Genomic DNA, 72,089 nt, shown 5'->3' on the forward strand with positions numbered 1-72,089 from the left:
CATTGAGTAAACGTGAACATGTGTCCGACAAAAGCGCGGACCCCACTGACAGCTATACTACTTTCTACTCGCTGCCAACGCTTTCACATGTTCCCAATTCCGGCATACCTAAACACCCCAAAGCGTTGCATTTGTGCCAACAATATACACAGTATTAGGAGAGAAGAGCCTCTTTATAAGAAAGGTTAGGACGAATTTCTTGGCGGGTGTTGATACGAGAACATATGCAAATTTATTGCTCCTAGCAGAGTCACCGCAATCGCTTTTCGGTGGTGTTGTCATGTATAGTACTTCGTTTGATGTATACTGTTCAGCATACAGGTGACTACGGACAAATTCAACAAGTATATCTTTGAAAATCAAAGCAAACGAGCCGCTTTATGGTCTGTTGGGCAGATTGCGGTGTCATTATCACAGAGTGGATCCAGCACAAAAACTCTTAAAGGAGCCATGAAGAGAAAACAAAAGTTTGTTTTATTCGAAAGATTAGGTGTTTCATAGTACCCCAAGAGCTTTCCCGGAAGGAAATGATGCTTTATTCACTGAGAAATAAGGCAATTTAAGCCAAATTTTTAAATCTCCCGCTAAAATTGCACATTTCTTCACGTGAAGAATGGCGTCATACGAGCCAGTCCATCAAAACCGATACTTAGTATGTCGACTCCATATAGAACCCACACGCGGGAGTCGACCTAGATGGCGACCATTTTAAAAATACTAGTGAAACCTAGTGCACCCGCAGCCCTAGTCATGGAATCGCCAGATCCGGAGAACAAAACTCTCGCCGAGGAGCTCGGGCTCGCATTTAACAACCTCACACCACTTGAACGCTCAATGCTTCGAAGTGCACGAGCGGCAAGAGTTGTGGGATACGCGGTGGACGGGAAAGCGACCATTCCGCGATAGCCACAACAGACGAACGCCCAGCCGTCGGCAGCGCTGCCTCGTCAGCCCCGTCGCGACAGACGAATACAGACTGGTACGTATGTGCCGTATTTTCAATTTCAGTAGCAGTATCGCTTATGCCAGTTGGCCGGTGTCGTGTATGGAAAGCCGTTCGCTCGAGCTCTCTGCTCCGACAAGAAAGATTCGAGCGTCAATGCGCGGTGTGTACGGCAATTTTTTTCCCCAAGGTCAGAGCGCTTCGCCGAGGTTCGTCGTTGGGCAGCACATGAAAGGAGATCTCACCGGCGGTGATGTCGCGCTCCCTCGACGATTTGCCCGTAATACATGGGCATTTCAAAACACACCAACGAAATTTCATTGTAAAGTACTCGACCAAACTGAAGTTTTCAGTGGTTGTAAACTGTAAACGAGCTCGTAACGACAGCAGCAAGCCACAAGACCTCCATACCGAAACTTTTGCGACCAGTGGCACTATCTCGTTGCTGCTCTGTGTTCCTTACTCCCCTTGTTTCTATTTTTACCTTTGCTGGTTGGCGATATGACTGCCAACCTCCTGTGAAGAGATTACGATACCAAGCAAGGTCGCGGCTGTGCGTGCTGGGACGGTTCGTAGGCCCCGAAGAGCCTTGTACCCGAAAATTCGTCCGCGCGGCGGTGGCGACGGAGAGATGTCGAGTTCGGTTAGCGGTAGTTTCGTACGTGTTGACATACACGCTTGCGTGTTCGTTCGGAACATCAACCGTTTACTCCACCGTTCTTTGTCATAAAAAGAATGTGCAGCATGTTTCACGGGCATTTAGCTCGCTATGCAAACTGTAAGCCCTGCCTAATATGCGTTTGCTTTTGCCGGCCTCCGCCAATCGCGGAGCATTCTCGAGTGACATCATAGGTTCTGTTGCAGAAAATGAGCTGGTGGGTCGCATGGTCATTTCCTTTTTTCCTAATTATGTAGCTTATTTGAGCGAAGTTTGCGTTATAAGTGGTGTCGTTATGGTTCTAACAAGGCAATCTTTCGAATGAACCAAACTTGTGTTTTCTCTTCATGGCTCCTTTAATCCAATTCTGTTTAGATCGTGAAACTTCCACTATGCAATTACCCATTACTAAGCCGGAGTATATAGTATCAACTAATTCCGAAACGAGGACACCTAAGCAGTTCTAAAAGCTGGGAAAGCGAACGTAATAATGACCGAATGTATGGCCTGGGGACCCTACTTTTACGCCTTCTTGCCTCGCGCGCCGATCTAGTGCCCTTTCAACAAGTTGCTTTGCGATCCTCTTTCAATTTCGGTTGCCATGGGTGGGTCGGTCTCCTGCCTGCTCGCTTTGTATCACTAGCGCCGGGTACACCACATCTCACTGAAAGCGTCGCGCTCAACAGAGACGTGGGTTCTTGATTCGTTTTATCTGAAGGCGGCAAAAAACCTAGCCTAATGTCATTTTCCTGTGAAAAATGTCAATTGTAAATGGCAGAAACCTCACATTCAGTTGGCCTCGCACACATCCAAATGAATCCCTTTAGGCGGTGAATGCAAGAGTTCTAAACTGCTGATATACAGGGCTGCCTTCAGGCAATGAGCCATATATGAATCATTGACACATATTTAGGCAATATGCTTACATGTGGGTACTCTTCATCCACGCTTTACGCTGGAACCAGGTGTCCATCGGAGTTTCGGAGAATATATCTTCCAGCCCGTCCAGGCGCAACAGTACAACGTTCGGCATCTCATTTAAGGCTTCATAACGGCAGCTATCGGTGACGTAGTTTAGCCCATGCACACAGGTAAGGTTATTTCAGACGACATCAAACAATCAGTGAATGACCGACATTCAATATTTGCCTAACTGCAGGAAGGGTTTAATTGCAGAAACAATTGCTTAATTGCAGGAAGCGTTTTGTTCCTTTTACAAGCAACCTTTTGTGGCCGGTATTTTGCTAGATGGTTAGGCAGAGATCAAAAGCACGAACTGATTATTTCACTGTAATGTAACTTTGAGGCGAGTTTAAATTCTAACTGTGGCAGTTATGAGTGCTCAATTTGAGAAAAACCTGTCAAATTCTAAAAAAGCTAAAAAATTAGTCTTTTCTATGAGCGCTATAACTATAGGTAGTAAAATATTTTTGACAGGCCAGCATTTTCCATATAATGTAGCAGAAACATTCAGTACAACTAATTAAAAGAAAATCACTTGTTCAGCACTCTAACACGATTGCAGGATTGCATGGAAATGGGTGGCCGATAGATGATTATCTTCCATTGTGAGGATAATCATCAACAGCCCACGTATTTCAATTGCAGGACTTAAGCACTCTTTGTGTGATTTTCTACAGCTCCAGTACTAGGCTGCTGCAGTGTATTCTTTGCACCTTATTTGCTTATTTCGTCACACCATGGCGTATTTGCCCATCCCCTCGTAGAACCGTCTCTCGCAACGCACTCTGTTACTCGGGTGTTCCATCGGTTGTCATCTCGGCTCACTACAAGGCTAGTCCAATTCCATTTGTGATTTCATTTCAACTAAAATATAATCTGCTATAGTTCGTTCTGTAGCCAGAAAGCTCGCTTCCTGACCCTGAGTGTCAGTGCCGGGTTTCTTCGTTTTCTGGCATGTTGAGCGCAGCTAAGTTTGTTCCAGTTAGTATGGAACCACTTTTTTGCTCCTTATGCTATGATTTGCTGAACACGTTGGTTGTATACACTTCTTTTGCGTGATAGATGTATGTAGCTTGCTGTTTAAGTGTTTTTAAGGCGTGCCCCAGCCCATTCATATTTTACGCAAGATTTCCCGCTGGTTATAGGGCTCAGCACTGACAGCCAGTACAGTTGTGAGAAATCAGTGCATTGAAGAGCAATCATTGGGAGTCACATAAAACTATGATAATTGCAGTTCTTCTGTTGTATGTGTAGTTGTGGGAAGCGTTCGGTCGTGAAGCGTCGTGTATTTTGCAATGAATTATAATATAAATCACGTTTAGGGTCTCCACGCGTGCTACGTAAAGTTTATGGTTTAAGTGTGTTATGTTTATGTGTGTTACATGAGGGTGGCGTATACGTAATATTGATGTGTGAACTTGCACGTGTCTGTTGTGCAAGTACGTTGTGTGTCGCTGCAGGTGAGGTTTCATTAAACCGAAATTGTCTGTGTGTTCCTGTTAGTCTTCGTACCATGTAATATGAAGGTGCTGCTAATTGAGTGGCTAGAGGTCAATAGGGTATTGTTATTATATCTACTGTGTTTCGGAGGGCAACAGTGGCTCATCTTTCGTCTGATACCTCATATCCACCACTCGTAGAGTGACCTGGCACCAAAGACACATTATATTCGAGATGATAAACGTATTAGATCATGGTCTTATGAACAAAGAAACGGTGTGATTTCTAGATGACGATGGTGATGAAAATGTACGCACCACACTCAGAGAATCAGTATAAACTGCAAACTTCTGGATATGCTCGATGCTGGAAACCTGCACTTGAGGTTCGTAAGAACACCCTTTTTTAAGGAATACGAATGAACGACGTGGACATCCCTAGTGCATACCACTGATTTACTAGAATTGAAGAAATATTTGCTTGGTACCAAATCGTTTAGACAAGGTTACAAAGTACAATTGGAGAAAAATTGAATGGGGAACAGAAACCACAAGTTTTAAAAATAGCAGGTGCTAAGCATAATATTGTGTTCAATGGTTCTTTATATTTGTTTATAGAACTGCGGTAGAGCGTAACCTGCGCTTGACGCTTTCGTTTACCCTGCGTTCTTGCTATGAACCGCTCTTCATAAATTTTATATCAGGCGGCACAAGCACGATAGAACATGAGCTCACGCATTCAATCTGCTGTTCTAATACGTGTACTTTTTCCGAGATATCGCGTGTGGTCTTGTTGTGTGACTTTGCCAGAAAAAAAGTTTCCTAAATCAGTGGGTTGTACTCACATTTTTTGCAGTGGGTCGTTTAATAGCATAAGGGGGGGGGCCGTTTGCTTACATGCATATTAAAATAATCGCTATTTAAATACTTGTATTTATTTTCATGATTACACTTGTAATAAATTGTCACCGTTATCAGAACAAGACGCGGTGGGTGGTGTTTTGGCCACATTACTTAAAAATTCTCCAGAGTGATATTTTTATCAAAAAATCCAAACATGCAACCGTGAAACAGACGAGCAATCAGAAAGATCCTGGATTTGGATGTATTACTAAAAACAGGTGTAAAAGTTTGTTATTCTTTCGTGGAAAGTATTAGGCGGTTTTACATTTAAACAAAGCGTCACTGGTACGCTATGAACTAGTAGAAGCGATTGATGTGCTATATTGGGACTGGGCTTGTATGGAAAGCACCCAAGTAAAAGCGAAGCCCAACAGCACCGCTGTGTGAAACTTTTTTACAGCTCCTTACGCGGCTGAAACAGGCACAACTTGCCAAACTTAAATTAACTAGAGGCTCTACTAAAGGGTTGTAACGACGCAGGGGAGTTGTTTGTCTGCACGGTATGATGCGTTTGAGAGGCCGTTGAGAATGTTTAGTGTAATTAGGCATTGACGTATGAGTTGTTTCGTGTGGAATAAACTTGTGTTTGTCGTGTAACGCTACACCAAAAATGTTGTGTTCCTCTGTGGCAATAATGGAGTCCGCCGTAATTTTAATATCAGGTAGGGCCGGATTCCCCCATTTCTGGAAATAAATCACAGGCTGTTTTTTCTGGAACAAGTGTAAAATTGTTTTATTTGGCCGATCCAGAATCCTTGCTCCAAGCAAGCCGTAATTGACGTTCATATATATACACATGATGCATGACTTGAAAGATTCAAGGTAATAGTAAACTAGCCGCGCACACTTAACAAGAGAAGAATAATAGTACCGAGGCATTCTGAAGAAAATGCGTAATAACATAAATGACGTGCAGGTTAGAGCACTGCCTTGAGGCACGCCATTTTCCGGCACGTGCACCGCCGAGTGTGCTGAACCAAACGGAATGCGCAATCCTCATTTAGAGAATTAAAAAGAGTGTTGAGCATGTCCCCTGCTACACCGACGTAATTTAAAACATCGTTGTCTGATGCCGTATTAAGGGCCTTTGTGATATAAAATCTAGGGATATGCATTATTGTTAAAAGATAAACATATTGTTACGTGGCGGCAGGACAATGATGAGGCGAACCATGGGCGACGATGAAGTGATGTATTTACAAGATGTTGCCGCAGAGCGATGCGATCTATTTACAAGCGGCCATGATCGCTCCGGCGAGCCGCATCCTCTTCGTCGTTTTCGGTGACGGGTTATGGCGCTATGGGGCATTGTCCACATAGGTGTTCCGTGACATCACCCCCCCCGGGGAAGGACGACCGTCCCGGTCGAGGCCAGGGCAAAGACAGGGTGGCGAAGCGGATGAGCAAAGCGATGAGAACATGTACAATGAAGTCCTTGGCGCCACTGCTAGTGATGGTCGCGATGAGCACCGGCCCCGGAACAGCTATGACCACCACCGACCCAACGAGGCAGCGCCTAAAGCTTTCGGAGAAGCGCCGGAGATCTGGGCGGGGGGACGTCGTCGGCTATACGTCTGGTCGTGGCTGATCAGTTTGTCTGGTCTCGGCGGGGTATGGGCAGAGGACACGGGGCTGGGGAATGTCGCGTCCGGGGCTCACCGGGGCTGGGGCGGGCCGACGCTTTCCAGGAGCCAGGATGAGACCGCTGCATGAGCCGAGACGGGGTGAAGCTCGGGGCCGGGATGGGACTGAAACCCGCACCCTCCACCAAAATGTTACGTGGCGGCAGGACAATGATGAGGCGAACCATGGGCGACGATGAAGTGATGTATTTACAAGATGTTGCCGCAGAGCGATGCAATCTATTTACAAGCGGCCATGATCGCTCGGGCGAGCCGCATCCTCTTCGTCGTTTTCGGTGACGGGTTATGGCGCTATGGGGTATTGTCCACATAGGTGTTCCGTGACAATATTTTGGTGTAATATATGAGGGTGCCAATTTCATCGTTCATGGATCGCCTCAATCTAAATCCTGCCTGGCAGCTCTCTTGAAAGTCATTGTACTCGAAAAATTAAAGACATCTCCTGGTAATAAGTTTCTCAAGAAGCTTGCCCACGCTATTTGCCGATAAATTGGTTGATAACTTTCTGAGAGGATGTGGCCTTCCCACCCTTCAGGAAAACGGTTACAATCGCCTCCCCCTAGAGGAAAGAAGGTGCCGCAATAGCAATATTTGGTCTATTCGTGGACAAGCGTGTATAGAGGCATGGGTTTTTTTTTCTTCCACTTGAAAGGAACTTACAGAAACTGTTACTGTCCGGGAGGTAAATCACTCTTTGCCAACAGCGCACGTCCACAGATGTGCCGACGCTGGTCTTTGGTTACCGGAGCCAGCGGGTACCGCGTTCTTTTCGACGTCAAAGGGTCTTTTTTAGAAACGCCTGCGCGGACACTACCCCCGCAATAAGGAGTGATCGGTACTGAAAACACTTCAGGAAGCGCACCAGGTGCCCAATTTGAGTGGTGTAAGGTGCCGCCCTATGCGTAAGAGGTGGTTGTGTTCCGATTGCCACAAGCACGAGAGGTCTGTTACCTCCTCCTAGACGATGTATCAGAGCTTCACTCAGTCAAAATACACTCTGACGTATTTTTCGTTGTTCCACTAGGGGAAGGCTTTGCCTTCACGATGACTGCCTAGAAACGGTGCAGAGTATGTTGATAAGAAAGACGCAGGTACAATGCCATCACGCACAACGGCATGTGTGCATGTTGGAAAGTCCATGAAATCAAACGAGTAGGCTTGGCATGATGTCTTGCTGATGTCTGCGCAGTGCACTCATAGTGCGTCGGCGCCAGGCAACCAGCTTGCCAGTTTCTGAGCTCGTGATACCGGAAACTGTGTTGGAGCTACATTTTCATTGTATACGATGCGCCTAACTGCAGATGAACTCTCCGAGCGTGACCTGAATAACCGGTTCGACACAGGGCCTTAGATCAAGAGCAACTTCCCGGAGAGCATCGAGTCAATTTAGGTTGAGTCATCATGACTGCTTTCATCTATCGGTGAAACTGCCAGACAATTACTTTGCCAAAAGGGTGGTAACGGGTGTTACGCAAACGTTTAAAGCCAGTGCAAAGCGCTACGAGCCAGAGGATTGATACCACAATCGTCGTCCTTGATTACTTATGTCGGAAGGAGTTGTCAGAAGCGGGATGGCCCGCCGGAGAAATCTCAGGTGACTTCATCTGCGGTAACCTTTTCGACCGACTATACCTCCGAACGTTGAGTGTAACAATCAATAAGGGTGAGCCAATGGCGCTTAGGCCCTCCTGGTTTAAGGGGGCAAATGATTTGAGGTGTTGGAACTGTTCCGACCGGACGAGAAATTTCCGGAGCGGCAAAGTGACGTGCCGGGTAATATTGGCGGCGGGTGATATTTGCGCGTTCGCATTGGGTGCAAGTTCGTGGCCAGGTAAGGGAAGCACATTGCATCACGGGCTAGACGTCGCGGTGCATCGCTTGCCGTGTACAAATCCGGATGCTGGGGCTGCTGAGATTGCACGACTCATTGTAAAGACTGCGTCGACGGAGGTTTGGCCAGTTATGTATTCTAGCGCTGTGAGTATGACTCCCTAGAGGAAGTTATGTCGACGCAGGGGCAGCAGTAGCTCTTCAACTTGTAATTGAAGAGCTACACCATTCTTGAGGAGCTGCTGCAGTTCGACGTCCGTTTTTTTCGGCGTTGGCGAGGTCAGAAAAATTAACGAGTACGAAAACGTCAACGGAGACCACTGAGAGCGCGTCGGGGACCAGATTATGCTTCGCGCTCATGTAAGGGATGTCTGTGGCAAAATGCAGGGTTCTGGAACAAAACAAAACACGGCCGAAAAAGAAAAATTACATTTTCTTCCATAACATGATGAAAGAACGTGATTGATTATTCTGATCACAAGTGAAACGAATGGAATTTGTTTGTGTTTCTGTTAGAATAAAAACTTAAATTCCGGATTCATTTCAATTCTTATGCAGTGAGGCGGGAAGTCGCCACGGCTTCGCTACATAAACTAGTTGTGTGCAGAATGTTTGTTGATGAGGAGGTTATGTTGAACTGCTTGAGAAGGACAAGCTCGGTTGCTGTAGTTCAAAGACGAGTTTTATTGGAGGCAAAATGTCTGATGGGGAAATACACAAATGACTATCAATCCCAATCTACTTGACATAGTCTTATAAGAAAACACTCCTACGCATAAAATAGTTCCGGCTCACATGCGAGGATGCGATGACATCGATGAGCTTGGCCACTGCGCTGGCCTGACGCCCTGGCCTTTGACGTTGTCGTGGCGCTGTTTCCCTGTGCTCACCGCTTGATGAAGACGTTTGCGTTGCGGACTCGGCAAGGCCTTGCAAGGATCGAAGGTGTGGAGCAAGATGCGATTTGCCGTTGAGTCTCCTGGGCGTTCACGTCCAGCAAAGAGCGTTGCGAACCGTCCACATCCTGCCTCCAACTTGCCACTTCTGTTTCGCCTCCTTCCTCTTGTTCCTTCTCTCGCCACGCGCTCTTCCCCAACATCCGCCCGAGCGCTCCTTCATTTTCTCTTCTTTGCACCGCGGAACGCGCTTCCTAAGACTCATCTTTTGTTTTCTCGAGGGCGCCCCTTCTCCTTAGAAAGGCTTGCTGCCTGCTTTCTACTGTATCAGCCTGTCCTAATGGCCTGTGCTGTGGTCCCAGCACTACCGCAACACAAATCCGACCCAGATGCAGGCGTCGTAGCCTTAGGTATTTATGGATTTACTAAGATTCCTACATGCAGTGTGGTCTGTGCAACGCACTGGCTACCGTCGAAAGTTAATCGACTCCTTCTTACGTGGCTTCAAGTGGTTGACCTGCATCTGCTACTTGGACGACGTCAGATAGCTTTTACCCCGACATTTGAAACTCATCTCCATCGTCTTGCAGACATCCTAGAGGTTTTCCGTCATGCCGGTCTCCGCTCAACTCCTCAAAATGCCGTTTCAGTGACTGGCAACTCAAGATCCTCGGCCACGTAGTCGAAGCTGGTGGTGTCCGACCTGATCCCGAAAAGTACGCGCCGTCCCAGAATTTCGAATCCCGCGTTCGGCAAAGGATGTTCGCAGCTTTCTGGGACTATGCTCGTACTTTCGCAGTTTAATCGAGAATTTTGCTAAGATCCCCCAGCCATTGACAAGTTCGCATGGACGCGAGTGGCCAGGGGAAAGGGGCAGCAATGGTTCAGAAACAGACTGGTCTCGTCAGGATGGTAGCCTGCGCAAGCCGACTTCTGTTCCCCGCTGAACGTAACTCTTCCATCACGGAACGTGAATGCCTCGCACTCGTCTGGGCAGTCAGCAAGTTCTGTCCATATTTGCACGGCAATTTCTTTGCGGTTATTACCGACCATCATTGCCTATGTTGGCTTTCTTGTTTAAAAGATCCGTCCGGACGACTCGGCCGCTGGACGTTAAGACTCAAGGAGTATGACTATTCCGCGGTGTACAGGTCAGGTCGAATGCATCGGGACACCGACGGCTTGTCTCATCATCCTGTTGATCCGCCTGATAAAACGTGGAATGATGATGACCTCTGCGTATTTGCCCTGTCCGACTTGCACGACATGTCCGCCCTTCAACGACTTGACCCATCACTTCGGCAGGTCATAGACCATCTTAGCTCAGAGCCGTGCGACCCATTTCTGCACGCCTTTACACTGCGTAATGGCGTCCTGTTACGCCGCAACTTCCGGGCGGATGGCCCTGACGCCCTTCTCGCCGTACCTCAGCATCTCCATCCCGACATACTCTACTACTTCATGACGTGCCGAATGCTGGCCATCTTGGCGTCACTCAGACCTACGACCGTGTGCGGCGTAGCTTTTACTTGCCCGGCCTTTACCCGTCTGTGCGAAGGTTCGTCACGGCTTGTGACCTTTGCCAATGCCTCAAGACGCCTCGGTCACTTTCAGGAGGCCGCAACTTCCAGACTAATTGATGTTCGTTCTTAACCCTTCTTCCAGATTGGATTGGACCTTCTCGGTCCTTTCCCCTTATCCCGCCTTGGTAACAGGTGGATCGCCCTTGCCACCGATTACACCATGCGTTACGCAATCACACGTGCCTGTTCTACCATCTGTGCCACGGACGTCGCCGTTTTTCTACTACACGCCGTCATTCTGCATCACGTCACTCCTCGTGAGCTGATCACGTACCGTGGTGGGTGCTTTTTATCTCAGGTCGTCGACGACCTTCTGCAGTACTTCCGCATTAAGCACAACCTCACCACGGCCTATCATCCGCAGACCAATGGTCTCGCTGAACGATTTAACAAGACGCTCAAAGATATGCTCGCTATGTACGTGTCCACCGACCACCGTGACTGGGACATTCCGCTCCCTTAAGTTACTCTCGCCTGAATTCGCCGCGCCTCGACACTGACGGCTTCTCTCCCTTCTTGCTCCTTTTCGGCCGTGACCCTGCCCTGCCATTGGACATCATGTTGCCTGACTCGACCACGCCACGAACTGCGTACGCACGTGATCTCATTGCCAAGCTGACGTGGCCGGCAGATCACCCGCGCAAAGATTATGGTTTCACAGGCAAGTCAGAAGCGCCGCAACGACGAGACCCACCGTGAGGTGTGCTTCCCACCTGGCTCCCTGGTCCTCCTTGGGACACCTTCACGCTATGTTGGGCTATCTGAAAAACTACTGTCCCACTTCACAGGCCCCTACACACAAAACACAAGTTAGCCTGAATGGGAGTTTTTTGGTTGGAATACGTCTTTTAAACTCCCCACGGCAGGACGCCTGCTCCCACGTGTGGTAGTATGATGGTGGAAAACTGCCATTTTACACCGGGGCCACAAGCCGTTGTGAATAGGCGTATTTACCACGATTTGACCTCTTCACAAAACGCTGTATCTAGCCCTGAATACTGCGTTTGTCATAATGGGAGTTTTAAAAAACTACCACGCCACCTCAATCTCCTTCTCCTCCTCCTTCACCCCTTCCTTCTCTACGCCTCCATAAAATGGCTGCCAGTTGGTGTCGTGTGCCGTGTGAGCTCCAGCGTCCCCGAAAATTTATTGTCGATGTGAACTTGCGACCGCACGAATGAATGTGATGTGCTACCCGGTAATGGAAGCGCGTTGCGAATATTGTGGAACCAGCCTGCACTGACGTGCGACACACTGCAACGTCGCCTCCGTGTCACCGACTTTCGAGCCTACGGAATAGGCCAGCGAGCCGACGCGAGGCCTAAATGCAGTGATCGCTGAGAGTGGCTCGTTAAAAAAAGACGCGGTTGTGTCTCTGCGAGGAGATTGAAGGTAAGATTTTCACGTTTTTTATTGTACCACACATTTTGTTTCGGACTCTTGTGCTCCTTCTTGTGTCAAATAAACTCAGCGTGTTTCCCGCGTCACTGCACGGGCGATTCTCCGCCACTGGAGGTGAGCGTTGTGCGTGAAAGACGCCGCCATGCCCGGAACGTCGTTGGGGAGGCCGAACGGTGTGAAAGCAATGCGCATTTGCGCGGGTCTCGAGCAGAACACTCACTCATTCACACTGGCGAGCAGAATGAAAACCGTCCGAACTCTGATTTTTGTTAGGCTGTGTCTGGCTTAGTGGCAGGCGTAGGTGAAGTTGGCCGGTCGAACGTCGCAGCGCGGCAAGCTTTTCTTGAGAAGTACGTGTGGTGCCAGCCGCGCCTGCTACGTGGAGGGTGACTGCCACGTGCCGCCGGCGAATAATTGCTTTCACTGGAAAGGGAGAAGGTTGGGGCCCCGTGGGAGCTCTCCGTACGCTAGGCGCGTGTAACTATAACTAGCAAACGCCATTCGATGGAGCATTCTGTAGAGCGGACGGACGACTGCTTTTTTTTATTTATTTTTTTGTGAAGGGGGGCAGGCGCAGCGGTCACACCGACCGAAATTTTAAATGCAGAGCATTTCAGTAACTCACGATGTCACCCGCGTTGTCCCGTCGTAGTCTGCACCGTCGTTGTCCGCACCCCTCCCCCTACACTATATAAAAGAAAATACTATCCGGGGCCAGGTTTCGATCCATCGACCCTGCGGGCGGAGCCCAATGTACATGGTCCTCTACCCACTGCGCCACAAAGCCGACACAGATTGGGACGCTACGAACGCGCCTTATATCGTAGACTCATTCAAATTACTGCTGACGAGTGCTCTCTCGTCAGCAGTTGCCACAAGTGCAACAACATTAACGTAACGCAAACTACTTAACGTCCTGCGCCCCCGGAAATGCTCTGCATTTCATCGTGCCCCTCGCGAGGGGGATGTTTATACAGAACTCCTACTTTTAGCGGACTCCTGGCGCCCTTTTTCTGCCATTGTAGAGACATTGAGGTGGTCTTCGAAGGGCGCCAAATTTGAATTCTACAAAATAGATTTTATCTTGCGGCGCGCGTGGTTCTCGAACCGTCGATTTGCATCGAGAACATTGTAGATCCAAGAAGATTTTTTTCTTAACATTGGGTGAGGGCAGAGAGGGGCGGTGCGGGGGGGTAAAACCTGAAGCTTGCTTCACGCAAGGAAAAGAGGGAAAGGAAGCATTTTGAGAAGTTGGTTGCCACAAGGGTCGCGCACCCTTTTGAACAGCAGAGCACTTCATTTTGACGAACTAGTGAGCGCAGGTGTCTCGGACGGAAGTGCAAATTTCCGTAGCTTTAAATAAACATTCAGACATTACGGAAGGTTAGGCACAAGAGTGACAAGTTCAGCGTCTTTACAGTGCCGTTTCTTTTTTTTCAGTTCAGATGCCCAATATGCTTCTGTAATTTTTGCCGCAGATTTAAAGAGTTTTGCTATCCCTCTAATGCATGTGCTGCTGTGGCTTCCTGGCGAACGTGCCAGGAGGTGCGGCAACGTCAGCGTTTGGGAGGCAGGTGCAAGAAAACAGCGCACCGACGACATGCTGACCTCATTGTTTGCAAATGGCTTAAATGTTTTTCGTTGAGGTGTGTTGTACTAGATAAAGTCTTACCAAGATACCTTGGGTTCTCGATGTAGGTGTTTTGTTTATTCAGTGTATTTATTGTCTTATTAACGTGTTCACACGTTTACCGTACTTATGTAATTTTTTGCAATAAATTGACTGTGCAGAAAACAAACTTTTGACGTTTCGCCATTCAACGTTTGAAGCGCAAAAAGACTACAAATTACGTAATCCTAAATTGCGGCCTGCGCGCTCATTAAGAACTCCCAAATACAGTAATAAATTCCTCTGCAGCGCTTATATCAGGGGCACAAAAACAAAAAAAAAGAAACCTCGAATGCAGGTCAACACTGCTCCCAACTCGCCCCCTGAAAACTACCAGTTGGAGGAAACAATCACTACCAATTGTATTCCTGGAAACTCCCATTGTAGTGGCAGTAAAATGAAACTCCCGTATGGTACTGAAAAAACTACGGAAATAATGGGAGTAAGGCGAAACTCCCATTGGAAGGAGTTTTGAAAACTCCGAATTGGTACTGAGTTATGCTACAAGCCATTTACTCCCATTCCGGCTTATTTGTGTTCTGTGTGTACCGCATCATTCGCTTGGTTACTCCTGTGACGTACGAAATTATTCCAGCCATGCCCCGCCGTCAACGGCGCAACCAGCGTCTCAAATTGTGCATGTGTCCCGCCTAAAGCCCTTTTTCGTCCGTGATTAAGTTGAGTCCTCAACGTCTACCGTCCTAAGCAGCGGGACGTTGCTTCGAGCACCGGGGATCATGTCACGGGCTCGGTTCCTTGGCTGCTTACTAAAAACGGAACATGTGTCCAACCCCCGCTCTGTGGGTATGCGCCACCTGGGATAAGTGAACCCAAAGACTAGAGAAGAAGACGGCGCTCGCTGATGTTGGTGTGCGGGCAGTAGCTGGGACATCGCGGCTGCCTTGTCTGGCTTTACTATCCCGTCTATTTTTGTAAATACAACCTCTAAATACATCCCCTTCGTTGCCACGTCACAATATTTTCGGCTGTAAAATACCTAAGATAAGCCTCCCAGGAGAAATTGGAATCGTAGCAATCACTAGCCGAGGCCGACGCAATGAATGAACGCCTTCCGCGACACCTGCGACGCTCAAATACAATGGGCTTTTCCCCTATATTTGGAGCTTGCTTCACTCATACATGCATCGTAAAAAGCGTGTTCACACTAGGCCAAGAGCCTGCTGATTGTGGCTTGTGCCCACTGACCGCAAGCAGTCGGTGCTTATGGCAACAGCACGCCAACGAGAACTCGCTCGCGCGTCAGTGTCAGCCTGCGCGTGTTCTGCGAATTCGTTCATGGAGCAGTAAACATTACCGCCCTAACCCGCCGCGGTGGCTCAGTGGCTAAGGCGATGCGCTGCTGAGCACGAGGTCGTGGGTTCGATTCCCCGCCGCGGCGGCCGCTTTTCTGATGGAGGCGTAAAGCAAAAACGCCCGTGTGTACGAGATTTCGGCGCACGATAAAGATCCCCAGGGGGTCAAAATTAATCCGGAGCCCTCCACTACGGCGCGCCTCATCGCCTGCGTTGCGTTGGCGCGTAAACCATACAATCAATCAATCAATTACCGCCCCAAAATGGCAAACTCAGTATAGAAAACATCGGCAGTAAACAAAAAAATCACCTTACATAAAATAGAATGCGCCCTTGGACATTCCAACTTCCGACATAAAAAACAAAATACCCAGCACTCCAGACCAGTACGCCACGGGCCAGCGATGACGGCATTGTAAAATACAAGGTATATAACGTGTACCAATTTACAATTTTGTTTAGTTTTAGCATTTCAAGCAGCTGACGCGACTTTTTGTTGTATAGCGCTGGTGCAGCAAGCGTCCCCCAAATGTCCACAACATCGCACATCTACCAATTCCATTTCTTAGACGGAAAAGCGTTCGCGAATGTGTGACCGTGCTGCTGACATGACCGCTGTGCTTGTTCACCCAGCGCAAAAAGTTTTCTTCTCGCTAGTTTTAGGCTAATGGTAAACGTTCCCGTTTATTTTATTTCTTAGTACCTATATTGGCTTTGGTGACCCGGCTTCATGCAGTCTTAGATTTTACTACTGTGTACCAGTCGGTGAAGCATCGCATCTGCGCTTTTGCAGCACTTATGTGGAGTGACCTGGACTTGGATGTTGATACAGTATACGAACTAATAAAGTGAAGAAAGGCACATTCATCAATTCACAAAAGTGTCATGGCTTCGTTCGAACTGAGCAAACGACTTGCGACGTCCACTTGGCGGCCGGCGGACTACACGCTGGGCCGACGTACTATGTCGGAAGGTCGGCGAGCCGTGTAGTAGCGCGGTCAATCCAAGTCATCTCCTGCTGACGTCACACAAAAACGCCACAGAAAATTTGGCGAGGATGCTCAAAGGAGGACAGTATTTGCGAATTGATTTTACTACTAAATAAATTTGCCTAAACGCACTCAGACTGGTCGAAACATGACCTGTGAACTCCGGACTACACTTTGCGCTAGTAATCCTGCAATGTTTAAGGTGCAAAAAGCTGAACTCTCGTTGGGCTTAAATCTCGTATAGTTAAAATTTTCTTTCTCTATCCGTCTGTGTTTTAGCTCTGGTGAACCAATGACCCAGCTGTTCGCCCTTTGGGTGCAATCTGCCGTGTTACCTCCGTTTTGCCAGAAGAATTCTAGGCATAGTAGAAGTTTGCGCGACACATTGTTGAATGCTCTGATATAAACATTCGAAAGCTACACAACGTTTTTAATCTCAATACTGTATACGTTATGACGCTGGTTTTCGAATTAGTAAATAAAGTCATTGCTTGAATTTGTAACTTTCTCTTTCCCGTACTCCGATTGCTCTCAAGTGATAGGTCCCACCATTCATACGAAACAAAATAGGTCTGAATCAAAGATAATTAAGTAAACAAACAGAGAAGTAAAGTTTTGTGGAGATATTCGAACCTAAGAGACGCAATCCGCCCAACAGGATTATTAGGGCGAAATTTGTTGGGTTTATAAAAGAGACTGATTTGAATAGATAACCATAAAATCACCATCGCAACTTAAAATAACCGAGATGGCAGAAAGTAATTTTGAAGCCATTGGGACACCACAGCAGCTCCTCGGTGATGTCTCAATGACGTCGCTGATTGCTGTTCGTGCGATTCGGGGACACTGACTATAACCACCGTGGGGAAGAATGACGGTGACTCTAGATGCCCCTGTATTTCGGACTAGTAGTATCATTTGAAGGGTAAGGTGCGTTTAAATTACGATATGTATTACTATTCCGCTTAAACTACGTGACGCCTGCTTATATCACGCTAGTTCAGGCAGAAAATTCCACATTACTGTAAAATGTCTTCGCTTTTTCGGTAGAAAGCGTCTTTTTATCTTGGAATAAAGCAGAGTGGGTTACCTAAATCAATTTCTTAATATTGACCAAGTGAGAGCCGATTGAAAGCAAGACCGGTTTATTCGGACGCTCTTGCGAAGGAACCCTCCAAGTGGCGATGATTACTATGTAAAGGTGATGATGATGCCTAGTCTATTGGAGCTGACACTGATGATAGTGTGGTTATTGTGAGAAAGAGTCCGTAACGTATAGAAGAGCATAGGTAGCGTAGTCAGGGCATTCCATACAATTACCGCTCTGCGGCAGGGAGCGGCCGCCTGGCCGCGAGTCATTGTGCGGGCCTGCGGTTGAACGGCTTTCGAAGACATACACGTACGGTTTCAGTCCCAGGGCGGCGCCGATCTGAAGACAGTTATACTGGCCTAAAACGGTAATTAACTGGTGAAGTTCGTCCTATAATTTTGTATAAACCACGACAACGGTGAATAAATGCCGCGCACAGACCGGGTACACGAACAGGGGTCGTAAACAATACTTCATCTTACCGGAAGTGAAGAGGGTAATGTGCCACGTCGTATTGAGGTTAGCGTTCTGGGTACTGATTTTCCGTTCGACGTCACGCGATTTGTCAACAGTGGCCAAGCCGTGAAACATACTGCTCCTGAGATGGCGCCTCAGAGGCGACAGGAGCATAGAAGAAAGTTGACTCAAGGATTATAGAGGGGGAGCGGCCAAAGACTAGGGAGAATGGTAAGTATCCACTCGTCTTTTGCGTTGCCCTATTATATGCGAAAGTCGCAAAGGGAAGGATGATATCTCAGTAGCGATGATAAGAACTGTTGTACAAGAAGACAGAGAGGGTTTCATGGAATCTCTAAGTTCAACCATTCGTCTGGAGATGGTAGCTGGAAGTTGCTTTGTGCGCCGTGTTGGAGGCATGCAGAATATCCTCGAGTACAGAGGGACGCAGTGGCGCAAAATATTGTTGTGCAGTATGAAGTCTGCGACTTCAGCAGCTGTTCCAGATTGAATGGGCGCTGTTTTCGGTGTATCGTGTCACATGGTCGACAGCCGTGACTATCCATCGGTATATAGATGGCGTTGGAGGTAGTGGTCCCAACAAGGAGATGCCTATGTTCCCGAAAGGCGCCGACGGAAAAGAGGTTGAAGTAATGCTGCGGGAGGCGCCGTTGAGGGCTGGAGGTGCTGCCAAGAGGCACAAGACCGTACGCATTTGGCAACAGACGTGGAGAGGCCGGGTCAAAAGTGGCGACTGCGTATTCGCACGCAAGATCATGAGCAGGTATTTTTTGTTATGGCCGTAGTCAGGCCTACACCAGGAATCAGGTCTTATCTAAGCAGCTCGTCCTACAACGTAGCTTTCCAAGAGGCTAAGCGATGCACATGCCAGGGCATATAAATCGACGGGATTTCTGAGCATAAACACAGGGCTCCATAAGAAGTTTAGATAAAACAAAACTTTTATGGGCCGCTCCAGCAAGAACCGTAATTGCACTCAGATGTAAAACACCGCTGAATTTGAGTGTAATTTGGTGACAGGGCCTTTCATTGTATCTAAAGGCCACCTATATATTGTTGCCGTAGTTAAAATATATACTAGTCTCCTTGAAGAAGGGCATTTAGAAGTAAATATTGAGAACATTTTTCTTTGTCTGAAAAGAGTGTTATCCTTCCTTGTTTATATAATTCATTTTTAGCTTACTTGGCATCATTCACCAAAACAATAAAATCGCTTTAAGTGTTCTTCCTTTCTTCACAGGAGGCTCATCATATGTCAAGTGTTTGTTTCCAGAAATATTACAACAAGGAATCTATAGATTGTTTCCTGTTAAAATATCCTCATGCGTACCTTTTGTTTGCTGCTAACTGGCATCCTATGTAGCAGCACAACCTTCCGGTCTGGGTGTTTATTAGCGGCGGACTCCACAGCGCAGGCCTGCATAAAGTTGAGGCACGGGGCACCGCAAATGTCCACAAAGAAAAAGCTGTTGTCGTAGTCGCCTGCATGTAGATGAGAGAAGTACAAAAAATTAGTAGCGTACAAAATACGTAGGCTCCGGCGCAAACACAGAAAAAGACACCCACCGCCACACATTTAAATATGCACGTACTACATATACCGAAACACCAAGGTGGTTTAGTGGCTAAAACCATGAGCTGTTTAAGCCCAAGGATGCCGGTTGGATTCCTGCCGCGGAGAAGGCTTTTTGATAAAGGTGTAAAAAGAAAGCGCGCGTTGTTAGAGGTTTAGGCATACGCTAAAGAAGCGACTTAGGGTTTCAAATTATTTCCGGATCACTCCGTGTTCAACTCCAAAATCATCCAACTCCTATATTAGAAATTTCTACCTTCACATAAACACGCGGAATGTGGAAGGGCCACGGCATCCCCGGTAGCCCAGTTGGTACAGCATACCAGCGGCATTCTAAATGCCGTGGGTTGAGGCCCCTCTAAGGCAGCATGTTTTTCATCAAGTTATTTCTATTTTTGAACATTTTAAAAGCAATACTACATAATTTCCAAAGAAGAAAGAAAAAACTACCTCTTTCCCTTTGTGTTTCTTCGCTTTGTTTACTAGTAGATTTCCTCTCTGTTTTAAAAATGATAGTCTTTCATGGGACACTTAAACGCAGAAATTTCGGGTTGTCTATCTGGCTTGTCTATATCTGTCTACTTGTCTTTCTCGATGTCTGTCTGTATGTGGCTATAATCAATAACCCGGGCAAAAGGAAACTCAAGTTACACAATATTCTTATAAACCAGCAGCCAAATCTAAACGTCTAGTTCCGGTGGAAATATTCATACTTGTCAACATTCGTGAACAAAAACACGACATTATGCAAATATTAGGCCGAAACTCCATACATATGTTATATTTGCAGCGTTTCTTTATTATAAAATTCATGAATGCTTGGTTTTGTGCGATAGCAAACCGAATACTATATCAACAGCAGGAAATCAACGCCCGCTGTCGCGCGGTCCAATGCAGCTCCTGGCAGCATTTTAAGACATCTGACGGCAACAGTAACGAAAGGATTGGCTAGATAGGTTCCACGTTTCACTTCGAACGCGCAGGAGTACGGCAATGGTTGATTGACTGATTGTAGGTTTTAACGCGACGACGCAACGCAGGCGATGAGGCGCGCCGTAGTGGAGGGCTCCGGATTTATTTTGACCACCTGGGGATCTTTAGCATGCGCCGAAATCTCGTACACATGCGTGTTCTTGCTTTTCGCCTGCATCAGAAAAGCGGCCGCCGCAGCCGGGAATCGAACCCGCGACCTCGTGCTCAAATGCGCAACACCTTAGCAGTACAGCAATGGGGTTCTATACATATTGTTGCAGTGTGCGCAGTTCAGGCGGGTGTCCGCCGTACGGCAGGGCTAGAATCGAGGCACCAGAATAGGAGCAGTGGATCGTGGTATAGTTAGAACGCGGTAGACACGTTAATTCGGTAGATTTAAATTGACTTGAGCAAACCTATTGCGTGCCATCTTGAGAGGAACAAGACAGTACAGGAACAGCTGGACAGGTGAGCGGGGAGCAGAAGGGAGGCATATATTTGGCAGGGTTGCCGGTCGACTAACGTCTTTCGTCGATATTAGACTGATTCACTGACCGATTCGTCAAGACCTAGTTAAACGTGCAAAACGTAGAGACCTACAATTTCGGAAGAACAATTGTTCCGTGGCATAGGGGCTCACTAAGGCGGTATATCAGAATATTTTTCGCCAAACCGAGAAAAAACGGGACTATACATTTTTTCAAAACCGTGATTACCTCCCTGACTGTTCCACGTATCAAAGTGACTTTTGCTGGTATTTGTTGCCCTTAAGAATATCTGAGACGTTTCTTGAAAGAAGTACTGACCTTAACTTTTGAACTAAACCGAGCTAAAGCGATCTAAAGCAAGATACCGACCTAAAGCAAATACCGCCTACAACACATTTCAAATCTGTTTTAAAGTGCACAAAACGATACCGAGCAGCCAGCGGAAGACCTCCGGCAATCGAAATTCCATGAATAATTTGTGAATCAACAACATTTAAATACGTCACGAGTTTTTGTTGGCCGCTTCTACCCTGCCGGCGTTTTCCGCCGGCTCGCCACTCCAATCGGAGGAAGGAGCTCCTGCTCTCCAGCAACGAACGACCACATCGTTGGCGGTGGCGGCGCCGTGATTTCATCGCCTCATTGGGCAGGTGTCCGCAATCTAGGTTGTACAGCGATTGCTTTTAAATGCAGAGCATTTCAGTAACTCACGATGTCACCCGCGTTGTCCCGTCGTAGTCCGCACCGTCGTTGTCCGCACCCCTCCCCCTACACTATATAAAAGAAAATGCTATCCGGCGCCAGGTTTCGATCCCTCGACCCTGCGGGCGGAACGCAATGTACATGGTGCTCTACCCACTGCGCCACAAAGCCGCAACAGAACGGGACGCTACGAACGCGCCTTATATCGTTGACTCATTCAAATTACTGCTGACGAGCGCTCTCTCGTCAGCAGTTGGCACAAGTGCAACAACATTAACGTAACGCAAACTACTTAACGTCGTCCGCCCCCGGAAATGCTCTGCATTTGATCGTGCCCCTCGCGAGGGGGATGTTTCACTCCGTCTTCCTACTGGCCAGTGCACTCGTCGCCATCTGTCGGTTGTTGTGCGAACCCTTTGCGGCAGATGGCGCGCGATTTGAAACGACATTTCGGGCTTCAGCGTTAACCCCGACGTACGAATGGCCTCGAGTACAGATTCCAACCTTGCAAGGTGTCCGTCGAAAGTCCGGACGAATACCACAACGTCGTCGAGGTATACGAGGCAGGTTTGCCACTTCAGGCCAGCTAGCAGAGTGTCCATGACTCTTTGAAACGTTGTTGGCGCCGTGCACAGCACAAACGGCATCACCTTGAACTCGTATAGGCCGTTCGGGGTTATAAATGCGGTCTTCTCTCGGTCTCTCTCGTCCACCTCAATTTGCCAGTAGCCGGTCTTCAGATCCATCGATGAGAGAGAGAGAGAGAGAGAGAAAATTTTATTTGCCCTTTTGGCTAAGGCCTCCTCATTCCAGGGGGCCACTGGAATTCCTCGTTAGTTGGTCTTCCAGGGGTCTAGCCGGGAAGGCGGGGTGCCTATGGTCTTTTGGACAAAGCTTGCCAACGATAGCTGCTGCTCTAGCGTGGCCGGTTGAGTCAGCCACTCCCTGCAGATACTGCTTCTATCTACCTTGGGGCATAGCCATAGCATGTGCTCTTGATTTATCGGTACGTGGCATTCATAACACTCTGGCGGGGAAGTGTTCATACAGCCTTTGTAGATGTAAACTTTGTCGGGTGTGAGTAGCGTTTGCGTTTGCGTCAGCCTTATAGTGGTTTGCTGTTGCCTGGACAATTTCTTGTGCGGAGGAGTGAATTTGCGTTTGCTGTCTGCGTATTCTTTTAGCTGCAGTTTTGTCGGTGTCACGGGCTTTTGGGTTTGACCACAGTTGGCAGGTGCCCGGAGAAGCGCTTCGCGGGCGAGCAGGTTTGCTCTTTCGTTTCCTGCCAAACCTGTGTGTCCCGGTACCCAGTGTACCCTTATCGTGCCTTTAAGGTGCTTAAGCTCTTCTAAAGCCGGTTTGGGAATGAAGCCTTGTGTTAAAAGGGTGCAGACTTTCTTGCAGTCAGTGTATATGTTGGTGAGAGTGTGCTGTGTCGCAGTGCAGGCGGCTGCCCAAGCTATTGCAGTGGCCTCGGCTTCTTCGACGGAATAGCCATTGCCTTGGTTTGTCCCTTCCTGGCCTGAACTGCTCGTGAATGCAATGCCATAGCTATATCCTTGCACTGCCGCGTCGGTGTAAACATGGATCTGATGGGCGTCTCTGGTGGCTTTCTTTGCGTAAAATTTGGCCCGGATGAGTCGTCTTGCTGGGTTGCGTTCCTTGTCCATATTTCTCGGGATGGGTGCTGTCTGAATGAGGTTCGAAAGTTCTGGTGGCAGTATAGCCAGTTCTCCGGTAGGGGTTCGCAAGGGGTTGTAGCCCGCAGCGCGGAGAATGTCCTGGCCTTGCGGGGATTTTCGCAGTCGATCCAGTTGGTTATGTCTGTGGACTGCCAATACTTATTGGAGTGTATTAATGGTACCTGTGTCGAGTAGCAGCTTGGTACTGGCGCACAAAGGTACGCCGAGGGCGATTTTTGTGGCCTTCCGCAAAAGCGTGTTAAGTTTGTTCTCTTGAGTCCTATTGAGATTGACGTACGGTATTTGATATCTGATTTTGGACGTGATGAGAGCATCTCTCAGACGAAGGAGGTCGTCTTCTAGGAGTCCTCTGTTTTTGTTAGAGATTCTCCGAAACATGTGCAGAATCTGTTCTCCCTGTCTGATAATGTTATTCACCGCCATGTCAAGACCTCTGTGCAGCAGGTGCGGAGAGGCCCTATCCGTGATCCACATCCTCATACAATGTAAGGCACTCGACATTACACGACGAAAACACTTCCCACAACTACACACACGACATATTCCACCACACCCGTCATACTTCTTAGGAGATGAAGCCATGTTCTCTGTTCAGCGAACCTTAAGGTTCCTATCTGAAGTTCATTTCTTAGAACTCATCTCTTATCACCCATAGTTTTACCCCTGGTCCTATACACCAGCCACCTTATTTAAATTTTAACCACTCTTGTTCTTCACCCTGGCCCTTTACACCAGCCGTGCTCATTGTTTTTAACTGATTTTATTTCGTGTTCTCTCCTATCAAATCACTTTGTGTTTGGCGCTCTTTGCCCATGTCGGCCTTGCGCCAATAAAATCAATCCATCATCATCATATTCACCGCCATGTGTCCTCCTCCGTCACTCTGTAGTGGCAGTCCTAGTACCTTGATGTGCTTTCCCGGGACGACGGTGTGCCCGTTCAATGACAAGCGAAGTTCTGGAGGTTTCCATCGATGACTATGGACTGCCAGAAGTTCTGTTTTTTCCACGGAGCAGTTTAGTCCTATCCTTACGGCGGCAGCTTCTGTAGCGTCGAGAGCTTGTTGTAGCAGGTCTTGTATGTGCCCAGGACTACCTGTGTTGACCCATACGGTAACGTCGTCCGCGTACAGGGTGTGACGGATGTCTGGTACCGATTCCAAGGCCCTGTGAACCTTCAGCATAGCCAGGTTAAATAAAGTCGGAGATAGTACAGAACCTTCTGGGATTCCTCGCTGCGGGTGTGGAAATTCTTCTGATGTGTGCTCGCCAATTCCAACCGTGAGTACCCTGTCTCGTAAAAAGTCTCTGACATAATTATAGAGACGTGCCCCACAGTCAGTCTTAGCGAGCTCCTCTAACATTGAATCATGATCCACATTGTCAAAAGCTTTCTTTAGATCTATTGCTTGTATTGCTTTGAGTTGCGAATTGCTGGGTTCCTTAGTGATATCTTCGTAGATCTGAAGTAGTGCATCATGTGTGGAAACGTTTGCTCGGTAGCCCACCATGTTGTATGGCAGAGCTCCTTTCTTTTCAAGGTGATCTTGAAGGCGGTATAAGGCCATACGTTCTATGATTTTGCCGGCGTTTGAGGTTAATGTAATCGGTCGTAGGTTTGCAAGTCGGATTGGCTTCCCTGGCTTGGGTATAAAAATCATGTTCCCAATCTTCCACTGCTTCGCAAGGGGTTTTTGCCCCAACCACATACTGTTAATTTCTCTCAGAAGTGCCGACAAGTCTTCTTCCGCTAGGTTCCTTAGATGCACCGAGGTTATGGCATTTGGACCCGGTGCCTTGTTTCCTTTGCAGTGGCTGAGAGCGCGTTTCAGTTCTGTCATGTCGAATTTTTCATCGATGTCTTTATTTGGGGCGCCCGAATACTCAGCGTATTGTGGTTGTCTAGGTGCTGGGATGTATGTGTCTTTGATGGATTTGATGAGCTTGTCCGGATCGTTTTCGTGTTCTTTCATGAGTGCCTGTAGCTTGTGCTGCGTCATGGTTTTCGTCGCGTCCGGGTTGATGAGCGCTCTGAGTATCCTCCACGTTTTCCCAGTGCTAAGCGTGCCTTGTAGCTGTTGACACGTTTCCATCCACTGCTCATGGCGTAGTTGCGCTGAATAGGTTTGTATGTGCTTGTTCAGCTGATTTATTCGCTTCCTAAGTTTACGGTTGGTCTTATTCTTTTTCCAGCGTTTGACCAGCGCCGTTCTTGCTTCCCAGCAATGCGAGATGTGTTTATCCGCTGCTGGTTGGTCCTCCGTTTGAGAGTATGCTTTAGTGTGCTTATTCTTTGCTTGCTTGATTTCTTCAGTCCAGGCGTCTATAGTAGGTGGGTCGCAGCCTTGTCTGTCTAGTCTGTATTTGTACCAATCTGTGATGTGCTGTTTCTTCCACTTTAGACGCTTTGCCGTAGCATGAATGATCACTTGTATGACAGCATGGTCGCTGCCAAAGTATTCTTGAGTGTGTGACCATTGGATGTTAAGCTGTCTTGTGGAGACAGTGAGGTCCGGGTTGGTGTCTCTCTCGACAGAATTTCCCAATCTCGTATATTCACTGAAGTCGTTATGTACCGTGTATTCGGCTTCGTGTAGTAGACGAAGTAATCTGCTGCCCTTGGTAGTGTTTCTGTGGTAGCCCCAAGCTGTATGCGGAGCGTTGAAGTCGCCTGCCAAGAGGTGTTCATATCCTGCACGTGAGTCGTTGGGTTTGAGGAGTTCTTTTATTTCCTGTAGCTTGTCTTTCGGCGGACTGTAAACATTGGTAACGTGAAGAGGGCCTTGCTGTGTAGACACAGATATTGTGAGGCTTGCATCCGTGTCATGTTCAATGTTGGCGGGTATACGTTTGCTGACCAGAGTGGCGATATTGTGGCGTCTTTGATACGTCATGTAGCCTGGAATTTTCGGGTTTTTGCCTGCTTCTTGTAAAAGGATGATGTCCGGGGAGTGGGATAAGGATGTGATCCAGTAGAAGAATGCTGCCTGTTTTCCTTTGAAACCACGGCAGTTCCACTTCCGCATGCCAGAGGTGGTCGAGGGCGTCGTCGATTCGTGGCAGTGGGTATACGTCCTTTTAAATGCAGAGCATTTCAGTAACTCACGATGTCACCCGCGTTGGCGTCCGTAGTCCGCACGCTCACTGCGCATGCGCGTCGAGTCGAGGCGATAGCGAACACTCTCTCGCGAGGGGCATTCGATTGGATTCGAACACTCTCTCGCGAGGGGCATTGGATTGGATTCGATTGAATTGGCTTGGATTGGCTTCGATTGGATTGGCTTGGCTTGGCTTGGGTTAGATTTGGATTGGATTGGACTAGATTAAAGTGGATTGTGTTGGATTGTGTTGCGTCATAGCCGCGGCACGTTGCGTCATAGCCGCGGCAGACACGCTGGGGCCGGCGCATGTGCAGTACTCTCTCTTCCGCGGTTTCCTCTCCTTCGGGCGCGCTGCGCATATAACCGGTGTGCCGTTCTCCGGCGAAGCAACATCTGCGCTTGGCTCAAACACCTAGAGTCCACGCCGCTTTACAAGTACGCCAACGTCGTCGACTGGGACCGGCTTACGCAGTCCCCTCAACGTATATAAGCGGCGGAGCGCGCGTTCGGAATTCAGTCAAGGGCGTCTTTGCTTGGCTTTCGCTTGACGTGACGCTTTGCTTGACTCGAGTAGATGCGACGCATTTTCTCGAGTTCCCCCCGTGGGAAGATGCGGGCGGCTTTTTTATTATACTGGGCGCAAAAACGCGTCCGGGACACGAAAAGCGCACTGAGCGCGCTGCACGGTCGTTGCCCACGCGGCGGCCACGGTGGCGAAGTGGGCCTGGCCGGCGCTGGTAGCTCGAGCTATAGCTTGTTACCGCTGCACGAAACGCGACCTAATTCCCAAACATGACAGCACATATCAGAAATGAGGTAGTGATGCGCCGGCGGGTTTTATTAGAAATCGTCATCTGCACCGCTTACGAGAGCATCAAGCGAGCTTCCACGCCAGAGCTAAGCCGAACACAACTGTAGGCATACCTGGAGGCAGACCGGCCGGCTGCTCCCAGCGCGCGTCTTCCCACCCACTGTCTCGAGCGTAGCGCGTCTTTGTCTAGCTGCGGCAGCAATTTGCACTCGCAGCGCCTGCGTCACGTCCACGGTCGCCTTTTAATTAAGCGCCTCACGAGATCAGTACATGCGGGCATTCGATTAAACTGCCGGCGACGCGGATTTGGCAGTGCTACTTCAGCTCTGCTCTTTTCACCCTAACCAACACTACAGGGGTAATAATGTTTTTGATAACAAAATTTCCGTCCTTAAAGTTTCTCCAATCAACGTTTCACTCATGACTTTATCAGATTCTTTCTTCAACGTAAATGTTAGTCATGCAAATTCTCAAAAACATTTTTAGGATTTTAACCTGCGACACCCCGAAAAGGGGAAAATATATTTTAAATGACCAGCCTGATCAGCCGAAAACGCCTGAATGGTGATGTCAACGCTAGCCAAACTGCTGGTTCAAATAGCTTAAAATTTTTGGAGCACATTAGGATTACTGTGTGGCAGCATGGTATGGCTGAAATATTTATGAAAACCACCCGGTATAGACAAAAAAACAGCGCTGAAATTATCTCTCTGATGTTTCATGTTATATCACGGGTCATTTCCCATGTTGAACTTGCTTTTTTTCATGTAGGTATCTTTACAGTTACATAACATTGTTTCATAAAATTCTTCCATAGCACCCATATAACCCGGACTATATGAGTTACGAGAAAATTGCAGCAGTTTACAGTATTCCTCAACAACTACCAACACAATGATATATTCAATTCGTTATGTCTTGCAAATGCTACCCTTGCAGTTCCCCCAAACGAAATCCCAGAATTTTGTCCCAATAGCCGTAGAAAAGGCCGGGCGGGAATTTTTAACTGGCAATCCTCTAGACATAGAATTCAGTTAGATTTTCTCGCGCTCACGATTAGCTGAGACATTTTGCAACCATAAAAGGCCTCCTGTAAGAGGCCATGTTATTTATCATAAAACGGTGATCGATGAGTATACTCCATACCAACCCGGATGACACTTCCCGTGAGTAAGCATTCGCATAAGTACACCATCTTGCTACAAGTTCTTTCTGGTAAGTGGTAATAAAACACGAGTTGCAGTCGTTTCCCTTTACCCTACGCCTCCGTGGGAAAGCCCCAACGTGGGAAAGGTGGCGCTGCTGGTGCCACCCGGGAAAGAAAATGGCAAAAATAATCGTGATGTGCCCGAGCGTGTCCCAGTGGAAGCACGGGTGTTTCCGTGTTGTTTGAAAGTGCAAGCGCTCGTTTCCCTGATAATGTTAGTCATCTGACGCGCACATTTTTTTTGTCAGAAATTAGTTGTGGGCGAAGCTCGTTCAATTGAATAATTCCCAATATAAGGTTCATTAAAAATTATTCATTAGACATTGATTGGGTTAAAAGTCAACTTGATGTCACTAGGCCTTGTGAGGTATCAAAATAGAGGTTTCGATGAGGCGAATCACGTGGGACAAATTAAAAATTGCTTCCTGTTTATAGTAATGAGATAGTCACGTGAGTCATAGATTTGATTAAAAGTCAAAGTGATGCCACTAGGGCTTGTGAGGTATCAACTTAAAGGCCTCGCTGAGGAGAATCACGCGGGAAAAATTAAAAATTGTTTCCTTGGTATATTCCGTAAGATAGTCACGTGAGTCATTGATTCAGTTAAAGTCAAATTGGTGCAACTAGGGCTTGTGAGGTATCAAATTAAACGTCTCCATAAGGGGAATCACGCGGGTGAAATTAAAAATTGCATGCTTGTTATATTCATGAGATAGTATAGTGAGTCATAAATTGTATTAAATGTCAAAGTGATGCCATCAGGCCTTATGGGGTTTCCAATTCAAGGTCTCGATGAGAGGAACCCTGTGGGACGACTTAAAAATCGCTTCATAGCTATAGTCATGAGATAGTCAGGGTGAGTCACAAAATGGGTTAGGCATCAAATTGATGCCACTAGGGCTTGTGAGGTATCAACTCAAACGTCTCGATAAGGGGCATCACGAGAAACAAATTAAAAATTGCTTCTGGCTATAGTCATGAGATATTCAAGTGCGTCACAAATTGGAATAAATGTCCAAATGATGCAACTAGGGCTTGTGAGGTATAAAATAAAGTTCTGGATGAGGGAATCACATGGGATAAATTACGACTGCATTCTTGTTATAGTGATGAGATAGTCATTTGAGTAACAAATTGCATTAAATGTCAAACTGATGTCACTAAGGCTTGTGAGGTATCAAATTCAATTTCTCGACAAGGTGAATCTCGTGGAAGAATTTAAAAGTTTCTTCCTGGGTATAGTCATAAGACAGTATCTTGAATCGTAGATTGGGTTAAATCTCAGTGTGATGCCACTAGGGAAGTCGTGGGCATGTTACCGAAAAAAAGTAACAGTGTTAGAGTTACAGTTACCCAACCCAAAAAAGTAACTCTGTCACAGTTATAGTTATGAAGTTTCCAATTGTAACTAGTTACAGGTAGAGTTACTGTAAAAAAGTAACGTCGTTATCTTTTCGTTACTGTATGAAACGAATTATTGCATAACAAGATTTAGCTTATTAAATTGAAACATACGAAGTTATGAGGGCCCAGGCCGCGGATGCACTTGCTCACTGTCGACAGAATTGGCTACCAAACGTTTAGAAAATGTACGAACGCAGAGGCCGAACGAAGCTCGCCCAAGTTTTCTTTGCGCCCAACATTCAGAAACAGATGTAGCTACAGTATTCATTACTGCCCCAGCTGCGGAAACGAAGTCGCGAGGCCTTCCAAGAATATTTTCTCGTGCAGCGGCAGTTTGGTCAGGCGTCTGTCGGCCAAGATGCTGGGTGGGGTGTTGGGGTCGTCGTATGTGTGAAGGGACGTGGAATTCATTACTTCCGCGACCTCGTAAGTGCGCTGTTGAGACCTGAAGCCTCTAGACCAAGGATTCCAAACACGCGTTCCCAAACACGGCCAAGGGTCTCAAAAGCGCACAGTGGTCGCAAAAAAATTGGGCCCATCTCCCCGCGAGGGGGACTCGAGTAAATGCGTCGCATGGGGCGTGGGTGTATTGCGTTAACGTTTAGTGTTTGGGGAGTTGGTGGTAGTGAATGCGTTATATTAGCAGCTTCTTGACGTAGTTTGAATGAGTCAAGGATATAAGGCGCGTTTGTAGCGTCCCATTCTGTGTCGGCTTTGTGGCGCAGTGGGTAGAGCACCATGTACATTGCGTTCCGCCCGAAGGGTCGAGGGATCGAAACCAGGCGCCGGATAGTATTTTTTTTTTCTACAGTGTAGGGGGAGGGGTGCGGACTACGACTACGTACGTCAACGCGGGTGACATTGTAAGTTACTGAAATGCTCTGCATTTAAAACTGCGAGCTGTGAATCGAACACTCCACAGTGCACACAGGGCTGGACGAGCCAGGGGACGCCGAAAGACTCCCCACGGTATTTTATGACCCCAGAAACAGGGCTGCACTTCGCTAATGAGAAAGCGACGCACTGACCGGATTTTCCACGCTTCCTCGAAAGTGCAAAGGATTCAGTAAGTTGTGGGGTATTTGTGGATATTTTTTTCCTGTTCGTCTTTGTGTCAAACACTTTTACGGCGCTTCAGATGTGCAGACAATGGTGCACCATCGTGCTCTGAGTTCTGTGTCCACATGCGTCCACGTTCGCTTAGGCGCATATCACAGCGTCAATTGTAATCTGGATGAGAGCGGCATTGCCCTGCTTAGGGCAATACTGCAGCTCATACTTAAATATTTGCAGCTCTTAGCCGACAGCGTGAAACACCACGCACACGTGCATGCCTAAATATTTCTAGTCCAGCTGTTTTTCACCCAAGCGCAAAATTTTTTTTCATGTTTTATTTAAAAATAGCAATAATTAAAAATTCGCTTCCAACATATTCAAAGATTCACATGCTTTTAAAGGGCTGCTAAAGAGCTTTTCAAAAATTTTGTTGCGAGCATATAAAAAATCGAAAACACTGAATAGACGAGATCTAATAGACAGCAGCCGCAAGGATCAAACTGATAAACCTCGAACGAACTTGATTCTAACATACCTGGCCTTCGCTCCGAACCTAAGAACAATCTTGCGAAAACATCACATCATCCTTCTGGAAAGTGATGGAATGCGGCGTGTCCTCCCTGAACCGCCCCGCATTGTATAATGACGAGCAAAAAAACCTGAAATACATCATACTGGAACGTCCCAAGTTTTCAGGCTCTGGACCATGCAACAATTCCGCTGTAAGCTTTTCCTCTTGAGGCAAAAAATGCTTTGCGCTGAAAGAACTGCCACAAGCTTCTCCTTTTATATACGCGTAACCTCTATGTGACAGTGCTAACGTTGTGTAGCTTGTTCAGTGCACTGTATGCAGCGCACAGTACATAGGTAAGACGGAAACACCTCGGCGAGTACAAATTATTAACCACAGATCCCCCACCAAAAAGCTGCCTCATTACCCGGTCTCGAAATATGTTACCTTCCTGGGTCACTCCTTTGACAAATTTACTGTGATCGTGGTAAAATAAAAAATTAGAACACACCACTAATGGGAGTTGATTGAATCACTTCTAATCTAAAAATTCAGCGGAGTTTCAGGTGGAATAAATGAACAAGAGATGACGTTTTTGTTTTTGTCCGCGTGACGCACACATCTGCTGCCTTTTTACTGATACACTTAACGTAAGAGTCGGTAGGTGGTGGTGATGTGAAAAATCTGCTCATTGTAATTATGGGGAGACATTGTCCCATTTAGGAGTCGTCCGTGTACACGTCTGTATGTATAAGCACATAACTGTTTCTATAAGTCATCCTTCGTGAAACCATCGATAATGGTTTGTCTCCCCCCGCGTACCAGCGCATTAAAAAAAAACTGTCGGGTCACTGTTTGTTTTGCTTGTTTTATCGGCCACTCGGTTGATTTTGTTATTTGTGTTCATCGGCCGAGTCATTGGCCATTTGTTAGCATTTCGACTGGCATACCCGCGGATTTTCCCGCTTTTTTATTCCGGGATACTATGGCTGCCAGACCAGGAATGCCCTACCCCCTAAAAACACGGTGTGCAGGGGGTTACAAGTTTATGTGACACCTTCGCCTAATGTACAAAATGTTTTTCTTTCTTCGTTCACCTCCTCCGTCTCCCCAACAACCCTCCCTCTCCCTTTCTGAAGTCCCGTCTCCGCCGATTCCTCTCCGCTTGACTCGCCGCGCTTAATTCGCGGGCGTTTCATGCCTGTGTGATCGCGGCATGTTCGCTGTGTTTAATGTTTTTTGTATTTTTTGTTTTTCTGTTTTCATCACATCCGCCGGTAGTAAAGAGGCATGCGGGCGGTTCCAGAAGCGACTGTGTTGATTAGCTCGCACCATTCATTCGCGAGTACTACAAAGGTCGCGCATGAGTCAGTGCGCTACCGCGCGCTACCGCCGCGCTACACAGCGCGCTACCGCCGCGGCTCTGGCTCGGGCCCAAGTTCGTTCTTGTTTTTTTGCTTCATCCTGAGGAGAGGTACTACAAACATATTGTAGCCCGTAAAGACCACGGATCTGTCAGTCCGCTCTGGTTACAAGCCCGTGCGGCCTCGCACCGCGGCTTGTACTCGGACACGGGTTCGTTCTGCTTTTTTTCGCTTCATCCCCAGTGGAGGTTGCGTGCAATAAATGGCCATAAATGCCTATTTTTAACGCCTATTTCCATAGCGGGGCCTCTGTGAACACTATGTTGTCCCAAGTTGCTCTTTCGGGTGCGGTTTGAGATTGTTATTTATGTTACCGTTCCACATTGATGGTTCAAAACTATATTAACTATTTTATTATTTATTAACTGGCTGTATCAACTAATGAGAACGCTATTAGGTCTAGTAGCTATTAAATAAGTTTGGCTTACCATCAGCATCGGTTATATTGCAATTGGAGCTATAATAGAGGCTGCTCGCCACAAAGGGCATTTTGCGGCCGAATTTAAGGGCAATCATTTGCAACCGCCCCAAAAACCTGCGCAGTGCAGCGACTTCAAAAGCCACGACCAACCTCAACGAACTCAAATGATAGCGGGATTGAATGCACTAGTTTTAGCTCGCGTTCTGTGAGGCGTGGACGGAGATGATTCCAGCCGTCAACGAAAAGCTTCTGATACGAACACTCAATTATTTACACACACGTTAAAAACCATCGATATAAATTTTGACGCTACCTGAACTCTAACTCCAAAAAACAAAACGAAGTCTTGAATGAGTTCACATAGGCGAAAAAGCCGTTCTTTACAAACTGCGAACGAATTTCACGAAAACATTTTCTCAATGTTACTCCGATTCCTTCTCTGTCATTTCCAGCGTCCCCCAGTGAAATGCACTCGCGCAGTTACTTCCCAATATATATTAATCAGGAAACAACTCGTACTTACCAGGATGTAAATACTGGCCTTCTTGCAGACGACTGATCGCTTTTCAAAATGATCCACAGTTCAAACGAAGGCGCCTAGCATAAAAGTGTTGGCTTATAGCGCCCCGACCAGGTCGCGTCTTCATTACGCTTCGTGGTCTGGAACCCGCATATAAAAAAACAAGGCATATTGACAAATTCGAGCTAATTCGAAATCAAGCTGCTCCGCTTATAATATTATCTATATTGCGCCCCCCCTCTCCACAAAATACTCATACGGGGCAAAAAATTCCAACGCTGAAGTCAAAGCTACAACGCACATGCATGGGGCGGTCGGGTCCGCACCTGCTTCCTGCACGTCTTACTATCCTGCGGAAGATACTAATCTAAACCCTACCACTAGAGTGATGCAGTCATACAGCATCGGGTCTGAATACGTCCACGTTCAAATGTCCTCCAGACCAAAGGCAATGTCATGGAGTTTGTCATAGCGCTTGATCCGTTAAAAAGGAAATGGAAAGTGGACACTGCAGTGCGGATAATATTGCAAGCAGTCACGGGGGGCAGCTGCAGACGACTCAGTGCGGGGAAGGAAAATACATTAGGAGCGAAGGGCGGAAGTACGGAGTCTCTCAGAAGGCCATTGCGAGTATTCAAGGAGGGCGAGCACAGTTCGAACGCACTAGCAGGACACCAGATGTGCACAGCTCATTCAGCGTGGAAGAGCGTCACGCCCCCTTTAACGCCTTTTCCGCGGGCGAAACGGGCAGAACGGCGATGCGTGTGCGCGATGCATGTGAAAGACGTTCTCCGAAACACCGCTCGTGAACCAGTTCAAAAGAAAAGGTCCAAAAACGTTGAACCACGCGTTATCTAGACGCGAACACAAAACACTAGCTCTGTAAACCCGGGTGAGAGTGTAATATCACAAGCGTATTTACCCGAGAAACGTGGTATCTATTAGTTATCTCGTGAAAACCTACAGCATAAGTGTATCCACACTGCTAGTTACCGCATTTCACCCATTTTTCTAGAATGCCCACAGGTGTACACACCGTAATTGCTTTTATCTCACAAAGCACTATATGTCAAATGACAAGCTTAAATGACCTCTTTGGGCAGGTTACCGGGAGTGCCGCATTATGTGCCGTCCTTCATAATGAGAAAGTTACGAATTATCAGCAGCACTGCAATACTGGAAAACTTTACGTAGACGTGGCTTCTCCCTTATTTGTCGCAGGCTTGCACACAAACGCCTAAGAGCTTCAAGCAGTTAATAAATCCGAGCTTGCAAGAAAATTAGTTTGTGCATGGAAGGTGCCAATGGGAGAAATTACACGTCACACTTAGTCGAAACGTAAACCGACATAAGTGCTTACGAGAGTGACGGGAGTACACTGCCCATGTCTTGGTGTGTGAAGCAGAATCAGTTGTTAGGTGGTAGATACCCAGGTTGACTGCGAAAACCAGGAATGAAAGGAAACCTGCGCAAGCAATGAAGTGTGCTTCGAAGATTGTGGGGAAGATGATGACGATGAGGTCCTAAAAGGTTTGGGCACGTACCAACAAGGGGGATTGGCCAGGGCTAACTCGGTTGTCGAAATACTTAGTTACTTCTGGACAGACAGAGGCCGTAAAATGAAACTTTGTTATGAATAAAACCCGCATTACCCAATAATCAGCACCCTTCAGCAATTCAAACGGTATGAAGCAGCAAGAAAATCTTGAATATATTTATATATATATCCCTTTTTGCATACCCAAATTTTCTTGTACTAATAGATAATATAAGAGGAATCGATCAAGTCAACCTCCAACGCTCAATTGGGTCCTTCAAAAGCAGTTGCCTATCTGCCGAGAAACGGTAACCGGCGAGAAAAGAAACGATGACAACGATGCTGTATATGATATCCACCACTGTGCCACGTTGCCGCAAGAGGGGATGCACCCGCTAAATTGCCTGCTATATGTAATTTTGAGGGGATAGGTAAAATGGTTTTCGCAAAACAAACAAGTTAACTGGTGCCGCAAAAATGTTCATTGGCCGAAACGCCTGATAGCTAACAAGTTCTTAGCAACCACAGATACCTTCCGCAATATTGTAGCGTTCGGTGAAATTGCAGATAAATTAAAGGCCTACTGCAACTAAATTTTCGCCTCCTTAAATGCTATATTTTCCGGTAGTATAACCTTACAAATTTCTACCTCTAAAATCTTGAGGCCCAAATGTGCTTCGCTGCATCGTAAACGAAGATCAAAAACACTCTTTTTAAACCAAAACTGGAAAAAAAGGGCGGCCTTTACAGACGGCCGGAAGTAACGGTACACTGAGGAATCGAGTGGGCGCAGCCGCAGGATTTTCTCACAGCTGCCTGCGAGAAGACGGCGCGCATTCGATGTGTTTCTGCTCGCCTGTTGCTTCATACATTTAAAACATGCAGAAAAATTGGTTGGGAATTTCGTTGAATCATTATTGCTTCGTTGTGAGCTGCTGAGACGACGTCCGGTAAAACAAAAACACAGGCATCGCGAGACGTCGTGGCGAAGCGGGGTGCACAAAAGGCAGTGTTGAGCGGTAGATGGGCGACGGCACAGATAATATGCCATCTGCCGAACGAACCATCCTGTGTTTGTGAGCGAAAAGAAAAAAGAAAGCTATCTTGGGAGGGACGTGTCAAACCATACCGCCTATAGTTTAAGAATTCGGTTTCAGCGCATCTTGTGACAGTTCAAATCCAGAATTTTATTATTTTTGTTTACACGGGCAGTTTTGTTCCTGTTAGAAGGATGCCCGAGCCAAATCCTTAGATAATGATACCACGCAGCGACGAAAGCACTGCAGTGTCTTCACTCGTGAAGCTGTGACCTTCCCCCATGCTCAGTTCTGTGAAATGTGGCCTCGTTTTCTGTTTTTTTTAACTGGCGGGAGAAATGGTGCCAAAAGCGGCTAGTATTTATCTGTTTTTTGACGAAGTTGTTTGATCTAAATCGATTCCGTGTAGTGCGCCGCGTGCTGTACTCGTCCGCGCCCCGACCGGCGCGATAACAGGAATAACAGTGACAACAGCGTATAATCTCGCGTCGGCGCAGAGCTCTTCGATGGCGGCGGCGTACTCGCGCTCTCGAAAAGTCGACCGGCCGATCGTGCAGTGGGCCGCACAGCTAGCTGCTGTACTCGATCACACCCCGCGACCGGCCGCGACAACAGCGTATCGTCTCCCACCGGCCGTTCTCAGAACGCTCGTAGAGACGCCCGGCCGCGAGCTTGAAGCGCGCCGCACAGCCGCCGCCGCCGTCGTTCGCGCGCCGACGCACCGAGCGGCCGCGACAACAGCGTGTCTTCTCACGTCGGCCGTTGTATGTGTTGCGCACTCATGAGACGACCGGCAGCGAGCTTGCAGTGCGCCGCACCGCCGCCATAGTCGTTCTTGCGGCGACGCACCGAGCGGGAGCGCCAACAGCGCACCGCCTCACGTAGGCCGTACACGCATTTCGCGTGCTTACGGCAAGCGAATAGCCACAGAATATTTGGCAACCGGTGTTCAAGAGGAGACCGGCCTACGTAAGGTATCTGGTTATACGTCATTTTTTCGGCAAACGGCATATAGCCGAACAACGGCACGCGCCTGGGCGCCGAGATTTCATGCACAGACGTGTTTGGAAGGAGGCCGACCGGTTTTTTTCTGGGGGGAGAAAAAGCCGTTAGGGAGATGAACGACGGGGACGCGATTTTCATCCGCTCCGTGTTTCTACGTTTTAAATGAACGAACATCGTTTGTCAAACAGTAATGAGTGTTCTCGGTGAACGGGCAAGGTGCAAGGACTCACTGGACATTAGCAGGGAACCTTTTAGGCCATCGAAATGTCATTTATTGCCACAAGATGACAGTGCCACACCGACGGGTGAGCTAAGCCTCACCAGTCATCGCCGCTACCACGCCTCTGCCGCCGCCTTCGTCGATGCATCAGCTCAAGAAATGGAGAGCATTGGAGACATCGACCCGGCAGAGATGTCCTGTCCGAGATGGAGATGGTTCACCAAAATAACTGGCCTTCAAGGGCGTCGAGCAAGCGGCCACCACGCAGGAGCTAAACTGCCACCATGTCAAAGACTCCCCACCAAAGAAAAGCAAGTGCGACCAAAAGCGCAAGTTATTGTGCTTACAATTAAACTGCGACAAGCAATGTTGCCCTATGTTGTTGTTGATAAACGTAGAAGAGACTCGCTAGTACATTGGTAGGATCAACTTCATGCCCTGCACTATGTTACTTCATGGGATTTTACGACTGCCTATTTATAAAAAAATTATTTTAAATTTACGATAACAACAGGGCCTTGTGACTGACGAAGACTAGCTGTTAATTTAGTACCAATGTTTGAAGGTGAGCTTAGCTACTCTTGGGATATGACTCATTTGGTTAAACATAATCGCCGGCATCCTAGCAAACACGGATTATGTCAGGATTTTCTTGCTCAACGCAGATTGTTGAGTTCACCCACGATTTGGCTCTTGCAATAGATAAGCTTAAAGTGGTTGACTGTATTTTCTTGGACTGAAAAAAAGCAAATGATAGTGTTCCATATCACCTTCTGCGTAGTACATTTCTTCCTATGAACTGAATGAATCGGTTTTACATTGTTATTACTATTGGCCCTATAGCTTTGTTCAAAAGTACAGTGTAGTTTACCGGACTATCGCGAATGAACGTGATTCCTTATACCTGCAGCTTTATTCGAATTTAATAACATCCTGGTGTGCTGATTCGGAAAAGTTTTTGGATGTTAAACAGAGTGTTAACAGCACCTTTACAAGAAAACCTTCATTTCAATTGAATACGTATAGCGTAAATTATGCTGCTGTGACAAGGACCGAGGAATATAAATACCTAGGAGTTTATTTAGGGAGTGGTTAGAGGCTAAATAGGCAGGTTCACACCATAAAAGTTATGGCTGCATATGTTTCTGGCTTTCTGAGACGAAATTTTACTGAACCTCCATCTAACTGAAAAGAACAACCGTATTTCACTCATGTGCGCTCAATATTGGAGTACGCATGTGTTTTCGTGGATCCCTACACCAAAGAGCTGGTTTATACGCTCGAAAACATACAGAATATGTCAGTGCGATTCGTATTAGGAAATTGGCACGCTCAACTTAGCATGAGAGAAAGTAAAAGTAAACTGAAATGGCAGGACGTGAAACATCACAGACGAAACTACAGGTTGAACTTTTTTCGTAATATCTATCATTCGAAAACTGGAGTAGAAGGGGAGAAGTATGTCCAAGCGGCATTCTACATATCGCAAAGTGGGACCGCTAGCTTAAAGCAAATTATTAACCTTCCTTTAAAGGTGATGCCTTGCGCGATTCATTTTATTTTACATCAATACTGCAGTGTAATTATCTTCCACGTATGATCGCATTAACGGTTTATATTGAAGATTTTCAGCGCGCTTTGTAGAATTATTTTGTTATTTTGTCTCATATTTAATGCTTAGTGTTATGTATCTCCCTTCTGTAATGCATGCAAAGGCAAGCAGGCATCAAATAAATAAATAAATGAATATAAATAAATAAATAAATAAATAAATAAATAAATAATCTTCCAGAGGCGCAAGATTGCCTCCAACGGGTTGAGAACCCTACGCATTCAACCTTTAACAATAAAATATTTATTGCCCGATTCGTTGCAGTATGCAAGGTTTCCTGTATGCATGCTACCATTGCTATGTTATTGGTTTGAAACAAATTATGTAACTCTAATTTTACGCGTTTCCTTGCGTGAACATAGAGGGAGGGGTACAACTGCAGCCACCTGAAGCAGGGCGTCATTCGCAACGCGTCTAGAATTTTTTGAACGTAGTATGACATTAGAAGAAAATTGAATTCTTTTGGACTATTAAGTGGTGTGGACGTATACTCATGAAAACAACATTAAAATAGATTGAAAATGAAAGTACCTGTTCGCTCCTTCTTAGGATCAGCCCTGCGGAAGATCATCAGAAAAGTTGATCGAGTAGAAAATGTCTTTGCAAGAAAAATGGGCAAAAACTGGACATACTTTTTTGTGAAGGAGTTATAATAAATGCTCCTGAGTGTTTTGTTGAGAACCAAAACGCTTCGTAAAGGCATTCACGTAGGTTTTATATACATAAAAATTGGTCAAGCAACTGTTATAAAAATAGTGTATGTAGTCATAGCATGAAAGTGTTCCGGAATATTGCCCTAAAAAAATTGGCTAAAAGCGGCGTATTATCTCTCTGAAATTCAACCCACTAAAGTATGCGCCCTCCGGACCCCCCCCCCCCCCCTTCTCTTTCCCCGTTTATTACAGGTAAGCCGCCCCACAGAGGATATCAGGACCTCGACAATACCTCTATTCAAGCTCTACAAAGAACTGAATATTTTCTGTGTTCGGCCGTAAAAGAGGCACAGCAATTAAAGGAACTACAATTTGTGAGCACTGTTTATTAAATCAATTTTGCTGTCAACTGAGGCTGGTAATTAGGCAAGGCTGCGCTGAAAGCTTGACGGCTGGTGGTTGCGCGCGAGCTCACTTTGATGTGGCTGCATTAGACCCAAAATTCTGGGTTTGTGCTGCTTCTGGACTGCGCGAATGAGTCATCTGCTTGCGCGACATGCACTGACCAGCCTCAGTACAGTTAACGTACTGTGGCTGAACTCCAATGCCCGTAGCACGGCCGTATTTCCGGTAGCTGTAGCCCGGCTGGAGTCCGACGACCGCATCTCGGCTGACCTCCGGCGGCCGTGCTTCGGCCGTACACAGGTGGCTTTGGAATGGCCAGAGCCGTACGCCTGGAATCTGGCCGTATCACCGTAAGCTGGTCGACTGGCCGACGGACACTGGCCGTTGTACAGCCATGGGAGTACGGCCGCATACGGCCAAAAGGCCCACATTTGGACATGGGCCGAACATGGCTGCCGGAAAACGGCCGGACATAAAATCACCGGCCAAAGTACACCGGCCTGGTTTAGGCCGAACAGTCCTGTGCTGCCTGGGTAGGTAGGAAATAGGTAGGTAGGCAGGTAGGTAGGTAGACAGGTATGCAGGTGGGTAGGTGGTGTTTTGGGTAGGTGGTTAGGTGGGCAGGTAGGTAGGTAGATAGGCAGGTAGGTAGGTAGGCAGGCAGACAGGCAGATAGGCGCGTAGGTGGGTAAGTGGGTAGGTAGGTAGTTAAGTAGGTAGGTAGGTGTGTGGGTAAGTGGGTGAGTGTGTGGGTGGATGGGTAGGTAGGTAAGTAGGTAAGTAGGTAGAAAAGTAGGCAGGTAGGTCGGTACATGGGTAGGTGGGTAGGTGGCTATGTGGGTAGGTGGCTAGGTTGGTAGGTGGTAGGTAGTTGGGTGGGAAGGAAGGTAGGTAGGCAGGTAATAGCTAGGTATGTAGGTTGTAGGTGGGTGAATGGGTGGGTAGGTGAGTGGGTGGGTGGGTGGGTAGGTAGGTAGGTGGGTAAGTGGGTGAAGGGGTAGGTGGGTAGGTGGTGTAATGCGTAGGTAGGTAGGCATTACGTATGTAGGCAGGTCGGAAGGTAGAGGTGTAGACTGAAGGGCAAGTGGGTAGGTATGTAGGTTGGCGGATATGCGGGTGTATAGGTGCGTAATTGGGTAGGTTCCTCCAGTGACTCGCTAATAAAAAAGCGTTTATAAAGCAGTGCCAAACGTACTAACAAGCCGCAACGATGGCAAGCATATCGCTTAGCTAATGCTTCTAATATTCAGGCATTGCATTAATCAAAACGCAATTTTAATAACGTGACGCTTCCTTCTCTGCTCTACAATAACCCACGGCAATTTTGGAAAGTGGTAACAGGCCCTGAACGCGACACGATATTTAATAAATCGAGTGCTGGTGAGCTGCTGTTCAGCAAGCAGACTGCCTCCGCATTCGATGACAATTTTTCTGAATCTTTTTCAAGCATTTTACTAGTTGCACACCCGCCCCTCAAAGACGCATCATTTCAACCTATGCCTGAAATTTGGCTTGATTCTAGTGGTATTTCTAAAATAATGACTCTTTAAAACTTTACCCAGCTTCAGGTATGGATCATATAAATTCCAAGTTCTTAAAAAATACTAAAATGTTCTCATCTGTAATTTTGTCGAAAATATTCTAGCAGTCTCTTAGTACCGGTGAAATACCGGATGACTGGAAAGTAGCAAAGCTGGGGCAGATTCACAAATCTGGTGATAAGCAACTCAGTAGCAGCTATCGCCCCATTTCTCTAACCAGCATCCCTTGCAAAATCCTCTTGAACATCATACCATAACATATCATGTCATGCTCATTTTGATTCTTATTAATTTTTTCATCCATGTCACTATGGTTTTTGCAAACATTATTGTTGTGAAACGCTACTGGATTTCTTCACACACTCTGTACATCGCATTTTGAAACGGGGTTCAACCGCTGGTTGTATATTCCTATACTTGTCTAAGGCCTTTCGCAGGGTGTCGCATAAACTTTTGTTTTTTAAATTAAGTGATAATAACCTACATCCCAACGTCCTTACTTGGCTGCACAATGGTTTAACAAATCGATCACAATTTGTTACAGTTATCCAATCTGATTCGCCTATGTCCAAAGTACTATCAGGTGTTCCGCAAGGTTCTGTGATCGGCACACTCTTATTTCTAATTTATAAAAACAACTTACTTGCTGAGTTTCGCTCTTGGATTATTTTTTACGCAGATGATTGTGTTATATACCGCGAAATATCGAATACCAATGGCGGTAATATACACAGAATTACCTTAATACCATCACCAAAAGGTGCAAAGGTTGGCCAATGACCCTCAATATTATTAAATGCAAAGTAATGTACGTATCCCGGAACAGCTCTCCTAATTTTAATTACTCTATTCAAAATACCCTACCGCAATCAGTGAATTCACATAAATATTTGGGCGTTTATATATCAAGCAACCTATCTTGGGAACAGCACACTAACTACATAACTGCTAAGGTCAACCGAATACTTTGCTACCTGAGAAGAAACTTTCGCAACATACCATCATCATACAACTACTCCATTACAAAACATTATATAGACCAAAATTTGGGTATGCTGCCACTATCTGGGACCCCGGTATTAATTTACTAACAAGCGCAGTTGGAGTGATACAAAATCACTCGCCGCGTTTCATTTTAAGTAATTATCACTGTACGGCAAGCGTTTCCAATATAGAATTTACATTACTACTACCAGATTTCTCGCTACGCCGCCAACTGATGCGCTTATATTTCCTTCTATACTATCTTCCCACTTTACGTGATACTTTCCTGTCTAGTCCTTCTTAGATTTCCCGACGCCTTCATCATCACCACAAGATCAGGCTAATCGCATGCGACACCAACACCTTTCATCACGCCTTTTTCCCTCGCACGATAATACATTGGAACCACCTTCCCAAACAACTAGTGTCCTTAACTGATAATAAATTGTTTAAATAAGCCTTATCCACCCACTTCTCTGTGTAAACTGCTTCAACCACCTTTGTTTATATTGTCCATGCCATTTTGCCTGTTTAGTTTATTGTTGTTCTCGCTGTTAAGTGTGTTTTTTTTTATTACCGTTTTGCCGCTATAATATGTCTATATGCCTGAATACGCTATTCATTGTATTACGCGCGTGTATTTTTTTTGTTAGTCTATTATTATCGTTTTGAATTGTACATTTCTGCGCACGTGCGTGTGTTTTTTATGCCTTTGCAACCAGTGTGCTACCTTTTTTTTTGTTGTGGTTTGTTTTGGCGTCATGGTGCTCTGTATTCTTCTGCGCGCGCATTGCCTTTTCAGTCGTCTAATCATTCATTCTGCTGTTCCATTTCTTTCTCCTGTAACTTATATGCAGTCGTCACACCCACTACACTCTATAACGCCCTACCCGGGCCTTGAGCGTACAATAAATAAATAAATAAATAAACATATAAATAAATAAATAAATACCATGGAGCTGCCCTGGGTTCACTACCATTCTTGAAAGAAAACCTCTGAAGGCGGCTGTGGAAATGTTGGTGGGTAGCACGAGATGCGCACACCGAGAATAAACTCGGTGTTGTGAAATAAGTGAGTATCCTTCTTTCGCGCCCCACTATCATCATCGTCAACTGTGTTCGATTAAAGGCATCATCGGGAGGGGTCTTCGCGGCTCGTCCCTTTCTCCACATATTTTGGTGCCGTGAAGCCCGGGAGAAGGGACCTCCAGAGGAGAGCTACAGCGAGCGTATTCCGCTTCTGTTCGACCGCATCGTCACCTCTGGAGATCGGGAATGAAGCCGCACAGGAAGACGCCGACTCGGAGAACAGCGGGGCAGCCTTAGAAGAAGAAGACAGAACAAACCCAGCCATAACAGATATCTGCCCGAAACAGCACGAGATGTCCGTGAGCAGTGACACGACCGATGCGGAGACGACGCCGTCTTCTGCCTTCTGAGCCCGGTCACCAGCTATTACAAGCGACTTGACGCTGGACCGGACCATGGAGGCCCTCCTCGAAAGGCGGCGCATCGTCCGACTAGAAATCACGATCATCATCGGCCAATTTAATGACCACCTCCCAATGACACGACCCTCAATAAGTGAGTTGAAAGAGCTTCTTCGTAATTTGAACGAGAATCATGACGCACTAAAAATAATTAACCGGGAAGTTCAAGACACCGTGGACCTTGATGAATTAGAAGCCGAAGTTGAAGACGCATTCGAGTTCGACGCTTTAGTTTGTATGGCAAATGCCAAGGCTGAGTTTGAAATGGTCCAAGTGCAGAGAGCCCGAAAGAACCTTATTGCTTCTTATAAAGGTCGAATTGACGCAGAACAGCACGAGCACCGACAAGACATGGAAAAAGACAGGAAGAATACCCATACTTCGGACACGGATCAGAATGCTTCAGCAGTGAATGATAAGGGGCAAGTTACGACGAAAACGAACGTACATTTTGAAGGGGTAGCGCTATTGGACACCGGCCATCTCATGTCCGATCCCGAAGAGACCAAATACGACGAGGTTATCACCCACAAGAAAGTATCAGATCGAATGGCACTGATGCCTACCACGTTTAGACCAGCGCACGCAAACGAGATAATTAACGACTCGACCACAGACAACCTAACATCACCTGTAATACCCAAGAGCACCCCAAGTCTTGGAGAACTGAATGACGGAGAAAACTGCAAGAGGAGAGAGCGAAAGGTGCGTTCGAGCGATTCGCTGGCCGAAGACGGGAAGAGATCTTTGTTACGACGTCACCCAGTTTGTCCTCCAGTGTTAACATGTATGTTCCAGAGGAAGAATCAGTGCAAGCGAAGCAAAGAAAAAACTGCCAGGAGAAAACGTCCGACGACCAAGGACCTGGAAGCTGGGTTAAATCGCAATTCCCCTCCACTCCGAGAGAATCGGCGCCCCAACCGAAAGGTTGCGGAAGGGAAGCATATTCGTGGGCGCCGACCGTTTTCAGCGAAATGGCGTACAGGACGCCGCGAGCCAAGGCACAGAGCTGAATTAGCCTACAGAATTACAGCACGCATCATCTCCTGGAAAGAAAAGTTTAATTCCAATATGTCCCTCGTGCATCTGGCTGCCATCAATAAAAATGGCGTGAATCGCGAACACCAAGTAATACCTGCAACCACGACAGGGAAAAGAGGCTCAACTGGTCTCCTCACAAGACTGCATCAAGTGGCCGCAGTAGTTTGGTTCATGGCTCCTGCAACGCCAAGGCATCGGTACCATCGGTGGAAGTGGAAGGCGCAAGGTTTCGAACTCTTTTGGCCCACTCGGACATGAAATTAGCGCTCCATTGACTGAACAATTTCTTGGCCACGAACCATACTCTTTCATTGTCGCGCGGGGGAGGATGTTGTGAAATAAGTGAGTATCCTTCTCTCGCGCCCCACTATCATCATCGTCAACTGTGTTCGATTAAAGGCATCATCGGGAGGGGTCTTCGCGGCTCGTCCCTTTCTCCACACTCGGTATAATGGAACCCGCAGGGAAATATACACAACAGAAAAACTAGCATGGCGCTGCAGACCAGCACCCTCCGTGGTGCCTGAGTGGCTGAGGCATTGTGCTGCTGAGCACAAGAACGCGGCGGGCTTGTTTCTGGTGGGGGCAAGAACCACCAACGCCCATGTGGCGTGATTTCGGAGTGTAGCAAAGATCCCTAGCTGGTCAAAATTCATCCAAAGCAGCATACGTGCAGCACACTTGTAGATTGGGGATGTTATAAAACCCTATTTTTGGTTTGAGCTAAGCTGCCAATAAACATTTCCTTATGGCCTTGGCTTGGAGCTTACCTTTTTAGTGAGCCATGTTGGCTTTGCTTTCTTGTCCATCTCCAAGAAGGCCACGGGTTCCGCTCGCCGCAGGCAATTCAAAGTTGGTAATACGTGAGGAATTGCATTTGCAAACTTGTGGATTGCTCTTGCGTTGTCTTGCCAGCGTAGGATCCAAGCACGTTTTGTGTCGCTGTCGGGAAAGCTTTCTCAAGATGTCTACCCCACACCCATGCTATATGAGTTAGCCGACAGAAGCCCGACAAAAGCCCGGCTGTCATACCGGGAGTGCACGCTATCTCGCACCGAATACAAAAAGTGTATAGCGTTCCTGTGCTAGTGTTGTATTATTCGCTCCGAACAGAGAAAGTGTCTGTGTTCAAAGTTAGCATCTGTGAGCCAAGGCCTTCTGAATGTAGCACGTCGACCGAGCGTGTTGTACAAATATCCCTTGAAGTGCCAGCGAGTGTACAAAGGGAGGAAGGGCAGCTGCCTGAATGACTTGTTGTGGGAATAGGGTGCGATATTGAACTCGGAAACGGGTTTCAACTTGAGCCACATTTCCAGAGACAATATGCAATAGGAGGCTGGGCACCAGCATTTTGCGGGAAAAGACCGTTAAAATTTTACTGCAAATAATAAAAGAAATCTCTTCAAGCAACACAAAAAACAGGACGGGAAACAGACTCGTAAGCAAGCTTTCGGAGGTTCTGTTTTCCTTGGAAGGCGCCTGTCTAGACGGTTAGTGTTAGTGGCCAGCGCTGCCATGTCCTTTTCGTCTGTTAGTGATGAAGTATTCCAATCTTGTTTTTCAAAGATTAATAATTGCTCTTAATTCGACATAACAAATTTGTTATTTTGTTATTACGCTTCTGTCCTATCTTTCTTCCGTTACGTTGTGGCTCGCGGTACAACAAAATGTTGCGACGTAACACCAAGTAGCCTTCATTTGAACATTTTCACCGGCCTTCCTATAGAGAGTGGTTAGCCGTTCTACGACCCTAACTGAGAGAATGCACTTCTTGTATGGTTGCTTTTCGGCAAATATACTGAGTCTTAACGGGAAGCGTATATGCGTTTCCAGTGACCACAGCTTATTGAGCTAGCGATGTGGTTTTATTACACCATAATGCACCCTACAGAACTTGACGTCAACCTAACCGAACTAACGAACGGAAAACTGAACCTGAAAGCGTCCAAACAATCCATTTAAAAAAATAGCGTTTCAAGAAATCTATGCAAACAGACATAAACGCGACAAACCAAGAAAGTTCTAGAAAAAACTATCCGCAACCTACCAAAAGGGTGAAAAAAGTACACCAAACCCCATTTGGAATGTGCGATGCTGTCATACGTAAGTTTAGCGCACGAATAAAATATTCTTTAGGTATAACCAGCAAGCACCTTTCCGTATTTCGTGTCCCACTTGTGTGCCCTATTTCTCACGATGTACCAATTCCAATTACAGTTAGGCTTCAACAATATACCATATGAAAAAGAATACAGCCGACGGGAGGTGAGTCCGTATTCATTAGATTCTCATCTCAAAGCAGAACTACTACACTGTAAAACTATTTTCTCGTTTTATCAGACACTATTACCGTAACACCATAAAAACAACAAGAAAACACCCATTGAAAAGTCGACTTTCAAATAAAACGCCATTTAATGGGGCTTTCTGCCATGGTTTTGCCAGTGTACCAACTATTTTACGAAACGGGCACTACCCGAGGCTAACAGCCAAATAAATAGTTGCGGGAGGGAGATTAGGCTTGATATGATAGACATAAACTGGGTAGTGGGCAGCAATCGACATAGCCAAGCTCTTCAGTGGGACGGGAATGACTTCAGCCCCAGGCTAGGCAACAAGGAAGGGTGGCGCTTAGGTGGGAAAGCGGTAGCTTTTATAGGGGCTCTCGAAGGTAAGGAAGGCTAAGTAGGCGTGAAGTGGGAGGCGAGGGTGTAAGCACACTGAGTGCTTGGAAGCAGCCAGCCCTAGAGCTAGCCGTAGGACCCATGAACGTAGCTGAGAACGTAGACAAAGGCGATTTACCTAAAAACAATAGACGGAACAGTTTAATAGGAGAAAAATAAACCCCGTAAGGGGAAAGTGAAGAGTTAAAAACCAATAAAATCAATATTAAATGGGCTTCATTAATATGTAAGGACGCAGAAAGCCTAACTGGTGAGTGTCAATTCAAAACCAACTTGAACGGGAAGAAAAACGAGTACGCCTTATAAAAGTGAATGTGTACGCCTTGCTAAGCAACTCGGGGACTAATTGCAAAGCATGCTTTCCACACTAGACGAACATAGTAGAACCGTGGGCATTATTATAATATGCAGAAAACTAAAGTAATGATCAATAACCTCGGGACAGCACAGCAGTTTGGGATAGGAGGCGAGGTAGTAGAAGTGGTAAAAGAATATATCTACTTAGGCGAAGTTGTGACCGCGGATCCCAACCATGAGGCAGAGATAATTAGAAGGATCAGAATGGGGTGCAGTGCATACGGCAGACATTCTCAGATAATGAATAGAAGCCTACCATTGTCCCTGAAGAAGAAATTTTAAGACCGCTGCATCTTACGGGTACTCATCTACGGGGCGGAAACTTGGAGACTCACTAAGAGGGTTCAACTTAATTTGAGAACCACTCAGAGGGAAATGAAGCGGAAAATCATAGGTGTAACATTAGGAGACACGAGGAGAGTGGAGTGGGTCAGGGAACAAACGCGTGTTAAAGACATGCTGGTAGAAATTAAGAAGAAGAAATGGACGTGGGCAGGGCATGTAATGTTGGTCATGCAGGGCATGTAACCGTTGGTCATTAAGGGTAACAGAGTGGATCCCTAGTGAAGTAAAGCGTAGAAGGGGGCGACAGAAAGTAAGATGGGCAGATGAGATCAAGAAGTTTGCAGGGATAAATTGGTTACAGTTGGCACAGGACCGGGGTAATTGGAGAACAATGGGCAAGGCCTGTGCAATGCAGTGGGCGTAGATAGGCTGCTGGTGATTATGATGATGATTTATTTTATCTATTTCAACACTGCTACGCACTTTTCACTTTTCATTCCCGGAAAATATCTTTCGCGCCTATGTTTTCTGCAACACAAGAACGGTATTTGTCTTATCCGGCTATATGCTGCCTTCTAAATAATAAAATAAACGCGTTCCTACCTAATTGGTGAGCAGTGTCGAAACTTTGTTGCCACAATGTAGGCAATCGATTACTTTCCATATATCCTACGATGTCATTCTGAACACTACTACAGACTTTCTGTTTCTGCAAGCCACAAAATCTCACTCACGCCGTCCTTCACGGGTATACAACTGCTGCATTTCGTTCTTCTTATACAGCCGTAAAATGTATTTTAGGTCAAACACATATTCGCGTTCTGACAGGGGAAACAAATCTTCAATAAATTGTTAAAAGCATGAAAGTGCTGTCTCAATTTTCTGCGAGTGTCAACGTTTAAATTAAACACTACTGCCTACTTGTCTGTTCTGCACGCCGCAAAAATCCCATTGGTGCCGCATTTACTCGAGCCATAATGCGGAAATTCTTCTTCAATGGCAGTGAACAAAGTAGTAAGTAAAAAGACGTACTCGCGGTACTACAGACGATGTGCTCTATCAAACTTGCGTTACAACCACGCAGGCGATGCATCCAATATGAATGAGTGTGAACCTTCCTTTCTGAAATTTGCTGCCAACTCGTTGCTTCTTCGTGCCATGAAATCATATTCTCGCCGTATACACGAACAAATTGCCGCATCTTTTCTTCATCAGGGCTCACTCACGTACTCGCATACTCGGAATAGTCGCATACTCGCAGCTCATACTAAGCCTAACAGAATGGCAGCCGGAGAATGGTGATGGCCATAAATGCCATTATACGTATTCAGTATGCTAGTTCGATTAGAAGCAGCGTAGGGAATGCCACAACAGGCAGCAATCGAAGAGCAATTACGAAAATACAAAGGACGCTGCACTTACGGGAAGACGAAAACGAAAGAGGCGCTCTTCTGATCAGGTCTTGAACATTCGACTGAATTTTACTACCGCGCCCACAATAAATTTACCAGCCCTCAGGCACCCTTGTGCGTAGCTTGTTCTGATTGGTAGCATTTCAACAAGAATCACACGTTTCTTCCCCTCATATGGAAATACCGGGAACACCTTGTTCGCTCAGGTCTGAGCCTGCTCTTCCAAAAGCAACTGTTAATGAACGCGCGGCAGCGGTGAACCCTGATTTGGCGCCGCTATTCTTTTCCCAGCCTCGCACTCTGTCGCTCTTACTCAGTGCCCTCCCCCGGTCCTCCATCAACACTGCTGCTTTGTTTCTCCGCTGTGCCATCAGTAGCCATGCCACCCGGCACAGGCAACGTGCCAAAAATTGACAAAAGAGAATATTTGGGCAAATGACGGGCACCCATTATTGTACAATTTATGGGAAATATTTTTTGTATGCAACGACTTTACGCCCGCACTCGAAAAGCACACACGGCGTTTTCTACCAGTAAACAAATATGAAATCGATGTAGCTTCTATCAGTTCACCACGCCTGTAGAAGAGCTGGCGGCCACTCTACCCATGTCGGGGACTCGGCTGTTGCTCCATTTGTGAATTCAAAAACTTCCCGCTAATGTTCTCCATAACTCGTAGGCACAAATTATTTTGTCCGCAGGGTTTCACGTTACGCCCCGCTGTTGACTTTCTTAGCACGTACTAGAACTCTAGGCAACCAGTTCGTGAACTCAGTGCCTGTAGCGCGAGCTCCCATATCAGGTCCGAGCACACATGAACTTGTGAGGCGAACAGCACACGCGATACCATGCCACAAATGCTCGGCCGACGCTTGTTTGTTGAAGGTCGGGTTGCCGACACCGAGCGCTCTTCACGAGGCGCATGCTCACGTGCGCTTGGAATTTTTTTGGTGGTTCTTTTTACGAGCTTCTCATGTGGCTACAGCGCACCCGCAACCCTGTACGACGCCAGGGGCTCATGAGGGGCACGGTCTCGTATGCTAGCTACGCTTCGTCTTCCAGTAAAGGCTCTTGGTGGAACGAAAGGCTTTACCCACTCTGCTGTTAAAGCAGAATAACAAACTATCCAAATATAGGTAGCACAAATTGCACACCCGGGTTGCCTGCACACGTGGTCGCCCCCACAGTTATGCGGTACATACAAGGTAGCACTTTATTATCTGCAGCACCAAGTATTCGCATCACCGCAGCACCCTTAACGAGCTGCGGTTTCAGCGTTTTCCAGAACGCCTTTTCTGACTGAGTGCATACACGCGCGGGCAGTGCTCGCGAGCTTCGTGGGCATAAGCTGAGCCGGCCTCCGGAGGCCCAGTCTTGTTTCGGTGCATGGCGGCCCACAAGTGAATGATGTAGCTAGTGCGCACTGTCTCCAGCACCGCCTTTGCGTTAACTGGGTCCCAGTAGGCGTTCCAGCCGCTGTATCGGATGGGGTGAAAGGCCTTGTCCGGGTGAACGGTGAATGAGTCGCCTTCGCTCGTGTTTCCTGTAAGGGAAGCAAAACAAAATAAACGAGAACTTTGGGTTAAAAGACCTCCCGAGACCTCTGGAAGGTATTATTTACAAATCTGTTTTTCTGCCTTGAAATAAAAGCCTGCTTCTAGCTGTTTGACGCAAACAAGGCCACTGCACAATCCCGTTGAACCACACGATCAGGACCTGGATTAATACGGAGATTAACGCAGTAGCAACAGCCCAACAAGAATGTTCCGGTAAATACGAAATACCTAATTTCAAGTGCAGCCTTTACTTCTGTATATAAGAATGTTTAAATATGGGAGATGAAAACTCACATGACCATAAAATACGCAAATTGTATAATGATATCAGCGCTGCCGTAAGTAGGAGGCTTTTTACGTTCCGCCTTGACACGCATGTTATTGTTTCAACATTTGTTCCCTTTAGGAGCCTCTAAACAGTGTTCTGCAATTACCATGCGCAGAAAGACGTACTCGGGGAATTGACAGTCTTGATATCAACATATACATAAGGGTTGCAGCAAATTGTAAGTTGCAGTAATTTGCTTACTGTTTTTGAGCGTGCAGCAAAGTAAGCAAATATATACAATGTCAATTTATTGCGTAAAGAAACCCGATAATACCATTTCTCTATAAGTTCTCTCTGACATATATTTCGAGCCTGTCAAGCGTATTTCAACTATTAAAGAATTTGTTCACGTTCAGTATATTTAGACCCAGCATGTTTTTGTTTTGCCGACAAAGGCATTTGTGTGCAACTCTGACTGCGTGATTTTCTCTTGCGCGGGTCATCTCTTTTAATGCATGGCGGTCTTCTGATCACCCGCTGTAATGATGCTGATGACGATATTGGTACTCATCGGGCATATGCTTTTACGCGCAATATTTTCTCTGTGGTGAATGGTTTTAAAACCGATCAGAATTACCAGAGACTGTGCTAATACGCGCAATTACATCATCACTACACAGTCTAATTTTTTAGCTTTTCAAAGCCTTTGATGAACCCCCGTGTTCGAATGGCAGTCGGGCTACATCCGTGATGCCGACCCGTTTACGAAATAGGCGGGTCGGCATCAGTAGAGGTCAACATAAGCCAGGGTAGACTAAAAGTAGAAATTGCCGTAAGCCAGAAGGTCTCCTCCACGTTGACAAAATCGGACTGCATTATCTTCTAACCAAGGGCAAACTGGACAGGGCCGCGAATTTCATATTATCGACACGAGGTGCATTTTCACTTGCCTTTTCAGTTATGCAGAAGGTCTTCTTAACTGCATAGGCGGCCTCGAACTAATCCGTTAACACCACCATGCAAGTATAAAAAGCGTTACATCATCGGGATAATCAGGTATCCCGCTACAGCGAGATAACAACATTTGCCCCTAAAACAGGTGCAATTTACAGCCAGATATACTCAGTAAGAGCAAGCCAGAACGCGTGACGAGAAGTTATAATAACAAAGCCCAACACACCGTGGTACACACGTCTTGTGAACAATTAGGTATCAGGATATGAAATCTTGTCAGCACGTATCATGGACAAATAACTTCAATTTTGATCACATTGCTGGATACATATACAGTAGAAGCTCATTAATTCTGACTGGGTTAATTCGAACTTCCGGTTAATTCGGACTCATGCCCTTGTCGCGGCCCAGCGCTGTATTTTCCCGGAGGGAAAGGGCCCGATTATTCGAATTCATCGGTATCTATTCAGAACGGTTCATTTTAACTATGATACCCTTGTTTCCATCGCTCCGCGCAAAAGCAGTCGGCCCAGAGTGATTACAATGTTTTGCAAATCCAAACCAAAAGAAATTTACTTAGAGTTGCAAAAAAACGAGACAGAAAAATTGCGCCCACCTCCCCGCGAGTGGAACCCAGTGTAGATGCGACGCATCGTGGGGTTCACTTGGGGTTTCCATTGGATTGGTTCTGAAATCGCGTGAAACATGTCGGGAACGCGTATGGTTATTATGTTTTATGATTAATATTATGTTTTATTGGCAAATCTTGGTCAACGACTTTAGCTAAGTGGTATCTTGGGGCTTCGCTGTCGCAACGACCTTTATTCCATCATGGTTGCTGTAAGTGGGAGCTTTTTTTTATTGCAACTGTTAATCATTTCCCCATAATTCGTTGTATCAGTAGCTTCTTGACGTAGCTTGAATGAGTCAAGGATATCAGGCGCATTCGTAGCATTTGGTTCTGTCTCGGTTTTGTGGCTCAGTGGGAAGAGCACCATGTACCTCGCGTTCCGCCCACAGGGTCGTTGGATCGAAACCGGGCGCCGCTAACTGTTATTTTTTTTATAGTGCAGGGGGAGGGGCGGACGACAACAACGCCGACAACGCTGCATGGACAAGGCTAGTGAATGAGATGCGGTCGCATCTAAAAACAACAGTGTATCGCGCGTGCTATGCTCCTGCAAAAGCTATTTCGCTTCTACAGAAGGCGCGATTCTACAGAAAGCGGGATCTACAGAAGGCGCGATACAGAAACCGCGATTTGGGAGTTGGGAGTGGCATCGAAACCGCGATTCGGTGCCCACCGCCTTCTGCACCGAATGCCTCGCCGGTCTCTGTGCGGCAAGGCCTGAATGGCAGCTTCAGGATCCGCGAACGCCGGCAGATGTCTGCCGCTGGTGCATGTGCTACCGGCTCTTCTCCTCGAGCTCGCTGCTGTGCTCCTGCAAAAGCTATTTAATTCGCTTCTACAGAAGGCGCCACGCCACCAGCGTCACTGCTCCGGCGTATGTCATTATTACTTACGAAATCACCTGAAACAAACGTGCAGTAGTGCGTAATTTGCCATAACGGTTCCAAACTGTGGCTTCCTTGCTTTCTGCGAGCGCAGTGTGGCGCGATTTCCATTAATTCTCGTTCCACCGCTCGAATTCGAACTGCGCTAAATTCTAACAGTTATATGGTCCCCTTCGAGTCTGAATTAACCAGCTGCTACTGTACCAACATCCAATAAGAGTACGTACATAACGAGTGTTACACTCACGGTCCTAGCTTACAAGTGACATGTTAAGTTACAAAATGGTATAAATATAGTAAAAGATGGTGTAAAATATGGCGCCCTATTTCACCACTGGAAAGAAAACTTACATCGCCCGAAAGGGTCATAAAAGAGATAATCATACCAGTAACACTTTTGGTAGAAAACAAGATTTCTGGATCAGAGAACCAAATAGATTAAATGATATAGATCGCTTAAAAAAGAAACGGATTTGATGGCTTAGGCAGTGAGACAAACCGACAACGGGTGGAAAATTAGAGTAACAGAGTGGATACCAAGAGGTGGTTCTCTAAGAAGGGAAAGGCCAATACACAATGAAGCAATGAAATATGTGAAATAAGTGGCCAAAGTGTACTCGAGCGACACTCGACTGTAGTGGTTGGAAGTCACTGGAAGAAGCCTTCGCCCTGCAGTAGACGTAAGTAGGCTGCTAATGACGCTGATGACGATGCTGATACCCATCAGGCATTCCTACTCAGTGTATTTTTCAACCTACCAAGGAGTGCGCTCGCGGGCCTTCCATAGCAATCTGGAGAATGACCCACAGCTTCCGTTGACATCGACTTTCCTGGACCCATGCCAGTCCTTGTGCATCAGAACAGACACCATCACCGTTCTGGGTGCTCGTGGCATCGAAACCGCGATTTGGGAGTACGCTTCGGTGCCCACCGCCTTCTGCACCGAATTCTTCGCCGGTCTCTGTGCGGCAAGGCCTGAATGGCAGCTTCAGGATCCGCGAACGCCGGCAGATGTCTGCCGCTGGTGCATGTGCTACCGGCTCTTCTCCTCGAGCTCGCTGCTGTGCTACGGCGGCGCGCGCACGTGGGCTCGTGCCACCCTTATTGACTCCTCCACCGCAAGAGCACGGCTGGCCTAAGGACCATGACACAACGACGCCAGGCTTGGTTCCGGAGTCCCAGACAGCAATGGAATGTATGTATTTGAATTCCGGCAATATCTGAGGTACCCCAACGTTGCCTGCAACAACGCCGCCTCCTAAGAGGGCGATGCAAGGACCGCTGGTACCAGCGCCTGACCTGACCTCCCACGATTGCAAGGCCAAGCGCCAGTCCTCGACTTTCCCATCAATTAATCTCCTGACATCGATATTTGCAGGGTCGTACAAGGTGGTTGTCCAGCCGCGCTGCGAATACGATATATCAAAACTGCCCAATGATGTCACGCAATGCACTCTCGATGCTTGTCTCGGCACCACAGGGTTTAGTGGCTACACATACCACCGTCTCACCAACGCGATCTCTGTGTGGGCGCCTACCCGGGAAGCCACCGCCAAAAAACAGACTCCCCAATGAATACCGGTCACAGAAACGTTTACCCTCCCAGTCGAAGAATACCTCCCCCCTGAAACCGAATAGAACAGGCTGTTGCCTGTGGTCTCATGTAGTGTCGTGTTTTACGCGTATGTGATGAACGGCAAAATCTCACCCTAGTTTTTGTGGCGAGAGTCAACATACATAGCAAATCATGTTGGTGAAAGTCCTGTTCTACGCTCGGTCAAGACCTTTGTCTGGGGATGATTGGGTGTCGAGTGACGAAGTGAGAAGAACAAAGGCGCAGCAAGTCTTCCACAACGTCAGCGAAGAACTGACGTCCATGGTCACTGATAATCACGCGGGGAGCAACATGCCTCAATACGACAAAACGATGTCTGCCTTCGCAGATGCTACAGCCGCACTTTCTACGTAACGCGTCAGGTGGTCAACGCAGACAATGATGTAGCGATAACCGTCGAAGAGCAGGAAAATGGACCGAGTAAATCAATACCGATTTGGTCAAAGGGAAACTAGAAGGTGTTATAGGTTGGAGTAGCCCAGATTCAATGCTCGTAGGGCTCTTGTAGCGCCGACATCGGAGGCAACTCGAAACATATTGTTAAACTTCACGGCACATTTTCAGCCAGAAGAATCTTTCTTGGATACGGTGTAAAGTGCTTACGTAACCCCTAAGACCGCCAGTAACTTCGTCTTGCATGGTGCGTAGAACTGAATCACGCAAAGGTTTTGCACGACGAGAAGAAAACGGGCTCCCCAAGGCATGTAGTTAACCTTGTAGAGTAACCCGTTATGCAACGAGTAGCGCCGAGAACCCGTAGGATCAGCGGAAGCAGCGAAGAGGTGCTGGATGCTTGGGTCTTTCTGCTGTTCTGAATGGAAGGTAGCAACATCGGGGCATTCTGTGTCTACGGCTGCCAAACAGCTGTTGAAATGGTCTTCCTCCCGTTCAGTGCAGGCAATTCGAAGTCCGGAAAGACAATCAGCGTCTGCCTGCCGACGACCACTCTTGTAGCCGATAACAAAGTCGTACCCTTGGAGCTTTAAGGCCCACCTTGCTATTCGGCCGTTAGTGCCAAGAAGGCCAGTCAACCAGCACAGCGCGTGGTGGTCGGTGATGACTGTAATGGGACGGCCGCACACGTACGAACGGAATTTACTGATCGCGAAGATGACAGTCACGCATTCTTGTTCGGTGACTATGTAATTGCGCTCAGCTTTGCTGAGCCAACGACTGGCGTAAGTGATCACATGCTCGGCACTGCCATGCCGCTGTATGAGCACTGCACCAAGTCCAACACAACTAGCGTCCGCGTATATTTCGGTTGGAGCGCCAGGGTCTAAGTGGCGAAGGATAGGGCTCGACATGAGGAGATATTTCAGGTGGGAGAACGAAGCCGATTTCACGTGGGAGAACGGGTCCGATCTTTTGAGGGTCCGGCAATCTTTTGAGGGTCTTATCAACAAGGTGTCCCAGAACCAGCGTTTGAAGCTTGCCAAAACGACATTGATTTGAGTTCACCCTAATCCGGCATCTTTTAGGCAGCTGAGGACTGTCTCGAGTCGTGCGTTGTGCTCGCGAAAACTTCATTTGAAGACGACTATGTCGTAGAGGTAACACAGACATATGTCCCATTTCAGACCGCGGAGAAGTGTGTCCATGAACCGTTCGAATGTCGCTGGAGCATTGCAGAGGCCGAATGGCATCACGTTAAATTCGAAAAGACCGTCCAGACTTAGGAAAGCTGTTTTTTCTCTGTGGTTTGGGTCTATGGGGGTCTGCCAATAGCCGGGTTCTAAATCTATTGACGAGAAGTAAGATGCAGAGTGCAGGCAATCTATGACATCATCAATTCTGGGCAGCGGATAGACATCTTTCTTGCGAATGGCGTTCAAACGTCGGTAGTCCACACAAAACCTCCAGGTACAATCTTTCTTTTGAAGCGTGATCACAGGCGCTGGCCGACGCCATAGGCTGGCCGACGCACGTATGACACCTTTTTGTAACATCTCTTTGACTTGCTCGTAGATTATCTTTCGCTCAGATGGTGCCACCCTGTAAGGTTTTTGTCGAACGGGGTGCGCTGATCCGGTATCTGTACGGTGACGAGAGAGAGAAAAGACTTTATTCATAATTCCTGCGTGCGGGAGCACCCCAAAACCGCGCAGGGCAGGGGGTCCCTGTCTTGCTAGACCTCAAGAGATGCCGGCCGGGCTCGAACTACTAGGAGTTTCCTCCGTTCGCTCTTGCCTAGCCAAGGCCCTCTCGAGCCGCTGGATGGCTGCACGTTGCAGTTCGTGGTTACCCGAACGGAGCAAGCCCATGAAGTCCACCGGGATTTCATCCGGCACACATGGCCTCGCGCCATCCCTGCTGTTGCTAGTGTCACTATCACTACACTCACTCAGTAGATGTCCGAGAGTCGCGGGAACCGTCTTGCATACACTGCACAGATCACTCTTGTAGAGCCCGGGAGCGACGTGTCTCGCAAGGGCCAGGGTAACGACGGAGTCCGTCTGTAGCCGGCGTAACGTCACTTCTTCTTGCTTGGTGAGCTTCGGGTGCGGAGGGGGGAAGGTCCTCCTCTGGTCCCGGTGCCACCGCAATAGTTCACCGTAGCTGAGCACAGGGTCTTGGTCTTCTTCTGCATCTTCCTCGTCACTGGGGGAGAGGTGCCCGTCCCGTACTTGAAGATCGGGGGGTGTCGCCACTCGGTGTGCGAGCTCACGGGCGGCGACGTCCGCTTCTTCGTTCCGGTTCGGTACTCCTCCGGGAAGACGGCCCATATGGGCCGGGAACCAGCGGAGGTACACATGGCTTGGTAGTCCCCTGGGAAGAAGTCTGAGCGCCTTCGGGCCCACTCTCCCTCTTCCGTAGTTCTTGATTGCCGATTTCGAGTTGCTCAGGATCGTTCCTATCCCGTTTGCGCTCTTGAGGGCCAGAGCAATGGCGACTTCTTCCGCTTGCTCCGGCGAATCTGCTTCCACGCTGCAGGGATTAACCAGCTGTCCGCTGCTGGCCCGCACGACAGCAGTCACGTACGTCTGTCGTCTGCGAGGAACTCGAGCGACGACCACGAAGTAAGCATGGGGGTCGTCTCCGTAGGTGTGTGCCAGCGCCTTGGCCCTGGCTGTGCGTCGTTCCACGTCGTGGGTGGGGTGCATGTTCTTCGGTAGGGGATGAACGACCAGTCCATGAAGGAGCTGTCGGTCGATGTTCCCTTGAGGGGGGCCGTCTGCGTCTTCCGCAGTTCCTAGCGGGTTCATGCCAGCAGCCTGGAGGGTGCTCCGGCCCGTCGTTGTAGTGCCCAGGCGGACGAGCTGAGAGATGCGCTGGGCCTCGCTGATCTCGTCCAAGGTGTTGTGCACCCCCAGCCCGGCTAGGGCACTATTTCTAGTGCATCCCAGCAGGCCGAGGGCAGACTTGTAGGCTTTTCTGATGGCCGCGTTGATCTTGTCTTTTTCGTGTTGCTGCCATCTGTGGAAGGCGCCCACATAGGCAACGTGGCTGACCACGAAGGATTGAAGAAGTCGGAGAAGGTTCTCTTCCCTCAACCCGGATCTCCTCGAGGTGATTTGTTTGACTAGCCGGGAGGCGATTCCGATCTTCGTGGTTATCTTGGTCAGGGCAGCGTGGTTACCCGTGCCCGTGTTGATGTGCATACCTAGGACCCGGATCTCGGATACCCGGGGGATGTCTGCGCCGTCGCTCGTTTGGACGCTGATCTTCGCAGCCTCCGCTTCGGCCGAATTGCGGTTGCGTCCCGATGGGGGGAGGATCAGTAGTTCTGACTTCTGGGGAGAGCAGTGGAGGCCGGTGCCTCGGAGACCTTCTTCTACCTGCCTTACGACAGCTTGGAGGCACTCCTCGATGCGGCCGGTCGGACCTCCCTTGACCCAGATCGTCACATCGTCCGCGTATATCGTGTGGCGGACGTGCTCTAGTTGACTGAGGCGGCGGGCCACCGGAATCATTACTAGGTTGAACAGGAAGGGCGAGATCACCGCTCCCTGTGGTGTGCCCATGCTGCCTAGCTTGCGTTCTTCCAGCTGCAGTTCGCCGACTTGTAGCCGCGCGGTTCTGTCAGTTAGGAAGGCCCTTATGTAAGCGTACGTGCGTTTGCCCAGACCGAGCGTTTCGACTTGCTTGAGGATGGCTGAGTGGAGGACGTTGTCAAAAGCACTCTTGACATCTAATCCGAGGATGGCGCGGTTATCCACCTTGCTGGGTGCTTCCAGCAAGTCCTTGTGGACCATGAGCATCGCGTCCTGCGTGCTGAGCTTCGCTCTGAAGACCAGCATCGTGGGGGGATATAGCTCCTTTGTTTCCATGAACTCTGTCCATCTTCGGTTCAGTACGTGCTCCAGCACTTTGCCTATACAGGAGGTGAGGGAGATTGGCCGGAGGTTGTCGATCCCCGGGGGTTTGTTCGGCTTGGGGATGAGAACCGTGAGGGCCGTGCGCCATTGCTTGGGCACGAATCCTTCTCTCCAGCAGCGGTTGTAATACCTTGTCAGCGCTGCGATCCCCGTGTCGTTGAGGTTTCGCAGCGCCTTATTACTGATTTTGTCTGGTCCGGCTGCCGATTTACAGTTGAGGTCCTGAAGCACTTGCCTCACTTCCCACTTCTGTATGTCAGCGTCCAGGTCCAGATTGTCGGGTCCTTGATATTCGGGGTGGCAGTATTGAGCCGTGGCCGGGAGATAGTTGTCGTTGAGGCGTCTGCAGACCTCGCTCTCGCCGTGTTCTTTGATGGCGGCGTGCATAATCTGCGACAGCCGGTGCTGTTGGTATGATTTGCTTTGCGTTTCGTCCCTGAGGTGTCGGAGCAACTTCCACGTCCGGCTGACGTGAAGCTGAAGCGGGGTTGAAGCTTCAGGGTTGCGTCGGGAAGGCTTCTGCACCACTAAGGCAGACCGCGTGACCGAATTAGACTTAATCGCCGTCTCCAGGTTATCAAGATACGCGCTAACCTTGGAAACCACAGTTAAACCCGCACGCGAAGGCTTGAAAGTAACCGGCCCGACACCAATGGCACTGGGATTGAAAGAAGACTTGAGCAGAGCGACGATATCTTTCCCTGGAGAAGGCGAAGGGTTGGCTAGCCTGAGATGAAGGGCGTGATCAGGCCGACTATCCCCTACCCCCGACGGACGGCGAGCCGCAGCCGACGGCGAAACCTGGCGGCCCGCCACGTCCGCAAAAGAAGGGGACCGCTCCACCGTAGGAGGTGGAGCAGCCCCGTTCCCCCCCGACAAACCAGCCCCTCGTAAATCGTCCACCTGTTGGCGAAGCTGAATTACCTGCCCCTCTGCCAAACTCTTCCCGGCGCTCAGCGACATTACCAGACGTTGCATTTTAAAATAAACATCCATGACTTCAGACCGAACAGAGCAGGGCACCTTGTTGCGAGGATCGTTAACAATGGTTGACAGCGACTGGCCTAAGGCCGAGCAGACAGCAGCGGGGGAATCGCCGTCCATGGGGGGATTGACGGGAGCATGCCCGTCCAAGGGATTGACCGGGGGCGCTGAAGCGCCCCCTGAACCAGAGCACGAGGGATTGCCCCGAGCAGCCGCCTCCGCCTCATCCATCGCTGCAATAACTAAATTAGCATCTTCCGTCCCCAGAGAGCTACACGTAGGCGAATTGGAACGCACAGAAGAGCGCCCGGATGCCATACCAAGATCTATACACAGTGCTAAGTTAAACTAGGCAAGTCACAGTGCTAATCTTCACTGACTTAGCCGCTCCACATACCCCCGCCGCTGGCAGAGGCACGAAGGATAGCAGCTAGGCCTAACTGACAGAAGGGCCCCAAAGGGCCAAAAATACGCGCTCTGCGCAAGGGCCCCTGTTAGAACCCGAGCCTAGGGATGGTAAAAGGCCATCGGGAACACAAAAAGCTGGCTAAACAGGAACGCGCTCACCAAATTCTTGAAAATCAGGTAGAGCCGACGAAAAGGACCTCTTCTTCGCGGGAACGCTGATGATGATCCCTAACGATTTTGACGTGGCAAATGATCCGGCTTCGTTGCCCACGTTTGTAACGGATTACGCGGAGGCGTGGATAGATTTAACGTTGTTTTCGAGCGCCTGGAGGGATTTTTCTGTCCGTTGGAGGGTGAGCGACACTCCCACTCTCTCCGACCACAGATATGTTCTTTTTTCGGTTGGCTCCCACCGCCTCCCGACGTGCAAGCGGTTGACACGGGCTGGGCGCTCCCGCGTGATGGCTTCACTTGCGCGCAACCGCTGGTTTGCGCAGGTAGCCCGCTCTGAAATTGCTGATCCGGTGTCGCTAGATTTGATAGTCGATCACTTTTACGACTTATATGGCACGCTGTGCAGGGAAAACGTACAAACCGCCCGGCTCTACCCGCAGGCCAAGCCTTGGTGGTCAGATGACATAGCGCGGCAGCGATCGCAGGTGCGGTCGCTGCGGCGCAGCTTTCAGCGCTCCCGCGATCCCGCGGAGCGTCTGGTTAGGCGGGATGTTTACTATTCGGCTCTCCAAAAATATAGGTGTGCAATTGCACAGGCAAAAGATGCGTCAGTGCGGAAATTCTGCACTGACAACACTGAGAAATTCCTATTCGGCGATCCTTTTAAATTGGCCTTTGGTAAATTCCGAACTCCAATAACTTTGCCTCCCTTGGACACGTCTGACGGGTTGCGCACGAGTTCTCAACTGTAGTCTGCGCGTGTTCTGTTATCCTCGCATATGCCTAGCGATGACGCTTCCACGGACGACCCTGTGCACGCTGCGGAAAGAGCGTTAGCTGAGGCCCCGTATCTCTCGAATTTACGGGACACGCCGTTTACTGTAACAGAGATTCGTGAGACGGTGAGGTCTATGAGGGTGCGCTCCGCTCCCGGGCTTGACGGCCTGACGCCGGAATTGGTCCAGGCTTTTCATGAGGCACATCCTGCTTTCGTGTGTTTTGTTTTCAACGCTGCTCTTCGGTTGGGGCACTTCCCGACGGCGTGGAAGGTTGGACGGGTGGTCTTTATTCCAAAACCGGGTCGGTCGCCAGAGAACCCTAGATCTTACAGGCCCATCTGTATGCTATCGGTCTTTGGCAAGGTTTTAGAGAAGCTGTTGTTTTCCCGCTTGTATTATTTTTTGAATAGTCATAACCTAATCCATCCTTTGCAATTTGGCTTTACTCATAATAAAAACACCACGATGGCTCTCCATCACTTAAGGGAAGTCCTCCAGTCCCGCCGTCGGGATTTGCTTCATTCGGTCCTGATATCCCTCGATTTCCAGGGTGCCTTTGATTCCGTATGGCATCCTACGGTTTTAAATTTCCTTCGACGTCACTCTTGCCCCGTTAACTTGTATTGCCTTCTCCGCTCTTTCTTATGTAATCGAAGGGTGGTGTGTCGTCTTAAGGAGGGGGATGCGTCAGTTGAGCAGTCCATAGGTAGTCCTCAGGGTTCTCCCTTGAGTCCGCTTCTCTGGAACATTGTGCTTCATGAATTGCTGGAGACCACGTTCCCCCCAGGTGTACATGTACAAGCTTATGCAGATGATACGCTCCTAGTGGTGTCAGGACGTCACCGCCGGGAGTTGGAGCGTCTGGCTGCGGATGCGCTGGCGGTAGTGTGTGAGTGGGCGGAATCGGTTAAGGTTAGGCTGAATGCGTCCAAGTGCTCTTTTATGCTGTTCCCTAACGGGCGGGTTAGCTTCGCCCGTCGATTGCCTACCATACGTCTGGACGGAGTTAATCTCTCCATGGTAAAAGAAATGAAAGTCCTTGGAGTAGTACTGGACCCGTCGTTCACATGGATGGCTCACATTACTTATCTTAAGACTAAGGTCGACATTCTCGTTCCCAAGCTGGTTCAGTTTATTCACATGCACTATCGACTTCCTTCTTCTGCCTTCCGTCGATTATACCTCCAATTGATCCAACCGGCCATCACTTATGCATCTCCAGCATGGTGGCCGGAATCTCCATCGAATCTCTTGGTAAACCGAATTAAGTCACTTCAGCGGATCCCTCTTCTTGTTTTGACGGGGGCCGTGAGGACGGTACGTACTGAGGCTTTGAATGCGTTGACGGGCATTCCGCCTCTGGCCGAGGTTTTGGCGGCCCAGAGGGCGCAATTTTTGCTAGTTTCCCTGCGCCGCGAAGTAACTTACGGCCGCCTCTCGCTCTCCCCGGACCGCGTACAGCGTATTTTTTGATCCTTGGCGGCGGCACCCCGCATCTCGTGTTGTGTGTCCATTCCGTCGATTGGAGACGCCACAGGCACTCGCTTATGCTAGGTTACCGGGGTTGCATGTTTACACGGATGGTGCATTCTCTGATTCCTTGGCGGGTGCCGCCTTTGTAGTGTACACGCACACGGGTCGTTTAGTGGAAGCCAGGCGTTTTAAAATTTCGTCGGCGGGTAGTGCCTTCGCGGCGGAATTGGTCGCCCTCAGGGAGGCCCTCGTGTATCTAACCGGTTGCACGACGGAATGGCCTGTACGGGTCTACACAGATTGCTTGTCGCTGTTGACAGCGCTAGCCTCTTTGCGCACGCGTAATGAGGGCGTAGAGGACATCCGCGAACTTTTTTCAGTTCTTTCCACGCGCATGCGTCTTTTCCTTTTCCACGTGCGGGGCCACGCACGCATACCTGGAAACGAGATCGCGGATCATCTTGCGGTCAGGGCACGCACTGTGGGTGAACCCAGGGAGTCAGCTTTATCGGTTCGGGTGGTAAGGTCGATGCTCGATGCAGAGGTATGGCGTGCGTGGTCGGTACAGTGGACCACCGTTCATACGGATACGGAATTGTTTCGCTGGATACCGGTAGTCGGGTCCCTCCCTCCTAACTTCCCGCCCCACCGAAGGGTGATTTTCTTTATCACGGGGCACGGCCGCTTTCCTTTCTATCTGTATTACCTATCTCTCGTTCCTCATCCTCTTTGTTTCTGTGGGTCCGAGTGCTGGAACATTGAACATTATATGTCTGATTGTAGCGAAACTGCCCAATTTCGCCAACGATTGCAAGATTTGCTTCACGCTGACCTTGCGCCCCCACTTTATCCCGCGCTATTGCGCAACCAGCGCGCACTAGATATAATTAAGGAGATGGTTGAATTCATTAATCTCTACATGCCCTCAACTGACTGACGTGATTGGACCGCCGGGTGCGGCCTGAGAGCGTTGCCCTTTTTGTATGCCTGTTCGTATTCTGCGCTTTTGCTATCGCTGTGCAGGTCCCGATACGCCCTGGTGTTCGGTTCCGGTCAATCCCTTGGATGGGCATGCTCCCGTCAATCCCCCCATGGACGGGGATTCCCCCGCTGCTGTCTGCTCGGCCTTGGGTCCCGAGACGCCCTGGTGTTCCGTTCCGGGCTCCAGCGCGGGACCCGGGAGTTTGAGTTGGCTGCTCGGGCTTCTGCTCTCGGTTCCTGCGTGGACGTCATCTGCCAGCGGCTCGTCATCACCGTCCCCTTAAATTTTTGGTCGAATTGGTTGAGACCAGTCCCATCACCATGGAGGGTGTTTTTTAGTCCAGCCAGGAGAAGGAGGCATGGTTTTTCACCCTCCAGGGATGGGCTAGTTTATCCCTTTCGCGGTCCCCTTAATGTTTGGTCAGGAGAGGACGAGACCAGTCCCATCACGATGGGGGGTGTTTTTAGTCCAGCCAGGAGAAGGAGGCAAGGTTTTTCACCCCCCACGGATGGGCTAGTGCACCCCTTTTGCATTGGCTTTCAATAAATGCCGCTGTTTGCCGGGTACCTCCCGAGGCTGTGGTTCGCGATGATGGATCAGGGAGTCAGTGGAGGGGAGTTTTTTTTTGGGGGGGTAAGGGTATATTTCTGTGGGACTTGAATCAGTTCAGGAGGCGCCACCCCTGCATTTTGAAATCACTTTCTCATGGGATTGGGTTGTGTTGTCTTCTGTCGCGAGTAGCAAGAGCCCCGCTTTTCTTTGCTTTTCTACCAAATTGGCTTTACTTGAAATTCACATTGGAGCATACCTCCCAGTTCATTTATTTCTCTAATTGGCTTTAACCTGTGATAGCTTTGCTGGTGCAGGTTTTTGTTCCCACTTTCATTTATTTTGCTTTCATTACACAAGGGAACAGGAATTTGTTTCATGGGCTGACGTGAAGCTGTCCGTCCATCTCATTGCAGACGGCACGCCACTGCTGCGCACATAGCTGGCGGCTGTACTTATCGATTTCTCGACCGAGCTGGGCCACTCGCTTGCGCAGGGTTCTGTTCTGCCTTTGTTTCCTCCACCTCTGCTGCAGCGAGCGGCGGGCTACTATGAGATGTGCTAATTTGGGGTCCATGTTCGGGAGGTCCTCATCTCCTTCAATCTCTTCAGTGGCCCGTGCCACGGCTGTCGCCAGTTGGCTGGTCCATTCGTCCAAAGTCTCGATTTCCGGCGCCAGCGCTTGCGATCGGAAGGCGTTCCAGTCAGTAAGGCGCTGTTTGCGCTGCGGGATCTTCGATACCGGCATGCCCAGGGGCACGATAATTTCAATGATGTTATGGTCACTGCCGAGATTTGTGCCGGTGTTCTCCCAGGTGACGTTGCCGCCTTGCGGGAGGAGGACAAAGGCCAGGTCCGGGGTGGTATCTCTGGCGGTGGATGTGCCAATTCTTGACGGTTGTTGCGGATTTGAGAGCAAGGTGAAGCCCATTGCTTCTGCTTCTTCGAGGAGTGATTTGCCCTTGACCGTAGTTCGACGGTACCCCAGCTCCTGATGTGGAGCATTGAAGTCTCCTGCCACGACCGCGGGCGACCCCGCTGCCTTCTGGAGTATTTTCTGGAAGATGGTGCGGAATCTTTGGCTGCGGTTTTGCGGATTGCTGTATGCGTTTACCACGAGAAGGGTGCCTTTTCTTTTCTTGCCGACAACGGTCTCGGTGGTGCACGATTCTAGGATTGATTCCTTGGCCAAGAGGTCGCCGCCCTCGACGAAGGTGATGCCTTTCTTGATGAAAGTGCACACGCCTTGCGCGGCGCCCTTGGCGGCCGGTCTCTTGCTGGGGGGTACCGCGTGAGCGCGATAACCGAGCAATTTTGGAGATTCCTCCATGTGTGTTTCCTGTATCATGATGATATCTGGAGGTGAAATCATCGATTGTATCAGTAATTGCAGTGCCGCCCGTCTGTTACGGTATCCATTTGCATTCCAGTGCCATATCTTAATGGAGCCCAGATTATGCGTAGGGGCCATTATGAGGAGACATTGTTTCTTCTTGTTGCCCGGGGCTTGCGCCGCCTAATCTCTCTACAATGAGCTGTTCCAATCTGGCGAAGCCTTTGTTCACCCTATCTTCGAGGGTGGTAATTCTTGCATCGAGGGCCCGGAACTGGCTCGCGAGCCTATCTACTTGACCCGCGAGCCTATCGACACGCTGTCCTTGTTTGCGTATCCAGGCGCCGTAATTAATGTTATCTTCGCGGCCTTCGTCGATGATGTTGCCGCATTCCGACGTCATGGTGTCTTCGCTTTCTTCGTCACCTTGCTGGCTGGTGACTGCGCGTTTCCTCATTTTGGCCAGTGGTTGGAGATTGACCGGCGCAGTTGTCTTGGGAGGGGTTAGAGTTGGGGGTTGTGGGACCTGTCCCAGCTGCCAACCTCCGGATTTCGCCCCACCGAAGATTGGTTGTTGCTGCTGCTGCAGCTGCGGTGTCCTTGCAGCTTGCACGAGCTGTTCGATCATTTTCTGCTGAGTTGCGATCGTCCCCTGCAATTGGTTGACGAGCGCTTTCAGCTCGGCAACTTCTGTGTTGTTCTTCTTTCCCTCTCTCTGGAAGGAGGGATGTCTCGCCGTCTGGTGACCTTTAGCGACGGCTGACGCAGTGCGCAGACGTTGCTTATTTGCAGCCACGGCTGCCCATGACTTTCCTGAGAGAGGAGGTCTTCTGGTGCCGCTGTGCTCTCTCTCTTTGCTCCGGCCAGGGCTCTTGCTCTTATCGCGGCCTTGACCGGGTTGTCCTTGTTGTTGCTTTCCCAGCGGTGGAAAGTTTCCGCTCGAGAAGGTGACCTTGCCTTTGCTGGCAGCCATCTTGCTCTCCTCCATCTTGCGTTCGTGTTCCCGCTTCCTCTCGATGTAAGGAGTCTTGTACTTGTTTGGGCAATTGCCCGTGCCCGAAGCGTGCGGCCTGCCACAAAGCTTGCACTTGGGCTGGCAGTGTGCTTCATGATCTTGGGGGGGGGGGGTTGACGATCCCGCAGGCGAAGCAGATAGTCACGTTCGGGCGCGGGCAGACATCTCTGCGGTGGCCTACTTGACCGCAAGTGCGGCAGATTTCACGGTGCTGTTTGTATAACTTCCAGCGCGACATGTAGCCGGCGAAGTTCACAAATTGGGGGACGCGCTGGCCCTCGAAGAGAACAACGACCGTTCTACTTTCTCCAATTCGTTTGATTGCTATTGCCGTGGGGTTTGCCTCATTTATGACACACTCTTCTAATTCCGCTTGGGAATAGGATTGCGAGATGTTATAAATTTGGCCTTTCGTTGTGTTCTCCGGTGCCGCTCTGTAGGCGTAAATTTCATACTGTCTGCCTTGCAAGAAAATGGCTCTGACGTTGGCGTAGGCCACTGCTCGCTCTTGGCTGGGGGTACTGATTACCAAGATGTTCTGTCCGACGTTCGGTTATGTGGTATCCGTCTTAAATGCATTGTAGTCTACCTTGGCGGCGGCCGCCATAGCCCGGTTGAACGCAAGGGGCTCGATGTTCTTGATGACCATGCCGCCTCTAGGCCTAACCACGATTTTCTCATGTTCGGCGGGCATGCGCGGCATCCTTGCGGATCTTGCGACGGTCTTATTGACTTTCTCGGCGAATTGCACTCTCGAAAGATGGGAACGCTTACCGGTTTGCGCGGCTCGCTGCGAATTAGCCGGCGTCGATGCTGTTGTTGAGGAAGGCGGGCTTCGTTCCTTGGGACGGCTTCGTCGCGTGGCGACCGTCCACCCGGCGCAGGGACCCGACGTCGACTCGTCGCACGAAGTCCCGCGCACCCGAACCACAGTGCGGCCTGCGCCACAACTCACAAATTCGCGGTTGACGTCCGATGACAGTTCCATGTCACTCGGTGCATTCGGCGAAGACGACGAGTCGCCCTCCGCCATCGTGGAGCCCGGCATGGCGGCCGAAGTCGTCGCTAGGCCTCACGGCCTCGATAGGGTTAGCTGGCGGCCGACCGCTTCAAAACTTTAAACTGGCGTAAAATGCCGAAAAATGGTCGGAATTTTAAAATTCCTTCACCGGAGGGTGCCGGAGACTTAACTGAATAAGTACTCACAAAGTTAGATGCGTGGGCGAAATTCTTCCACACCAAAAGAAAGCATTTTCACGGAGCCGAGGTGAGACGCGTTCGCACTCGTTCGGTCAAGGTCAGAGCGAGCCCTGTACGGTGACGAGTGCGGGAGGCTGGGAGTGTCACCTGAGAAACCTCCGCTGAGATGTCGGAGACAGAGGCATTTCGAGAAAGGATGTCGACCAACGCGTTTCGTTCATCTGAGGACGGCGACTTGTTAACCATGGTGAGAAGCTTCGAGTTCGGGAAAATAGTGTCAGCTGGAACAGCCTCATCGGCACACAAAGCAGCGACTGAAATGTGGTCGTTTGTCTCGTACTCGGCCAGTTTCATTTCCGGAGGTAACACCACGCTCTTCGACGAACAGTTCAGTGCGAACAAATGGCTACGTCCTCGTTCAACAGATACAACACAACGCGGCACGAAAAGGTCTTTCTTCGCACAGTTCAGAGAGAGTGGTTCCAGTAAAGCGTCAAATATACTGGTGTCACCTATAGCACTCACTGGTGCGCAGGTATAACTGTGTCCTGAGAAACACGCAAGGTATTAGTATTGTCATTGGTATGGGGCTCATCATCTACTGCAGAGAACCGTAAGCTGCTATCAGAAAGTTCGCACGTCACGCAATCGACAGTGGCACCGCAATCGCGCAAGAAGTCGATGCCCAAAATTAGGGTTGACTTGGCAAGAATTGCGAATTCCGCTTTGAATGTCCGTCCTCCAATAGAAACATTGACTGTACACACACTAAGAGGGTGCAGTGGCTCACCCCCGACTCCACGAAACGAGGTTCCCTTGTCCCATTTGAGCATCACTTTACGTGCCAGGCGATCTCTAAACGCATTACTCATAACTGAAACCGTTCCACCAGTGTCAACTAAAGCCAGTCTAGAAACACCATCCACGAGCACTTGAACTTCGTTTCTTATCATAAATACTGGAAGAGGCAGTTTATCGAAGGCTGTCCGGCTACCTCACCTCCATCGGTCGCGCCGGCTAGTTTCCCGGCGAAGGGGATGCTGCACGTAGACCAGGCGATGGGGCCCAGTACTGTCGTCCAGCGGGTGATGTTACGCTGCGATCGGGGGTGGCCGGAGAAGCGTTGCACTGCGAACTGGTCCGAAAATTGTTGGCAGAAAGGGGGAACTGAGAACAGTGACTTTCGACACTGTGGGTAGAAGGTCCTGAAGCAGTATACCGGGAATTCTATGTTTGCTCTTCGCGACGACGACGGCCGAACCTTGCAGTGTGGCCCGAAATCTCACACCAGTAGCACGCATGCTGTGGGGGCGAATGCTCTCGCGTTGTATGAACGCAGTGCGCTGTGTATGATGTATGTAGGCCCGTCGACTATCACCGTAATATTTGTCATCTCGGCGTGAGTGCACACCACGTGGTGAAGGCCAGGTATTTGTTTCAGCTGGTTCAAATGAGTAATGGTAGTTGTAGCAGCTATCAGAGTTCCGGGGGGGGGGTGGAAACGGTGACCGTCAAAACCAGCAGTGTCCACGGACGGATGAAACTCTGTAGGAGACCATGAACGTCGGGGAGCGTCATCTCACAGAGCGTAGTAGCCGACCGTTCCATGTCACATCAGGGCATCGTATGGCGGATGGCAGTCACAAGTGGTGTCGATGCGATGTACCGATTCGTCATGTCGGCGCACTTCTTCCCGAACTATGAGCCTTATCGTCGATGACAAGTCCATGGCCTGGTTGTCGTCTACGCTGGCTGTAGTAGTGACTTTTGGCAAGCGACTAAACTTTGGTGCTATATGATGGGTCTTCAGGGCTGCGAATACCTCAGAAGGTCGTATGACGTCTTCTACTGTGTCCAAGCTCTCCCTACTGATGAGGAAAGCGTACACATCTTCAGTGATACCCTTAAGAATGTGGCCAACCCGGTCTTCCTCGAACATTGCGGGATTCACAATCCGGCACAATTTCAATACTTCTTTGTTTAAGGTCGTGCAAGACTCACCATCCACTTGTGCTCGCTGATGTAGCGTCTGCTCTGCTCGTTTCTTTTTGGCCATCGAATCCCCAAAGCACTTCATATCCTCTACTAACCGATCCCAAGTGGTTAGCTTCGCCTCGTGGTTTTCAAACCACATCAGCGCGGTGCCCGTCAAGAATACCTCGATGTTTGCCCGCTTAGCGGCCGCATCCCAGTGGTTAAACGTGCTCACCCACTCGTAGTGAACGAGGCATTCGTCGACGTCGTCCCCTTCATTCCCAGAGAACGTACATGGCTCCCTGTACGGCTTCCAGTTGGCTATCGGCATGGCTTGGACTGTTTTTGAAGCTCCTGTCAGAGGTACACGCTGCGGGGAAAGACCGGCGACTCGGCGGCTTCGGCGACGTTCCAGTGGCTTCGTCTTCCTTTCGAGGCTACCCCGCACCTCTACCATAAACTGTTGCAGTGCAAAGGGTTTATTTACAGCCGTAAATAGGAATAAGAGCGTTGAAGGAGGCGGCCACCGATTCTGCGGTCAGTACTAGTGCAGTTTGTCCTCCACTTCCTGTTTTGCTCCACCCTTTGACGCATACACCGCTTGGTGATTGGTGGCGACCAGTTTAACAGTGCAATTTCGAGCATGACAATAGAATGCTCTGACCGAAACTTTATCATGCGGACGGCCAAATGTCGCAGTTTTTTCACAGGCACCTCAAAGGGCTAAAACACGCTCGTACTATCATTATAGAGTACCCTGTGGGGTACTGGCGCCGCAAACAGGGAGTGGTTGATATGTGCATAATTAAAACAAAAAAGAGCTACGCATATAGTTGCGTGATTACGGGGGGCGTTTTGGTTAAAGGAAGTTGCGTTTCTCTCTCCAGAGCATGGAAGACATCGAAGTAACTGATTTACTGAAGAAGCTACCGTAATGAGTTTTTGATCTTAAAGAAGCGGAGAATTGGAAGGGAGCTGAAAATATAAAATGTGGAAGGCTAGAGAGCCTCAGTGGTAAAGCCACAATACGAGGGAAGAG

Source organism: Haemaphysalis longicornis, unplaced genomic scaffold (assembly GCF_048455015.1).
Source record: "Haemaphysalis longicornis isolate Haplotype H1 unplaced genomic scaffold, Haemaphysalis longicornis Haplotype H1 scaffold_12, whole genome shotgun sequence".
Taxonomy (NCBI): domain Eukaryota; kingdom Metazoa; phylum Arthropoda; class Arachnida; order Ixodida; family Ixodidae; genus Haemaphysalis; species Haemaphysalis longicornis.